At 43.0% G+C, this 62,906-nt stretch overlaps 3 protein-coding genes and 1 non-coding gene across 8 annotated transcripts; 2 read left to right on the forward strand and 2 right to left on the reverse strand.

Moving 5' to 3' along the window:
• Window positions 1–9,704: 9,704 nt before the first annotated feature.
• On the reverse strand, window positions 9,705–29,845 carry Catsper2 (cation channel sperm associated 2). Of its 4 annotated transcripts, none has more exons than XM_040746152.1 (13): window positions 29,828–29,845; window positions 28,452–28,592; window positions 26,691–26,864; window positions 26,449–26,517; window positions 22,660–22,712; window positions 21,942–22,097; window positions 21,376–21,500; window positions 19,256–19,434; window positions 18,971–19,070; window positions 18,515–18,544; window positions 16,199–16,569; window positions 15,686–15,853; window positions 9,705–9,842 (listed from the first exon to the last, which is right to left on the reverse strand). In XM_040746152.1, the coding sequence occupies exons 2-13, from the start codon at window positions 28,588–28,590 to the stop codon at window positions 9,811–9,813; spliced, it is 1,596 nt and encodes a 531-aa protein (XP_040602086.1). In that variant the 5' UTR covers window positions 28,591–28,592; window positions 29,828–29,845; the 3' UTR covers window positions 9,705–9,810. The 4 variants fall into 4 exon arrangements, with proteins under 4 accessions (XP_040602086.1, XP_040602085.1, XP_040602088.1 ...); XM_040746151.1 differs by having other exon boundaries at window positions 22,540–22,712; XM_040746154.1 differs by lacking the exon at window positions 29,828–29,845 and adding an exon at window positions 29,671–29,774 and having other exon boundaries at window positions 22,540–22,712.
• Window positions 29,846–29,927: 82 nt separating this feature from the next.
• Window positions 29,928–52,427, forward strand: Pdia3 (protein disulfide isomerase family A member 3). Its single transcript, XM_040746156.1, has 13 exons — window positions 29,928–30,202; window positions 38,418–38,496; window positions 40,245–40,362; window positions 42,258–42,365; window positions 43,483–43,612; window positions 46,961–47,077; window positions 47,165–47,290; window positions 48,163–48,345; window positions 48,865–48,973; window positions 49,633–49,761; window positions 50,981–51,060; window positions 51,587–51,644; window positions 52,031–52,427. The coding sequence occupies exons 1-13, from the start codon at window positions 30,036–30,038 to the stop codon at window positions 52,142–52,144; spliced, it is 1,518 nt and encodes a 505-aa protein (XP_040602090.1). The 5' UTR covers window positions 29,928–30,035; the 3' UTR covers window positions 52,145–52,427.
• Window positions 52,428–53,718: 1,291 nt separating this feature from the next.
• Window positions 53,719–57,653, reverse strand: Ell3 (elongation factor for RNA polymerase II 3). Of its 2 annotated transcripts, XM_005068520.4 has the most exons (11): window positions 57,417–57,653; window positions 57,168–57,203; window positions 56,722–56,834; window positions 56,316–56,502; window positions 56,154–56,233; window positions 55,976–56,051; window positions 54,981–55,161; window positions 54,863–54,905; window positions 54,596–54,767; window positions 54,352–54,396; window positions 53,719–54,275 (listed from the first exon to the last, which is right to left on the reverse strand). In XM_005068520.4, exons 1-11 carry the CDS (start codon window positions 57,546–57,548, stop codon window positions 54,165–54,167), a joined length of 1,176 nt encoding a protein of 391 aa, XP_005068577.1. In that variant the 5' UTR covers window positions 57,549–57,653; the 3' UTR covers window positions 53,719–54,164. The 2 variants fall into 2 exon arrangements, with proteins under 2 accessions (XP_005068577.1, XP_021081935.1); XM_021226276.2 differs by lacking the exon at window positions 57,168–57,203.
• A 2,580-nt stretch (window positions 57,654–60,233) lies between these two features.
• On the forward strand, window positions 60,234–60,340 carry LOC121140628. Its single transcript, XR_005877546.1, has one exon. It is a non-coding gene; the product is annotated as a U6 spliceosomal RNA (small nuclear RNA).
• Window positions 60,341–62,906: the final 2,566 nt, after the last annotated feature.

Here is a 62,906-nt window from a genome sequence, read left to right on the forward strand (position 1 = left end):
TTGAGACAGGGTTTTTCTATATAAAACTCCTGGCTGCCCTGAAACTCACTCTGTAGACCAGGCTGGCCTTGAACTGAGAGATCTGACTGCTTCTGCCTCCTTAGTGCTGGGATTAGAGGGTCATGCCACTACACTTTGCCAAACACTTATTTTTAATTAAAAAAAATTGGGCCAAGCTGTTGTGATGCACACCCTTAATCCTAGCACTTGAAAGGCAGAGGCAGGTGGATCTCTGAGTTGGAGGCCATCCTGGTCTACAGAGTGAATTCCAGGATAGCCAGGGCCACTCATAGAAACCCTATCTCAAAAAACAACTCCCCTCCAAAAGAATATGTTGGGCTGGCATGGTTTAAATGTAAATGATTCTCATAATCTCATATGGAGTGGCTCTATTAGGAGGCATGATTTTGTTGGAGTGGGTATGGCCTTGTTGGAGGAAGTGTGTCACTGTACAGGCAGGTTTTGAGGTTTCCTATGCTCAGAATACTGCCCAGTATCTCAGTCGACTTCCTATTGCCTGCAAGATGTAGGACTCTCGGCTACCACATGCCACCATGCTCCCCGTCATGATGACAATGGACTGAACCTCTGAAACTGTAAGCCAGCCCCAGAGAAATGTTTTCATTTATAAGAGTTACTGTGGTCATAGTGTCTCTTCACAGCAATAAAAACCCTAAGACAGTTGAGAATGGTGGCACATTCCTTTAATTCCAGCACTCAGGAAACAGAGGCAGGATGATCTCTGTAAGTTTGAGTCCAGCCTGGTCTACATAGCAAGTTCCAGGACAGCTAGGGTTACAAGGTGAGACCATCTTGGGGATGGGAGGACAAATACAAACATACCCTATTTTGTCCTTTATTTAAAATTTTTAATAATTCATTTAATCATTTAACTTTATTTCATGTGCATTGGTGTGAAGGTACCAGATCCCTGGAAGTAGAGTTATAGACAGTTGTGAGCTGCCATGTGGGTGTTGGGAATTAAATTCGAATCCTCTGGAAAAGAAGTCAGTGTTCTTAACCATTGAGCCATCTCTCCAGTCTCCACATGCCCTGTATTGTAACCACAGCTGGGTTCTCTGCCTAAAAACTTTGGTGTAGGTTCTTAAAAGATGATTGGTAAGTGCCTAATATGGAAACTTTGTGAACACAATTTATTTCCAGAAGTTGAGGATCAAGTGGCTACAGGTCTTGGTAATAGCATAGAGGGACTTGAAATTTCCCAGGGTGGTAGTGCAGACCCTGGTCAAACATTACAATAGATAACACTTACCAGAAGTGGTTTCTTAGCCCTGGGAGCTGAGATATCATTGCCTCTGGGGGCAAGGATGAGGTTGCCCTAGCTACGTTTCTGGATTGCTGCCTAAACCTCAGCAAGAATGAGCTGTGCTAGGGTTTTTTTTTTCCAATTTGACACAAATGTAAACATACCTGGGAAGAAGGAATCTCAAATGAGGGCTTGCCTCCATCACGTTGTCCAGCGGGCTTATCTGTGGGGCATCTTCTTGACTAATGGTTTATATGGGAGGGTCCAGCCTATTGTGGGTGGTACTACTCATGAGCTGGTGGTCCTGGGTAGCTTCTTAGAAGCAATATGAGCAAGCCATGGGGAACCAGTTAGTAAGTAGCACTCCCGTCTGTTCTGCTTCAGTTCCTTCCTCCAGGACCTGCACTGAGTTCCTGCCCTGACTTCCCCTCAGTAAGGACTGTAAGATGAAATAAACCCTTCTCTCCTTAAGCTGATTTTGGTCAGTGTTTTACGAGCAATAGAAAATCAAATTAGGGCATCAGCATTGATCTGCAGCACCCTGCCACCTGGGTAAGAAAGGGTTGCCGATCTTGTTCCTTGAGTTTGGTCAAGGAGAAGGCCCTTTAGAAACATAAAATGCCCAGGTTTGTATAACCGTGTGAGAACCCAACAGCCACAAATGTCTTGAAACAGATCTGCCAGCTGGTGTCAGTCAGCTTCTGCACCAGCATGATCCTCAAAGCTTCACGTCTGAGGGATTCCCACAGGAAAGTCAAGCATCTCAGACACCTTGGTAGAAGGAAAAAGACAAATCTTCTCCAGGAACCTGGAGCTAATTCTTCATGTAACTGACAGCTTAGTTAGAGAATTGCTACTTGTCTACTCTGCCTATGTGAGCTGCAGAGCACTGGAGTCGGCCCTGACCTTGACACCGTTTCTAGGTTACTAAACCTCAGCAGACACCTGGCATCCATGGCTGAACTCCTGGGGCCTTCAGGCCTTTCTGCTGCCTAGTGTAATCTGTCCTTTGGTGTTTCACCAGAGAAACGGCTCCAACTTTCTTTTATATGTCTCTGTGGATCTTTACTTGATTCTACTCCTTAAAAAAGCAATTTATAATGAGGATCTCAAACTCTCCTCCTGTCCTGAAGGTCCTGTAAACATACCTTCACCTATGATCTGATAAATGACACTGATGAAACTCAGCAACCACAAAACATAACAACAGCCAGGTGGCGGTGGAGCACACCTCTAATCGCAGCACTAGGGAGGCAGAGGCAGGCAGAACTATGAGTTCGAGGCCAGCCTGGTCTACAAAGCAAGTTCCAGGGCAGGCTCCAAAGCTACACAGAAAAACCATGTCTCAAAAAATCAAAACCAAAACTAGCCCAAAACAAAACAACAACAAAAAATGTAACAACAACCACAAAAAAAAAACATGAAGTAGGGGGACTATTTGGGAAGAAGAATAAGATTAATAGGAGTGTGTGTGGATCAATGATGGTAACAGAAAGCATCACTGAAATACATTATGATGTTCATGTATGAAAATGTCATAATGAAACCCATTATCACATGCAATTAGTATGCTAATAAAAACAATTTGTATCAAACATATAGACAAGGAAATTGAGGCCTGAGGAAATGAAATGAGCTAGCTCATGCCACCAGGGAGTTCCACACTTCTGCCCACCAAGGGTCCTCATTCAGTTTGAAGAGCAGAAGGCAATCAAAAGATGATTTGTGTTGTCCAACGCAGCTACTGGGTTCAGCCAATCCTGCAATGCTCCTGGATTTCTACCTTTGACTCTGAACCAATCATAGTAAATTCTCCCCTTTTCTGTGTACAGGATAGCAAAAACTATGATGGTTTAGGTTTAAAATCCTGTGTTCTGGGAAGTTTCTAAGCTGTGTCTACAACTACTCATAGATGAGTACTCTGCTAGGCACAGCTGTGCATGTCTGAAGCAGGGCCTGAAGCAGTGTCTTGATTGAAAGACATTTAGAACAGTCACCTCATGGTATTCCAGAATCCCCAAGGATTCCAAAATTTGTCTATGCTAAAGACCCTCATATAAAGTATAGCAGTATTTACTTTTTATACACATCCTCCTGTACACTTTAAATCATGTCTAGGTTCTCTATAATACCCAAAACAAAGTAAATGCTTTGCAAATAGTTCTTACTTTGTCTGTTGTGGAGTAATTACCCAAAAAAGTCTTTGTGTTCAGTACAGATGCAATTAAAAGATTTTGGAAGGGGCTCGAAGAATAGCTCAGTGGCTAAGATAATACTTTGTCCTTCTAGAGGCCCCAAGCTTGCTCTGGGGAACCTGACACAGCCATCCCTTGGCCTCTGAATGCATCCAGGTACATATGTATAAACACACATAAACACATACATACATAATTTTAAGACTTTTTCAACTCATGGTTGGCAGACATGAAATCATGGATACAATGAGCTGGCTGTATAGAGTATGCAGTCAGAGATGGGAATGAGGCCTCCTCTACTGTTTGACAAAACTTTTCCTAGGGAGATGCAATACACATATCTACTCACCCCAGACTGGTAACCCACAAAAGACCAAAGTACAGATACTGTAGGGTAAAAGGTCTGAGCCCACTTTCAGGTGAAAAAACTTACCAAAACTCACAAATCCTTGAGCACAAAATCCCACCAATCCCTGGGCTCAGGACTTGAAATCTCACCAATTCTCATTCTGGAAATCTTCACGCAGGAAAGCTTCCCCACCCCCAAATCCTATATATGCCTGATTCCTGCTCAGTTCCCTCCCTGCTTCTCACCTGAGGAGCAGCAATGACCCAATCAATCTTCTGTGAGGGTTGTTGTTTGCTGTGACTTTATGGTATTCCTTGGCTCCTAGCTATCAGGATACCTTTCCCTTCAGAGTTGCAATACCTGCATCAGGAAAACCTTCCCCTTCAGAGCTGTAAGCACTTCCACTGGAGAAATCTTCCCATCAGAGCTACGACACCTCCATTGGGGAAGCCTCTCCCCTCAGAGTTGCAACACTTACAGATACCACCACAGTCCAACTTGGTGAACCAATGAGTTTTATTGGGGTTATTTACAGGAGTATGGGTGAGGGGTTACTTACAATAGCAGAAATGACTCAAAGAGAGCTGTATCACCCCAGCCCACCCCAGCACGGCTGACAGCTCTCAGGAATGGGAATCTGGAGCTCACTGTGCAGCCTGCAGGCAGCTCAACAGGCTGGAGAGTGTCCTTTTTGGTGCCTCAGTTGGTCTAAACACCTTCCAGGCAGCTGGTCTGGTCTGAGGGTCTTCTTTACAGCTCAGCTTCCTGTATCTGGAAGGGACTCTCATCTTTTATAGCTTACTGTGGGAACCAGGGGCCTGGTGAATCTGGTCAGTTTAAGAAACTTCCTAAAGCTGTGTTGAGCTGTTTACCTTACTGCTCAAGGAGCTTCTGCAGGATGGAATGTTTGAGACCATGGAGGAAACTGCTATACAATAACACCTAACTTATCAGATATCAGAATAATCAGATATCAAAATAATCAGATAATCAGAATGAGACACTGCTTGGCAGCCCACATGATGTACTAAACAGTTGGTAGGTAGTCCTTTTGCTAAGGATTCAGGCTGAGTTAAGAATTGGAGAAGTGTATGTGGCTGGTTGTGTTCATTATCACCGACAGGTTAGCAAGATCCAACAACATGACAAATCTCAACCTATAAGCAATCAAAATAAAAAATAGAACAAGAAAACTAAAATTAAGGTTCAGAGCAAACCCAGAATCGTGTATCCTGATGAAATGAATGAGCCTGCGGGGAGAGTTGGAATTGTGATGTGGTGGTTAGGATGGACAGTCAAAGGCATTGAGAACTAGGAAACCTCACATGACAAAATCTCCCACAAGGTGACCCCTGCCTGACAAGACCGAATGCCAACCTTTGTCAGCTGCAATTGTTTTTCTCCCTCTTGCTTTGTCTTCTGTAACAGAACAGCTTATTGCTTACTGGATAACCAAGCATTCCTCACATTTTCCAGATCCTTTGTAGTCAGATGAGCTCAGGTGAATCATTCTGTCCAGTGGATTGTGCCTACCCAATGCTAGTCAATGCCTTAACAATCTCTACCCTGCTGAGGCAAACAGAAACTATCAGGAGACCACAGCAACCTGAGGCTCAAAATTACCCCACAGCCTTTATGGTTGATCCTTATTAAGTGTAAGTCCTGTATTACTGATACATTCACTTAGTCCTCTATTTTTTAACTTAAAAAATTTACATTTTCATTCATTTTGTGGGAGTAGGGCCCTTGAGCCATGGTGCACATGTGGACATTTGGTGACTTTTGGGAGTCAGTCTCCTACCCTGCGGGTCTCTGGGATCAAACTCAGGTTATTGGATTTAGCAGCAGTATATTTACTCACTGAGCCATCTCACAGGCCCCATTACATTTATTTGAACCCTGTGATGGCTAATTCTAGGATCACTGAAGACACAAGTCTGGGCACGTTCTGATGTGGGGTCATCTAGATAAGATAACTGAGTAGGGAGACTCAGTGCAGACGTGGGTGGCACTCTTCAATGGACTAGGTTCCTGGATGCATAAGAATGAGACAGCAAGCTGAGCTTCAGTACACATTACTCTCTGCTACCTGGATCACAGCAGTCACAAAGGTAATACAAACCCTCAAATCCATGGTCAGAACTTTTGTGGACTGAGTCTCTCTTCCTTCATGTGGTGTGACATTGGTTTTAATGTTCATTCAGATGACCTGAGTAGAGGGCTGTACATGAGGAATTGCCCTGATGGCCTTAAGTGATGTGGGAAGAGCCATCCCAAATGTGGGGGGCACCCAGATCAAAAAGGGCATGGTGCTAGGAAGGCCACTGGCCTTCTGCTCACTTGGCCTTCGCTCTTGCAGCTGAGCTGACTTACCCTGTCTCTGCTGCTACCTATTCCTTTGCCCATATCAGAAGCACTTCAAGCTTTCATTGTTGACTGAGGACCAGCAGCACCCCATGCCTTCCCAGGTTTTCAGCACCAGACTGGGAGTTCTTAGGTACCTAGCCTTGAGACTGAGCTACTCCTGGTTCTGGGCCTCTCCAGTGAGCAAGACACCCACTGGGGGAATGCTGCAACTGTTGGCCATCCAGCCTCAAGGGTCAAGTAACTGCCAAATGCTCAGCCTCTCGGGTGGGAGACAGTGTTTTATTTCAACATAAGCCGATTTAATAAATCCTTATATATATAAATATGCATACATACTTATATTTTATATATCCATTCTTGTATTTTGATAGTATACCACTGAATTCTGTGTCCCTTCCTATCACTTTTTACCTTCATGACCATCAATATCTATAATTCACTTATCTATAAAGTATCTATAAAGCAGAGATAAGCCAGACATAGTGGTATAGACATGTAATCCCAGTACTTGGGAGGTGAAGGCAGAAGGATCAAGAGTTCAAAGGCGCCAGATGATGGTGGCGCACACCTTTGATCCCAACACTCCAGATGCCCTCTTCTGACCCGGAAGGACACAAGGCATGTATATGGAAAAACACTCATGAACATAAGTAAATACAATTTTAAAAATTCTGCTATGGTTTTTAACTTGCTATTTCTAGCTGAAAGAAGTCTTAAAATGTTTGCCTTAAGCAGGGTGTTGGTGGTGCACACCTTTAATCCCAACACTCGGGAGGCAGAGGCAGGCAGATCTCTGTGAGTTCGAGACCAGCTTGGTCTACTGAGTGAGTTCCAGGATAGAATCCAAAACAATACAGAGAAACCCTGTCTTGAAAAACCAAAAAAAAAAAAAAAAAAAAAAAAAAGCTTGCCTTTGCTGGGTATGGTGGTGCACACCTTTGATTGCAGCATTTCAGAGGCAAAAGCAGGAAGATCTATGTAAATTCCAGGCCAGCCAGGACTAAATGGTAATACTCTGCTCACTCCCACAAACAAACAAACAAACCCAACTTATCTAAGGGCCATTTTTTTAAATTATTGTTTTCTTTCCTTTAGACAGGGTCCTGTATCTCAAGCTGGTGTTGAACTTGACTTGTAGCCGAAGACAGAACTGACTTTCTGATTATTCTGCTCCAACTTCTGAGTGCTAGGATTATAGGTATGTTCTATGATACCAGTTTTATACAGTGGTGAAGATAAAATCCAGACTTTCCATGCTTGGCAAACACTTTACCAATTGAAATTATTTATTTATTTATATTTTTGGAGACGGGGAGGGGTTTCTTTGTAGAAAACATATTTTTAAATAAATTGCTGTTAAGGGACTAAAGAGATGGCTCAGCAGTTAAGAGTTCTTATGGCTCTTGTAGAGGTCCCAAATTGAGCTCACACAGGAAACTCACAATCACCTGTAATTCCAGTTCCAAGGAGCCAACAATTCTTTGCCTCTGCAGACACCATGCCTCTGTATGCACACATGATACACATAAACTCATGGAGACACACAACCATACACATACACACACAAATCTTTTTTAAATAGGAATTCCAGTTACTAATTGTAATAAGTCATGCCTGGCAGTCTTAGCTCTCAGATAGGGGTACCTCTGAGTTTAATGTCAACCTGGTCAACATAGCAAATTTTATGTCAGCCATGGCTACATAGTGAGACCCTGTCTCAAAAACTAGCTGGGTGGTAGTGACACATGCCTTTAATCCCAGCACTTGGGAAGCAGAGGCAGCAGGATCTCTGTAAGCTCGAGACCAGCCTGATCTACAAAGCAAGTTCCAGGACAGGTTCCAAAGTTACACAAGGAAACCCTGTCTTGAAAAAAAAAAAAGCAAAAACAAACAAAAGTATTCACTTAAGTGTTTTATCTTATTTTTGGTATTTGTTTTATTTCTGTGGAGAGATGGGTATGCATGTGTGTTCTCATACACCCACACAAATATGTGTGCAGGCCAGAGGCCAACATCAGATGCCTTCTCTATCACTCTCCACCTCATTCATTTTTGAGACAGGGACACTAATTCAACCTGGACCCCGTTTTGGCTAGAGTGACTGGCAGTGAGCACTGGGAGTTACCTGTCTCTGCTACCCAGAACTAGGGTAATAGACATGCTGCCATGTCTGGCTTCTTTGTGGGCGCCAGGACCTAAACTTATATCCTTACGCTTTACCAATAAGCACTTTATTAACCAGGCCATCTCCCCAGCCTGCTTGTTTCTGAAACAAGCCTAACTACCCACAGAGCTCACATCAACCTGGGTTATATATATATATATATATATATATATATATATATATATATATATATATATATATAATAAGTTCTAGTCCAGCATGAACTATGGAGTGAAACTGTCTCAAAAAAAAAAAGAAATTTCCAATTAAAAAAAACTAAAATGGGAGGTTATCTTACATATCTGGTTATTTTATGGCATACACACATATATTGTGTAGCATGTATATATATACATATAATAGATAAAATGTTTATACATATCAAACATTCAGCAGGTAATAGGGTTTTTAAAATGTTTATTGATTTCAATGTGCATCTATGTTTGTTCACCACATGCATGCAGTGCCTGGGAAGACCAAAGGGGGTGTTAGATCCCTGGCCCTGGAGTCACAGGCAGTCGTGAGCCACCATGAGGGTGCTGGGAACTGAACCCACCCGGGTCCTCTAGAAGAGCAGTAAGTACTCTTTACCACTGAGCCATCTTCTCAGTCAAGACTGATAACATTTTTAATAATAAGCATTTCCAAAGAAATAAATCACATGTTGGGCACGTAAAAGCTATGACCCAGGAGGCTGAAGCAGGAGTTCAAGGTCAGCCTGTACTGCATAGTAAGTTTGAGGTCAGCTGGGGTGGAACCAGAGACCCTATCTCCAAAAACCAACCAACCAAAAAGACTTGAGTCCTTCAATAATGGAATGGGTTACCTTCAGATAGTACATCACCAACCATCAGCTTAATAGTCACTCTTTCAGTGATGTTATAAAGGGCTTACTGCTGGGGTTTATAGAACAGCTGTAAGGATGCATGCGACTATGGGGTTGATCTATGGTACCATGCACAAACCAAAAAAAAAAAAATATATATATATATCTGCCTTGATGGGTCCTATTCCTAGCACTGAAAAAGAAAGCTAATAGTGCACAAGAGGAGCATATTGGCAGAGTAGGCAATGGAAACACTACTTCTCAAGTCTTTACACTAATCTCTGAGGATTTAACTATTCCACATGGAAGTCTACACAGACTGCAGATAAAAGTAGATGAGGCTCTTACTAGAGAGTGGAAGGCACAAGAAAAATAGGAGGTAGAATGGTGCAGTCACAAAGAGTCACATTAAGGATTGGAGACAGGCTGGCGAGCCAGAAAGATGTACAGCTTCCCATAGCCTCTGAAGAAGTAACTTTTTGCCTTTTTGTATCATCTACATCTCATAAAAATATTTAATCAACTTACCAGAAATATTTATTAGCAGAATTTATTAGATATTTATATTTTAAATTCTCTATTTCCAAGTATTGCCTTCATTAGCTTTTGCTGGGTTGAAAGACATGGCAATCCATTGTACCTTTACTTGTCTTCAAAACTCATCAGGGCCTGGACTGTAAAAAGACAGATTATGAAGTCAGCAGCTAAGGACAAGTGAATACATGTACGTTTGCTAATGGCCTTGTTTCCTGGGTTATAGATTCCCACACAAATCTCAACTGACATTTGCTCTACGATACTTAAACCTACTTTCTTTTTACCATAAACAAGTTCATCAATGTTGGGGAAGTCCTGTGTATATGTCAATACATTACTGCTGACCAATAGGAATCTAGATAGGTGGGGCTAGGAGTCCAGGAGGATGATGGGTAGGAGAAACAGAGGAGAGTCGACATGTAACGCCGGGTAGGAGCCCGGAAACTTCTCCGGTAAGAGACATACTTAGATTAACAATTATGAGGTAACTACTTAAGTCAGAGCTAGCCAGTAAGAAATAAGCAAGGCCAACAGCTTCATAATTAATATAGCCTCCTGTGTGTTTATTTGGGACTGATGTGGATCTGGAACCAGGCGGGCGAGAAGGCTCCTCTCAAAGAAAAAGCTTCTCTTAACAGAATGGTTGTCAGGAGCGGGATTGAATTTCCACGCAAAACAACAAAAGCTTTAAAGGAATTTTAAAAACAGAAGAACAGAGAGAAGCACAGATTTTGGTAGCAGCATTTTTCTCAGGTGTGCTCTGTTTTGCTAGCAACAAGCCGAGACTCACGTGGCTCGCTTACCGGAGTCTTCCTGACTCGGCATAAAAAGAAAAAAGAAAAAAAAAAAAAAAGAAAACAGCAAGGTTCTTTTAAGAGACTCTGCTAATGATTGAAAGGTGTGTGCGTACAGCTGGAAGTGGCAGCTTTTGCTGGATGTCAGCATGGACTGAGGCGGTAAGCTGGAATCACGCTTACGCCCGCCATCTTGAACCGGCAGTTTAAAACAGCCGCGGTTTTACAGATAAGACACGTGGCCAGAAAAACATAAAGATTTACAGTAAAGTCAGACTTGGATAAAGAAAAACCTCTAAAGGTTTACAGTGTGTTTAAAAATATACGTGAGATTGAGAGAGAAAATGAAACGACAAAGTAGATATAAATACAAAAGCCGGCGTTGTGGTGGCGCACGCTGGTAGGATTTACTCCAGAGGCAGAGGCAGGCAGATTTCCAAAGAGAAACCCTGTCTCAGAGAAAAATAAATGAAAGTGAAAGAAATAAAGTAATAATAGATAAATAAATAAGCCACGTAAAGATGGAAATCACACAGAGAGTCTGGATACTGTACACTATTGTGTTTTTCAGTTTTTTCATTGCTAAGGAAGGAGCAACTGCTAAAGTACACTTGATTATAAATGCTGCTAAATTAATACAACTTATATCTTTTGAAAATACCTCGACTTCAAAATTTAAGCATAAGGATATGTTACTTGGAAAAGGAGTTTTTATTTATGTTTCTACAGAAAATGAAAAGCTGAAGATTCCTTCCAGGCTTCTGTGGTTCGACGAACCAAGACCCCCAGAAGCAGTGGACAAGGTGTTCCAACAATTGAGACAGTTAAGATGATGCAGCTTTACAGACCCTGAAAATATGGACTTATACAGGTTTCTGAGTTTTGTCATGATCCCCCATGGTAAAAACAGCGCCCCCTTCCAGCAGGAAGCAGTTTGGAATGAGCGACGTCCCAATTCCCATCTTGTTTATAAATCTTTGTTTTCATTTAAATGGGGTTGTTTATAATTGGCTAATGATCACAACCAATCTCCTTTTAATGGTAAAAAGGGGAATTATGCTATGGGTATTGCTTTTCATTTATTGATACAAATTCAAGGTCAATTTTGTGATGTGTATATTTCTCCTCTTGATTAAGTATTGTGCTTATACTGATCTTTTAAAATGTAATACATAATTAAATACAGATTATAGATAGTTACTTATAATAGTCAGAACTTATAGTTAGGTAAGTTAGGTTTTCTAGATATACAGAAATATATTTGAGATAGACAGTCTTCAAACCTCTCAAAGACCTTCAGAACATGGCATTTAAAATGGTTTAGGGTTTTTCTTGACAATGAGAAATTTCTGCTCCTGGCAGCACCAATTATGTCTGAGAGGAAGATGGGCATCGAAGAAACTTGTTATGGAGTTTGCTTTCAACATGGCAAGATTAGCCATTTGGGCAAGAAACTGCTCTTGCCTAGATTTTTTGACTGTTGTTGTATAAACTGAACATGCAGGACCCACAGGAAAGTGACTGCTGAACTCAGTCTTACAGGTTCCTGCTTTATGAAAGAGCCTACAAGACTTTCTGCAGGACACAGAAAAATGACTGACAGACTGCTGATGCAGATGGACAGTTTGAAATTTCCTGCTTTGTTGAGAAGTGTTCCAGATACATTGTGGCCTATGGGCTGAAGATGGATGCCCCAACGTTACAGAGGAACTTCGGTGGCTGTCTAGGCAGTAAGATATCTCTGTCAATCCTAGTGTTTATATATTATCCTTCTGTGGTCTTTGATGGAGTTGAAGATAGATAGTTATAATTATAGTTTTCCTTAGTTATGATAAAAGATAAGCTACATATAGGACTTTGTACTCACAAGGATGGGATGGATGATATTTTCTTTAGATCTTGCTAAATGTTAATAGAAAAAATGTTGTAACTGTGTTCTTACTTGATAACTGTTCGGTCATATACAATTTGACTATGTTAAAGTTAAGACCTTTCTTTTTGTTTAAACAGAAAAGAGGAGATGTTGGGGAAGTCCTGTGTATATGTCAGTACATTACTGCTGGCCAATAGGAATCTAGATAGGTGGGGCTAGGAGTCCAGGAGGATGATGGGTAGGAGAAACAGAGGAGAGTCGACATGTAACGCCGGGTAGGAGCCCGGAAACTTCTCCGGTAAGAGACATACTTAGATTAACAATTATGAGGTAACTACTTAAGTCAGAGCTAGCCAGTAAGAAATAAGCAAGGCCAACAGCTTCATAATTAATATAGCCTCCTGTGTGTTTATTTGGGACTGATGTGGATCTGGAACCAGGCGGGCGAGAAGGCTCCTCTCAAAGAAAAAGCTTCTCTTAACACATCAAGGTATAAGCTCTGCAGTCTTAGAAAAACAAATACCGTTTATTTTCTCCATCTGCAGTTGCTAGATTTTATCTAGATACATAAGATCATGCATGTATATGACATGAAAGGAAGTTGAGGTGTAACTGCCTCGGGGACCAAGAGAACTAACAGAGACAGCAGGGTAGCTCAGCAGAGAAAGATGCTTGCTGCCCAGCCTGACTGTCCAAGTTCAGTTCTCAGTACCCATGTAACGGAAGGATAGAACTGACTCTTAAAAGTTGTCCTCTCACCTATGCGTGCAAACACCCCTCCACAATAAGTAAATAAATGTTAAATGGGGCATGAGGTAGCAGGAGGAGTGAGAAAAGAAGGGTTAGAAATGTATGGGGGAAGCTAGGTGGTGGTGGCACATGCCTTTAATTCCAGCACTTGGAGGCAGGGGCAGGCGAACCGCTGTGAGTTCAAGGTCAGCCTGGTCTACAGAGTGAATTCCAGGACAGCCAGGGCTGTTACACAGAGAAACCCTATCTCAAAAAAAAAGAAAGAAAGAAAGAAAAGGAAGGAAGGAAGGAAGGAAGGAAGGAAGGAAGGAAGGAAGGAAGGAAAGTATATGGGATATGCTGAGCATCTAATGTACACTTGTATGAAAGTTTCAAACATAATTTTTTGAAGACCTGGACTCTGAGCTGCGTGTGGTAAAGCACACCTTCAATCCCAGTACTAGGAAAGAGGAGGAAGGGAGATCTCTATGAATTCCTGGTCAGCCTGGTCTACAGAGTTAGTTTCAGGCCAGTCATAGCTACATAGTGAGATCCTCCTGTCTCAAAAAAAGAAAGACCGGGTGTTGGTGGCGCACGCCTTTAATCCCAGCACTCGGGAGGCAGAGGCAGGTGGATCTCTGTGAGTTCGAGGCCAGCCTGGTCTACAGAGTGAGTTCCAGGACAGCCTCCAAAACAATACAGAGAAACCCTGTCTCGAAAAAAAAAAAGAGAGGAAGAAAGAAAGAATGAAGAGGAGAGGAGAGGGAAGAGAAGAAGAAAGAAAAGAAGGAACAAAGGAACAAAGGAATGAAGGAAGGAAGATCGGTTGATTAGGGCTCTGTTTTGGACAGATGAAGCAGTGGATTCCTGGGGTTTGAGGCCAGCCTGGGCTATATAGCAACACAGTGAAGACTAAGAATTAGATCCTGACTCACAAAACAAAATCTAAAAAGTTTCTTTCTATTTCTTCCTTTCTCCATCTTGTCTCTATCTACCAGGATAGGACTAAGAATGACTGGAAAGAAAAGAATTAACTTCAGATAACATTTTGAGATAGACAGAAACCATCTTTGATATCCTGTCCTGAATCCCATGGCATGGAAACAGAATGACAACTTTCAGAAATTAGTTCTTTCCATCCAGTTATCAGGCTTGGTAATGAGTGCCTGTACCCACTGAGTCATCTTGCTGGCCCTAAATGTTATACATTCCTATGGCTGTTCTGCGTCACAATGCACATGTGTATATTCACACACAAATCTTGCTGCCTAATTAAATTCTTAGTTTCAATTAGGTCCATTTTAAAAGGATATGAGGCAAAAAAAACAAAAACAAAAATCCTCAGACAACAACACTAAACAATATTTAAAATGTTAAAGAGAGAGAGAGAGAGAGAGAGAGAGAGAGAGAGAGAGAGGGGGGAGGGAGGGAGGGAGGGAGGGAGGGAGGAAGGGAGAGAAGATGGAGAGGCTTAGTGGTTAAAAGCACTGTCTGCTCTTCCAGAGAACCTGGTTTTGATTTTCAGAACCCAGATGGCAGCTCACATAGACTGTAACTCCAGTTCTTTGGCCTCTTTGGGCACCAAAAACACATGTAGTGCAGAGGCATACATGAAGTCAGAACACTCACACACATAAAACTAAAAATAAAAATTAACTTTTAAATGTTACAGAAGAAGAAGATGGTGACGACGATGATGAGGAAGAAGAAGGAGAAGGAGGAGGAGGAGTGAAGAAGAAGGAGAAGGAGGAGGAAGAGGAGGAGGAGAAGGAGAAGAAGAAGAAGAAGAGAAGAAGAAGGAGGAGGAGGAGAAGAAGAAGGAGGAGGAGGAGAAGAAGAAGAAGGAGGAGGAGGAGAAGAAGAAGGAGGAGGAGGAGGAGGAAGAGGAGGAGGAGGAGGAGGAGGAGAAGAAGAAGAAGAAGAAGAAGAAGAAGAAGAAGAAGAAGAAGAAGAAGAAGAAGAAGAAGAAGAAGAAGAAGAAAATAGATGAAGATGAAGAAAAGCTGTTATGTTCTTAACTCACAGTTTAGGTTTTTGTGTCTGTGTGTGCATCTTTCTTTCATTGCCTCCTCCTTTTTAAAAGGATTTTTATTAATTCAAATTAATAGCCAAATGATGAAATGAAGGAAAAAATGATTTGGAGCAATTAAGTTTTCAGCTTCTATCCAATTCCACTGTTTAGTTCACATACTTCTCTCTCAGGAGGTTGATGCTAGGAAGAGCAAGCAGCCTGTTCCTTGACATCTTCTAAGGATGGAGTAGTGGTTACTTGGGGGGTTTTCTAATTTAGCTCTCTAATGTGGCCCTGAGCCCTACTGCTCAGGCTAAACTGTGGCCTTCCAAGAGAAGGGAATCTGCTGCACAGCTGAGCAGGAACCCCACCTTGGCCTGATTCTCAACAATACCAACTAAGTAATATCCTCCTGGGAATCAAGCTTTCAGACCTTGTAAGACTTGAGCGCCCCCTAGATGCTAATTTTCTAGCTCTTCTAAGTTTCTATTTCAAAGTAGAAGTAATTGAGACTAAGAAGCTACTTCCATAGATGTAAAACTCCTGGACAACAGGACTGCCTTACGTCCTCACCTGCAAATTCTTGCAACTTCTTGCGCTCCTCTAGGTTATACTGAAGTTTTTCCAGTAACTCAAAATATCGGAAAAGTGAATCTCTGGGCCAAACAACACGGTCATCCTGATCTATATCCATTAACCCAGGCAGGTTCTCATGCACAAGAGTCTCCCAGTCCAATTTACCTGTAAGGAAGAACGGTTCTTAAAAACATGTCGAGGTCAGATATGATAGTATACACCTGCAACCACAGAGCTTAGAAGGCTGAGACACTAGACTTGCTAGGGCTACATGGTGAATTTTAAGATAATGTAGGCTATTGTGTAAGTGTAAAAGGAAAGGGGAAATGAGAAAGAGGAGGAAGCAGTGACAATATGGATGTCTTATGCATGCCTACCTGCCCATCATTTGGAGCATAAGGCATGAGCATTGAGGGTTTGAAGTCATCCTGGGTCACAAAACAATGACTGTGGTTCTCTTAAGTAAGATGGACAAATCTGAATTCAAATGGAAGGACCCATTCTGCTTACCATCATAATCAAAATCAACTAAAAAGGAACTGTAAGAGGATGAAGAAGAGGTGGAAGAGGAAGATGAGTAGTCTTTTGATTTTGATGATTTTTTTTGTCCTTCTCCAGCTTTAGCCTGCTCAGCATCATTTATGTCAGCATCATTTATGTCAGCATCGCTTGTATCAGCATCCCTTTTCTCGGCACCACTTCTCTCGGCACCACTTCTCTCAGCACCACTTTCCTCGGCATCACTTCTCTTGGCATCACTTCCCTCGGCATCACTTGTCTCAGCATCACTTGTCTCAGCATCACTTTTCTCAGCATCACTGAGTTCAGACCCTTTAGAAGGTTCTAATAAATCTTGGGAGGCCTTTCTATGACTTGTTTCTCTATGTATAAAGAAATAAATTTTATTGCTTCAAATGTACTTGCAATATGTGATAGTCCATTTATTATGCTAGTCCTGAGTCTAATCATCCCTAAAGCTTTTATTTACAGCTTTAAGAGCCAGACTATTCTCAGACTCTAGGCTTAGGTATTTCCCAGCTCAGCCATCCCCAATGTATCTTCCTTAATTGTTCTCTTCCTTCCCATACCAGTCCAACAGAAAATCCTGTTTTTAAATGTCAACAGCTTCATGTCATTCCTGTGCTCTGCTTCCATTTGCTGCAAGTAAAATTCTAAGAGCCTATAACAACCTCCTATAGCCCTACAGAACCATGCTCCCGTGCTGGGCTGGTTTGAATGAGCAATGTCTCCTGCTGTGGAATAATCCTTTGTACACTGTGAAGAGGTATTGCTCTCATAGCCAGGCATGAAAAGGTTAGTCGGAGAGCCAAACTAAGGGAATGTTGGGAAGAAGGAGAGCTGAGTTGCCAGCCAGACACAGGAAGCAGGAGATGAACATGCTGTGCTAAAAAAAAAAAAAAAAAAAAAAAAAAAGGTACCACCACAAGGTAGTATAGATAAGAAAAATGGGTTAATTTAAGTAGAAAGAACTAGTTAGTAACAAGCCTAAGGTATTGACCAAGCATTTGTAATTAATTACAAGTCTTTGTATAGTCATTTGGGGGAGTTGGTGTTCCTGTCAAAAAACTCCACCTACAGTTAGTTTCCCACCGGTTCATGTATATGAACACCTGGCTCCTGGTTGGTGGTGCTGTTTGGGAAGGATGTGGAAACTTTAGAAAGTGGCGTTTTGCTGGAGGAAGTATGTCACAAGGGACAGAGTTTAAGAGTTCGCAGCCTAGTCCCGCTTCCACTTCAGTCTCTCTGCTTCCTGTTTACAGTTAAAGATGTGATCTCTCAGCTTCCTGTTCTGGCTACCGGCTGCCATGCCTCCTCTGCCATTTTTCCACTCCCTCTGGAAACATAAGCCAAATATACTCTTCCTTCAGTAAGTTACCTTGGCCATGACATTTTATCACAGCTGCAGAAAAGGAGCTAATATGTAATTCATTATTTCTCTGACCTCCTGTCACTCTTTTTCTGCTCCTGTTACAATAGCCATTATTGTTTCTCAAACATATTTGGTATGCTTCCAACTTAGGGTCTTTGTAGCAGCTTTTATCTCTGCTACTAGCACTCCACAAAGATATACCCATGGAAATCTCATCCCTTTCAAATCTCAGCTCACATTATTTCTTTCAATGAGGATGTGTTAGTTACCCTGTTTAAAACTACAACCATAGTCAGTCATGATTGGCAAAGACATGCACTACTATGTTCAACTCAAAATTTAAAAAAATAAGAAGAAAAAAGTCTCCACAAAAACAAAATAATCAGCCAGCCTGGTCAACAGAGTGAATTCCAGGACAGGCTCCAAAGCTACACAGAGAAATCCTGGCTCGAAAAACAAAAAGAAACAAGCAAACCAACCAGGTATGATGGCACATATATTTCATTCCAGTACTTGAAGGCAGAAGCAGGAAGATATCCATGAGCTTGAAGCCAGTCATCGAGTCCTAGGACAGCCAGGACAACACAGAGACTCTGTCTCGACGAAACCTCTACCTTCACCTTTCTCTGCTACCATGTTGTCCCTTGGTCTCCTAGAGGATCTTTGTCAATAATTTAGAACCTACTCAGATAGCCCATGATGACCCATTTCAAGATCTTTAGATTAACCCCACTTGCAAAGACCTCTTTTCCAATAGAGTTGCATTGACAGGTTTTAGAGAGTTAGGACAGGGACAGATAATTTGGGGGTACCATAAATTCCCTCTCAAAGCAAATCTTCATCTTTATTGATCTCTGCCATCTACTTCTTCTCATATTCCCATCCCAATTCACACAATTGCTCCTAACCTGCCATCCACATTGCTATTACTTTACCTTCCTGCTTCAGGGGACAGGTTATGTCTCCTATAAAGCAAAACAAAAAAGTAAAATTAGAAAAAAGTTACACCTCAGAAGAAATATAATAAAGAAAACAATTCCTATCTAAAAGGAAAAAATAAGTAATAAAGGGGAATAGAGAAACCCCCATAGCATATAAAGGAAAACTAGAATGGGGACTTTTTTTTTCCAGACCAGGGCTTCTCTGTGTAACTTTGGAACCTGTCCTGGAACTTTCTCTGTAGACCAGCTAATCTCAAACTTACAGAGATTTGCCTGCCTCTGCCTCCCGAGTGCTGGGGTTAAAGGCATGCACCGCTGCCACCACTACCACCACCACCCAGTTGAATGGGGACTTCTTAACTCTAGGCAAAAATGGTGTCATAGGGCCAAGGAAAAGAAACAGGAAATGAGTTGAGAAATAACATTAGGTTTGAACACACAGAAGCTGACCTCTGGATAATCTGTCTCTTGAATATGTCAGCTTTATACTGAACCTCCAGGTGGGTCATCTCCTCATTCAGCTCATTTCTGATATTCTGAAAGTTAGTAACTGCCCCAAAGGGCCGTTAGGAGTTGGAAGGTGGCAGTGACTAGACCAAGAACATGTTTAAGTGGGGAGAAACAATATCCAAGCTTCCCTGTTACACGGGGTTCTCTCCCAATAGTCCACCAGCCCCAAATGGTCAGGTTCTTCCCACCGTCCCTCTTACCAAGTTGCACATTCTCTGGGCTTACCCATCATGGCTACTATGATATTTCGAAAGATAATGGAGCCAAGCAACAACCAAAGGACCACATAGATGCTACTAAATACTCGGCTAGCTTCTGGCACCTTCCAGACATCCTGAAGTACTGCATACCAATGATCCAAGGTGAAGAGGATGAACACTGTCACCAGGGAATTTAGTAGGTCCCTAAAAAAGCAGAGTGAATATACAGAAGCATGGATCTAAACCTTTCAGAAACTTGTTTTTGTTTTGAGTCTCACTATGTGCCCAGGCTAGACTGGAACACTATGTAGACAAGGCTGGCATTGAATTCACAGTTGATCTCCTGCCTCTGCTTTTGGCCTCATTCTTAAGCAACATAAGGGCATTTCTTTGTAATATGCTCTGATTTTGGCTCCTTTTTCTATCATATTCGATATTTTCTAGCCAACCATTCTTCAGTCTGAAATCACTTTTATTATGCTCCTTTTTCTCATGAATAGCCTATAAATACTTCTCAATATTCCATTAGTCCTAGGGTTGCTACTTTACCAATAAATACATACTAACTAAATTCTTTCATATTAGTCTCTTTTTAATTATCTATTTATTTATTTCATATGCATCAGTATTTTGCCTGCAGGTATGTCTATGTGAGAGTTTCAGACCCCTTGGAACTGGAGTTACAGACAGCTGTGAGCTGCCAAGTGGGTGCTGGGAATTGAACCTGGGTCTTCTGGAAGAGCAACCCTGAGAATATTTGATAAAGCCTCAAGGAATCGTGTTATTTTATATTTACCTAAAATTATAAAAAATATGCCTATGTGTATATGTATACATAGCTTAAATGAAGTTATGCCACTTTGGCTGACTGTTCCCACAAGAGCCATGAATGATCTAAAACCAAAATCCCAGTACCAGGCATGAGAAATTTTCATCTGAGTTGTTCGTCAGGGTAGTCCAAGTGACTCCCAAAATAGTATAAACTATTGCTGCTGCCCTTGGTTCCTCTCAAAAGTGGAGGCTAAGTCCTTATTGCTGAAGACATGATACACTTTGGTCACAGGACTCAGAAGATTTGAGCTGTATCTAATCTGAAAACTGTCTTCCTGCAGTCTAACTTCCATAACACAAGAAGGTGCTATGCAAGCTTCCAAGGAAGGAAGGCAAATCATGTCTGGTACTAGAAATCTAGCCAAAGACACTGGGCTGGTAAGGTCATGGAATCTTAGAAGGAAAACCTATAACCACTACTTTACTAGACCAGCCTAATTCCTAACTGCATTTTAAAACTTATCCTTGTTCTCACAGATAAGTGTATCTCTTACTCTGCATCAAAGAAGCTTCTCTTTGCAGCAGACAGATACCATTACAGAACACCAATAAAGCAGAGATCAACTGATCATGGGGGCCCAGCCCTAATGGACATCTCTGCAACACAGCTTAAGGTTCAGGGAACATTGCACAAGAGGTGGCAGAAAGATTTCAAGAGCCAGAGGACCACAAAGTCTGCTTTGAGAGTACATCTCCTAGAAATGACAGGGAAGCTACAACCAGAGTATCTCAGCAATATGGCTGCCTAGGCAAGACATGCTAATGTGGAAATCTCAGAGGTCCCACCCCTAGAAGGGCAACTGATTGATGACTGCTGAGAGAGGGAGAATTAGTCTCCCATGGACGATCACCCAATCAATTTATCCGGTACAAAGTGATCAGTCCTGAAATCATATACACACAACACTAAACAGATGCAGCAAGTTGTATTTACATTTTTACACCATATATAATATAGCAATAAGAAGAAGAAAAAAGGGATTGTCAGTTTGAGAGTGGAGGAGCAAGAGGAGGATTGGGGAGAGGGGACATGGAAGAGGTTAGTGACGGGAAGGGAAAGGGGAAAGTGACACAATTATACTTCAATTAAAAATTTCAAAAAACTTAAAAAAACAAACAAACCAGAACCAGTTGTCCTAGGCCCAACATCAGAGCTAGCTCTACTTACTATGCCCGTTTCTCCTTTCTTCTCTTTGTATTCTGTCCCACTATCTTACAATAGACTCTAGTTTTCTGTATTGCTGTGCTTTGGCTGAGCATCTCAGTGTGACACAAACCCCTCCCCTCATGAAGGTTGCCCTCCACCATGCTTACGAGAAGAACATGCTGTACTCCAGGTCCTCGATAGTTGAGCGGGAATAGTCTTCGAAGAAGTAGACACCAGTGACAGCAAAAATGTAGAAGAAGATAAGCAGCAGCATCAAGAGGAACGTCATGCTCTAGAAGCCATGACCCAAGTCAGGCATATGTAAGGCAAGGCTGAGTCCCACCAGCAGCCCCGTCAAGCCCACCCAACCATCTCCCACCAAATCCAGAACAAGCATATCTCTAAACCACAGCAGTTTACTTTTTTTAAGTTCTGTATATCAACTTGTTTAAATATAAGAAAAAATGGGAGAAAGTCAGTGCTTATCTCTTGAGTTGTTACAGAACACAAAGAAGATAACCCACATAAAATATTTAAAATGGTGGCTGGCCCTTTGTGCTCAGTAACTGGCAGATATTATTTTAGAGATTGATGCTCCTAATAACATACAAATGTTCTCATACAAGAACATTTCATAGAACCTCTCATGACCTTCTTTGACCATATTAAATATTAAATTCAAGTCTTTCTACCTTGTTCCCCATCCCACTTTAGGTTAATCAATTTAAATCACCTTCAGGGCCCTGACCAGAGCCAATATAATAACTTTAATTTGACGAAATCGTGCGAACAGTTTGAGAGATCTCAGCACCCGGGAGATCCTCAGCAGCTGGAGCCACACAGATTCCCCCGAGACGCCCATCAACACCACAAACTCAGGAAGCACAGACTGTGGGAGACACAGGCAGTAAGCAAGGATACCCGAAGAACCCAAGCACAGGTGCCCCCTTTCATCCCATCTTCTCCATAGTTTTCTGGGTGTCATCTTTGAATGGCATTCTCTGGGGACTGTTTGCCATTTAGTTTTTTTGTATTGACCTACTTAAGCTCTGCATTTCAACTTGTTTAGATATTTAAGAAAATGGGATAAAGTCAGTGCTTATCTCTTGAGTTGTTACAAAACATAAAGAAAATAGTCCACATAAAATATTAAAATAGTGGCTGGCACTTAAGTGTTCAGTAATTGGCAGATGTCATTTTAGGGGTTGATGATCCTAACAACAACAATTGGATAAATTTCTATATATCCCTTTATGGAAGTTTCAGATAACCTAATTTGCCAAGGCATACTGCTAGTCCCATTAACTACTCCTAAGGATATTTATCCTTACCAACATGGTAACAACAAAGTCAAAGACATTCCAGGCATTATTCCAGAAGAGAGAAAAGCTGAACATCCACATTAGAATGATTTCTAAAATGAAACTAAATAAGATAAACCAATCTGCCACCTCCAAAGTCAGCTTCAATGGCCACAGCTTAGTATTTGTGGATTCCATCAATTCTGTAAGGGAGAAATAAAAATTAAGCAAGAAACTGAATAATGAAGGATGATCATTTATAAACCAGAGTTGTGACCACTACTATTCCATTTCTCCTGGATGTCTCTGGTTTTTTTTTTTTTGATTTTTAAAATGTATGAGTATTTTGCCTCTATGTATGTATATATATATGTGTATGTATGTATACCACGGGTGACTGCTTCCCAAAGTCAAAAGAAGGTGTCAGATCCCCTGGAACTGGAGTTACAGACTGTTGTAAGTTACTATGTGGATGTAAGAATCCAACCTGGATCCTGTACAAGAGTAACAAGTGCTGTTGCTTCAACCTATGTGATACATGGTAGAATTACCCATAAAACAAGAGCTATACTTTACCTCTTGTTACTGGTATAAGCAACAGTTCCAAGTCACTTACAACCCATTTTACAGTTATACAGCCCCTACAGAATTTCCCTCTTTACTACACCTCAACTATACGCTATACAATTAAGTTTGTCCTAAACCTTATAGAAAAGAAATAGGTCTTGTAAACAGAATGAAAACATAGAAATATGATATAAAATCTTTTTAAAAAATCAAGCTTCTACCTGGGCAGTGGTGGTGCACGCCTTTAATCCCAGAACTTGGGAGGTAGAGGCAGGTGGATCTCTGTGAGTTGGATGCCAGCCTGGTCTACAGAGCAAGTTCCAGGACAGGCTCCATAGCTACAGAGAAATCCTATTTTGCAAAAAAAGAAAGAAAGAGAGAGAGAGAGACAGAGACAGAGACAGAGACAGAGACAGACAAAGAGAGACAGAGAGAGAGATGAAGGAAGGAAGATTAAACTTCTGAATAATTTCAAAGACACCTTTTACAATGATGCATCCTAGGATGATTTTTATTTCTTAGTGGTAAGTAAGTAATGTATTTCACCAACGATGACAGCTTAATTCAAAACAATTGCTCTGGGTCAGCCAGGGGCTCAGGGAGTGGAGTGCTTACTGCCAAGCCTGACAACCTGAGTCTGATCCCCAGAGAAGAGAGAACTGCCTTCTGCAAGTTGTCCTCTGACCTCCACACTTGAGCCATGACACATGAACCTACACACACACACAAGTAATTAAACAAATAAACACACACTAAGTGCTGGCTCCCAGAAGCGGGGGGGGGTGTCACAGTATTAGAAGGCACTGTCTGGAAAATAGAATGCAATAATGTTTATTCAGTTTTGCCTTCACAGACAGAATTTTCATAAAGAACAATGAAGTAATTTGGGGCTGGAAAGACAGCTTACTGGCTAAAAAAACACAACTGTCTTAAAACTCCAGCTCTAAGGAATCCTACATCTTCTTCTGGCCTTCTGACACCTGTGCATGCACTCACACGAGCACACACATAGAAACTTTTTTAAATATTTATTTATTATGTATACAGTGTTCTACCTGCCTGCAGGCCAGAAGAGGGGACCAGATCTCATTATAGATGGCTGTAAGCCACCATGTGGTTGCTGGGAATTGAACTCAGAACCTCTGAACCATCTCTCCAGCCAGAGAAAGACCATTCTAAAAAAAAGGGGGGGGGGTCAAGACAGCCTTGGCTGTCCTGGAACTTGCTCTGTGGACCAGTCTGGCCTCTGACTCACAGAGATTTGCCTGCCTCTTCCAAGTGCTGTGATTAAACGTGTGCACCACCAGCAGCTGGCTAAAAGCTTTTTTTAAAAGAACAATAAAATGGTTTGTGGTTTAAAGAGTCTTAGAAATAGGAATCTGATGGTCTGGGTAGTCCTGATTAAAGAGCAGCCAATCTTTTACATGCTGGAAAAAGTATTGATTTGTAGAAGCTAAAAGAGCTGAAGAAACATCAGAACAAACAGCAGAAATTGCTTATGTGAGACAGAATGTGCAGGGTGACCACTGCCAATGCTGCATCAACTAATGAAAAGGTGCACTGTCTGGAGATGAAAATATGACTATCCTTTCATTCTACTGCTTAGGAGACTGAGGCAGGAGGATGAAAGGTTCAAAGGCAGCTCAGATTACACAGAGAACAAAGGCCAGCCTAGACTCTTAAGTGAGACCCAGGAACAAAATACTCCAGGTATTGTGGTGCAATCCTTTAAAGGCTGCCCTCTCGGGAGCAGCCTGGTTTACATAAAAAAAAAATAAAAACAAAAGCAACAACCAAACAAAAAACAAACTCAAGCTGAGTGTTGAACACCTGTAATCCAGCTAGCACTAAGGAGGCTAAAGCGGAAGTATTAAAGCTGAGGACAACTGTGGCTACATGGGAAGTTCCAGGCTAGCCTGGGCTACAGAGTGAGACCCATTTCTAAACACTAACAAGTCTCAGCAGTTAAGAGTGCTTACTACTTGTACAGAGGACCTGGGTTTGGATTCCAGCACCAACAAACTAGCCAATCAAAAATCCACCCTGCCTTAGCAAGGCAAAAGAACCTCTATGTAAACAGAGCTAAGAACCCAGTATAGTCAACCCAGCAGACTTAGCCACTGCAGTTAATTCTTGGTGGACATTCTTCCTCCAGAGTAGAAGGTAGGAATTTAATCAGATAGGCCAGGCAAAGTATACAGTTCCATTAGACAAGGCGGTTTTGATATAGGCAGCCATCTGTTGCTATTCCCTATTATGTCATAACAGAAACATCAGTCACTTCATAGAATACCAGGTAAGCTCACATTGGTTGTAAGGAAAATCCAACATTATGGAGCAGAATAGCACACTGTCATTTCTATATGTTTCCACAAAGCCATTTGCTGGCGTTAGAAAAAAAAATCACAACTTGTGGTTCATGAATTCAAATGGTCCTTACAACTGAAATAAGCATGTTTTGCTTGAAGTGCTGGGGACTACTCTCAGGGGTGTTCAAATGCTAGGCAAGCACTCTACTCTTGGGCTAAACTACAAGCCCTAAGCATTTGGTTTTAAACAAGTAAGATTACAAGGGCCTGGAGAGATTGCTCAGCAATAAGAGCACCCAAAGTACCTGGGATTCTATTCCCAGCAACCATTCAGAGGGCTGCAAGTATCTGTAACTTCAGGTCTAGGGACCCAGTGCCCTCTTCTGGCATCTGTGGGCACTGCCTGCACATGTATACATGGAGTCAAAACCACCTATACATACAAAATAAAATGAAAAATAAATATATAAAAGCAGATTGCTGATGGACGGTGGTGGCACACACCTTTAATGCCAGCACTCGGGAGGCAGAGGCAGGCGGATCTCTGTGAGTTCATTACCAGCCGGGTCTACAAGAGCTAGTTCTAGGACAGCCTCCAAAGCCACAGAGTAACCCTGTCTCAACCCCCCCCCAAAAGCAGATTGTCACAAAATAAGTGATTTGATCAAGTTACATAATATGAAAATAAGACTGGTAAAACCCTCCAAAATTAAGAAATACCTGACCTGACCAATCTGCCTGAGTTAACAATTAAATGAGCTGTCCTTCTGTTTTTAACATAGTTCATATCATATATTAATGGGTTTTTAGAATTCATTTTCTCTTTCTAGGCACAGCAGTGCACACCTGTAATCTCATATGGAAAGTACAAGCAGGAGGTCAGGTTCATCCTACTACATATGGAGTTTGCGGCTAGTGTGGATTACATGAGACTCTGTCTTAAAAAGCAGATGAGTAAATAAATGTGTCCTCATCACAATGAGATATCTGAAAATGTGAAATGGTCTGGTTGGGAGGAAACCATCTTCACACACGACCTTTTTCATTGGGCACCAGTTCTCACCTATTTCCACCATCAGTACAATGGTATTCAGGAAGATGAGCGAGATGATGAATTTCGAGAAGATGGAACCTGTTTTCTTTTAAGGAAACACACAGAAGAGTACTTTGTCATTTGTGCAGCTGAAATAACAAGGACAGCAGTGTCAATATGAGAATTTGAAGGAAGTAGTTTGAAAGAGGAGAAATGAGTCATTAACAGATAAGGGGAATGCTGGGACTAAAACAAGTGACACTAAAGGATACTCTCAAGAACCCATCCAGCCCACAGGGAAAGAGGTGGTCTCTGACTGCACCGCACTCGAAGACTGCTCAGCATTCGCTGGGAATGTGTGATGTGCCCCATATGCCGGGGCTTTATGGAGAAGCGCACTAGCTGGTGCTGATCTCCCGACATGAGTTTCTTCTGGCGAGAAGGATCTGCAACAACAATGGAAAGATAATTGGGCATGCCTGTTGCTCAGCTTGAATCTACCAGGACTGGGCAACACATGGGACTGCCTTCTCTCCCCAGTCTCCCCGGAAAAACTGAGAGGAGAAGAGAGAGATACACAGATGGGGGAGTCTGTGGACAGCAGGTAGAGTTGGGGACAGGGACAGTGGTGAAATAATAGATCCTCTACATGCAGCAGCAGCTCTGCCTTGTAAGCTGTACTTTTTCAAAGCAACTAAGAATTCTTTTCTTCCTTGGTTTTTTAGACAGGGTTTCTCTGTAGCTTTGGAGCCTGTCCTGGAACTCACTCTGTAGACCAGGCTGACCTCCAACTCACAGAGATCCCCCTGCCTCTGCCTTCCTAAGTGCTGGGATTAAAGGCGTGTGCCACCAACAGACGGCACAACTAAGCATTCTATTAGTGTAAAGTGAAAACATGCCTCACACTGACCTTGCTCACAAAACCAGCAGGTACAAACCTCACGCCCCAGCTGGCTTAGAACCTGCTATGTAGATCAGGCTCTTTCCCATTAAGACATTCACCAGTCTTTGCCTTCTAAATACTGGGACTTAAGGCATATGCCACCATAACCAGCCCAGAAACCTCCAAGTTTTAAGTATCTTTGGTGGAAACTTTCCAAAGTCAGGGTTACTTCACTAGAACTTGGAGGAAGAGATAGAGGGCTAAAGCCCTGAGTTTATCAAGCTTAGTGTAGCTTCTTAGCCCTAAAATTCCATTTGTACTTAAAACCGTGTGTGTGTGTGTGTGTGTGTGTGTGTGTGTGTGTGTGTGTGTGTAGTTTGTCTTCTTGTATCATGTAGGTCCTGAGTATGGAACTCAGGTTTTCAGACATGGCAGCAAGGACATTTTACTTCCTGTGCCACCTCACTGGCCCCATTATTTGAGATAGTTTCATACAACCCATTTTGTCCTCAAACCAAGTAACCAGGAATGACTTTGAACTACTAGTGCTTCCACCTCCAGAGTACTGGAATTGTACACAAGCATCATCCATACCTGTTTGTTCTGAAAAATTTGTCTGGCAGGGTGGTGGTATATGCCTTTAATCCCAGCACTTGGGAGGCAGAGGCAGGTAGATGGATCTCTGTGAGTCTACAGAGGTAGTTCCAGGAAAGCTAGGGCTGTTGGGCTGTTACACAGAGAAACTGTGTTTCCAAAAAAAAAAAATGTGTGTGTGTGTGTGTGTGTGTGTGTGTGTGTGTGTGTGTGCCCTTGAGTGCTTTCTCTCAAACATGGGTGTGTATGCCAGAGGGCAACTTTTGGGAACCAGTTCTCTCCTTCCAGGTAGGTCCTGAGAATCAAATATCAAATTCAGGTCATCAATATTTATAGCAGGAATCTTTACTAAGCCATCTTGCCAGCCCTATTTTTTGTTGTTGTTTGTTTGAACCAGGATCTTGCTATGTAGCCCAGGCTAGTATCAAACTTGGGATCCCCTGACTCAGTCTTATACCACCATTCCTGGCTCCACCCTTAAATATGTCTCTGCTTCCTATCCATGGAGGATGTGGGCAGGAAAATTACATTTAGTGTGAACGAACAGACTGCTAACCAAGTATCTCCCGGAGAGTGTGCCTTGGTACGGCTTGGCTCAAGCCTTGCAAATGTTCTATGAGGGAGAAAGTGTCCACGAGCCGGGAACGAATGGCATCAGCTCTGGGTAGATGCATGTGTCCTTGTTCCTGTGCCATGTCTGTTAAGAAATAGAACCAAGGGTCATTTCATTCTCAAGAGTTTCACTAGGATTAAGGTTTTCTTTTTCCATTTCCTGCCCTCCTCCCCACCTTCTTTGCCTTTTAGAGATTTAAGGAGCCCAGACAAAGAAACCATAAGCAGTTAAGAGCAAACAAACATATTGAAGGACTCAAAATTTTTGTTTTGATTTTTTGTTTATGCAAAAGATGGAGTCATAAATGATATTTCCACAATCAACTAAATATCCAGGTATTTTCATTTTCTGACAGCATTTGTAATTAATATTTCTTTTTAAAAATTCAGTTTAAAGTCGGGAGTTGGTGGCTCACATCTTTATCCCAGCACTCGGGAGGCAGAGATAGGCAGATCTCTGTGAGTTTGAGGCCAGCCTAGTCTACAGAGAGAGTACCAGGACAGCCTCCAAAGCCTGTCTCAAAAAAAAAAAAAATCAGTTTAAAAGGCTGGCAATAGGGACACATACTTGTAATCTCAAGAGACTGGAGATCTCTGTTGAGTTCGAGGCCAGCTTGGCCTACATAGCTAGTCCCAAGCCAACCAGGGCCACACAGTGATACCTTGTCTTTTTTTTTTTTAAGGTCAGACAGAATTATAGAACAGTATTATAGGATGAACTCAAGACCAATCGGGGAAACTTAGTTTAAAGTCAAAAGAGCATGAATCACTTGCTCAGCACTGTGCAGGGTTCCCGGTTCAATTCTTAATTACCCACCCTCTGGAACAAACGAACAGCAACAATCAGTGAAAATGCAGCAGGCGGGAGGGCAGAGGACTAAGGCTGGACAAAGAATACAGTCCTCACGAGGACCTGACAAAGCAGGATTCGAGGTGGGGCAGCGGCAGGATGTAGGGTTACTACGCCCTATAATTGGACAAATCAACAGCCTGGCCTTTGGGAAACGTGTCGTATTGTGCCCAAGTGTGTGAGCGCCCCAACGCCGTGAGGGAGGGAGCGGGGCAGCTCAAGCTCCCCTCACGTCAGCCCCAGCGCACTTCCGCCCACTCAGCCCTGACTTCACCCCTCCGCCTCCCGCGCCGGCGCCCTGAGCACCACTTCCCTCCGCTGGCCGAGCTCAGGGTCGCTACGGCGACGACGCAGAGCCCCACTTCCCGCCGACCCCCGCCACGGCCTCCGCTACAGCCGGGCCCGCGGGCGTTCGCCCCAGCGTCCGTCCCGCCCCGCCCCGCCGCGCGCGCCCGCCAATCGGCAGTTACCAGCTGGTTCATCCCGCCCGACGCAGCGGGATGCAGCCAATCAGCGACTGCCACACTACGGCCCGAGCCGGCCTAGGGGGTTGGGTCCTCGGCAGCAGGTCTGCCCCAGCCAGACGCGCGAGCGCAGGCAGCGGCTGCAGATTGCGGGAGCTCGCTTCTCAATCCCCCGGCCCCGACCCTCCGGCCGCTCCCGCCGCGTCTCGCCGCCATGCGCTTCAGCCGCTTAGCGCTGCTCCCGGGCGTGGCGCTGCTGCTCGCCTCGGCCCGCCTCGCCGCCGCCTCTGACGTGCTGGAACTCACGGACGAAAACTTCGAGAGTCGCGTCTCCGACACGGGCTCAGCGGGCCTCATGCTAGTCGAGTTCTTCGCCCCTTGGTGAGGCCACTGTGCGGGATCAGGGCTGGGGGACCGGCTGGGAGAGGGAGCGGTTGGGCCTACGCAGCTCTGGCGTCTTCCACTATCCATCGGGCCTGGCTGCAGCTGCCTCCTTGTCAGTCGGTGGCAGCCCGGAGGCGCTCCGTCGGGGATGGGGGTTGGGGCAGGGCCAGATCCGGAAAGGAAGAAGCCTAGGTCCCCGCTTAGGGCCACGTCCCATCCTCCGTGTTGTTGCTGCATTTCCTATGGAGGGTTTGCCCATCCCCTCCCCCTCCGATCTGTATCTTTCAGTATCTAGGTGAGTCAGTGTAGACGTCCTTTGGTCTACAGACCAGGCAGGCATCCCAGAGCCTTAGGGAGGATCCTGCACAGGTACGGGTCCTGGATCCCGAGGTGTTTCCTTTCTCCTGTCCCCACCTCAGAGCCATTGGTTTCTAACCAAGGTCACTCAGTGGCTGCAGAAGGATCTTAAGTGCTTCCTTGAGACAGGCCATTATTTTGTCCATAGCATAGCATGCAAAATTTTACATTAAGCTATAGAGGCGTCCATCAAAAAGAGTAAACGAACATGAATCATTTCCCTAGGATCTATCATAATTGTTAGCTTTAGGTAATTATAGAAAATGACTCACAATGAGAAAGTAAAGGAGTAGTATACCGCTTCAGGGGTCACTTAACCTAACAAAAACCTAGTTTCTTTAGAGTAAGTGTGACCCCCACATAGCAACTGGCTTGGGAAGGAAGAGCAAATAGGATATCTGGTTTTGTCATTTAAGTGGTGTGTTGGGTAATTTAAAAATTATTACCACAGCAAACTAATTAATTTAACACGGAAATAGTTCAATAGATATGTATTTTTTGCCCTCCTGATGCAATGACCCTTAATTCAAAACTGTTCAAAAGTACCAGCAAAACAGTGTCTAACAGTTACACTATAACTTGTCTTTGCTCCTGACCCAGCGGGATTGCTACATTCCAAGTTTATCTGACCGACTTAGATGGGACGCATTCAAAAATCCTCAGCTAAAGATTGCCTGAATCAGAAGGATATTTTGTGCTCGGGGCATTCTGTGACTAACAGTCAGTACTGATTACACATTGTAGATAACATTTATATATCCCCTAGAATTCATGTTCTCTGTTAGAAACAATTTATCATAGTTCCATAGTCATGCTGTTAACTTTGAGGGGGGTGTCAATTGGGTCCAGCTTCTTTGACTGAAGGGGTCATACATACATTTGGAGAATTGTGGGCTGTTTTACAACTAGTTTAAATGGAACTCACTCTGTAGTCCAGGCTGACCTCTAACTCAGGATCTTCTTGCTTTGGCCGCCTTCTTGAGACAGGATCTTGTGAAGCCTTGCTGGGTGCCAGTCTGATCCTCTTGCCTCTATCCTGAATTTGCCACCACACCTGATTTCAGGTTTGTCTTTCTCCTGAAAATTGTTGCACCTGCTTTCCTCAAGACTACATATCCCATCATTCATTGAGTCATTAAAAGTTGAGTGGATTTCTGCTGTGTTGTCTTTATTAGGCTTAGAAGATAAAATCATCTCCCCCATTGCCAGCAGGAGAGAATGGTTTTCTGAATGGGCAGTTTGAAGTGAAAGAAGTCTCCTGTTATTAATTTCCTTACTCCTACATACTCATCTGTTTTAACAGTTGGATTTTTTTTTGTTTGCTTGCTTGTTTTTCTGAGAGAGTCCTAAGTAGTTCAGACTGGGCTTAGATTCCTCATCCTTGTGCCTCTGCCTCCCAAATGCTGGGATTATAACACACACACACACACACACACCAAGCTCTGGAGATTTAGTTTTATTTACCTTTTCCTCTTGCACATAACAGGAGAGCTGTCCCCTGTTAGAGTGATCTGTTAATGAAGAATTTTAAGATAGGGGCTCACTGTAGAGCTGTGGCTGTCTTGGACCTGGTCCACGTGCCACTGGTCCTGAGACATCCATCACCTTTAACAGTAAGATGGAGACTGGAAAGATGACTCAGCAGTTAAGAGCACTGGTTCTTCCAGAGGACCTGGGTTCAAACCTCCCAACCCACATGATGGTTCATAGCTGTCTGTAACTCCAGTTCCCTCTTTGGTTTCTGCAGTCATTGGACACACATGGTGCACAGACATACACACAGGCAAAACACCTATACACATAAAAATAAAGAAAAAAATATACCTTAGGGAGAGGTGGCTCAATGGTTACATACGGGGGGGGGGGGTGGCTGCTGTCGCAAGGGACTGGAGGATCTGGTATATCTGGCCTCCTTGGACACTTGCATTCATGTGAACATACCCTTAATTTGAAATAAGTGGTGTTTTTTGTTTGTTTTTTGGAGGGGGATGTCCAAAATGGAGTCAGAGACTGCAGTTCAGTGAGATAAAAGTGTTTGCCTGTCTTATGCAAAGCCTTAGGTTCCATCCTCTTTTAGCTCTGCCCTTCTCCCTGCTCTATTAATTTTGTAAGTGAAAGTGAAAGACTTCTTTGCAGGCCACTGTTTCCATTATTAGATATGGTTTTGGTTTGTTTGGTTTGGTTTGGTTTTTCAAGACAGGGTTTCTCTATTGCTTTGGAGGCTGTCCTGGAACTTGCTCTTGAAGACCATGCTGGCCTCGAACTCACAGAGATCCTCCTGACTCTGCATCCAGAGTGCTGGGACTAAAGGTGTGTGCCACCAACGCCCAGCTTATTAGATATGTTTTATTTGAAACAGTACTTCATGTAGTGGAGGCTGTCCTATCTCTACCTCCTGGATACTTGGATTACAGGTGGGAGTTACTTTGTTTGGCTAACCTGTGCATTTGTAGGAATATAAGTATTTGAATTTCTCTGTGAGAAATGACAGTGTTTCGGTGTTTTAAGTCTTAAACATCTACTTGTGTTGTAGATTTCTGTGGTATTCTCTGAACATTTATCTACTGGTGCTGAGGATCAAACCCATGGCTTTCACCTGTGCTTGGCACTCAGTACTATGTTATCCTCTACAACAAGAGCAATAAATAATACTTGCTATACAGTGTTTCTAAGTGTGTAGAGAAATACAAGCAGATATAAAATGGAAATTTGTGTTTGCAGATATTTGTGTTCACATGCAAGTATGTGTACACACTTTGGGGGTTGAGGTTGATGGTTCTCCACCTAGTTCATTAAATCTCGGTTGAACCTCAGTCTTGCTCATAAGGCTAGTAATTCCTTCTTGGGGCTGGAATTACAGGTGGGTGACCATTGTCACCTAGGGTTTACTGGATGCTGGGGATCCAAACTCTAGCCCTTAGTGACTACAGTATAAGCACTTTATCCAGAAAGCTATGTCCCCAACCTCTAAAATGTCTAATGTTCATTTTTAATTTGTTTGGGGAAGGTCTGTGTAGCCCTGACTGGCCTTGAACTCACAAGAGTTCATCTTTCTCTGCCACTGAGTGCTGGCATTAAAGGTGTTCTCCATCACAACCAGCCTAATGTTCATTTTTGGTTGGTTTTGTTTTATGTGCATTCTTACCTATTCCTTTGTTTGGATCTCCTTTCTTGTCCCCAAGTCATCTTTTTTGTTTGTAACAGTCCTGGCTGTCCTGGAGACCAGACTGACCTCAAACTCAACAGAGATCTGCCTACCTCTGCCTCCTAAATGCTGGGACTAAATGCATGCACCATCACCACCCAGCCCAGGTCATCTTTTCAGCACTGAAATTTCATTACAACTTTTTTCCCTCCTGAACAATTAACTCATTAATTCTTCTCCAGATTTGGACTCCTTCCTATAAGGAAAGAACTGTTAGTTTTTTATTGAAGGCTAAAATAATTACAAATCAGTGGTGGTGCCTTTAATCCCAACACTCAGGAGGCAGAGACAGGCCAATCTTTGTGAGTTCAAGGCCAGCTTGGTCTACAGGACAGCCAGGGCTACACAGAGAAACCCTGTTCCGAAAAGCTAAAAATAAATAAACGGATAAATAGAATGATTGCACCTAACACAATGCAGCATGAAGTGATTACTGAGTAAATGTATGTTGGAGTTAACTGCTGCTAAGAAGCATCTCTGAGAGTGGGTGAATTCTGTTTTAGTACTGGCAGAGGCAGGTAAAGGAGTTAGTTCTGTAACAGAGCCTGATTTCCCTTAAAGTACACTGGGTTTCTATCTCTGGTTGGTTGCCTGGGAAAGGTGATCTTTTCCATCCTAGAAAGAGTCCACTTTGTGCATTTGTTTACCTTGTGGATGGTGCTGCTGTTTCAAGCAGTTGTTTTCCGTGTCAGCCTGTAGCACACTGATTTCTTCCCATTGCTGTGACAAAGGCAATTTGTTAAAGGTTTTATTCAGGGTTTACAGTTTCAGAGGATTAGAGTCCATGCCCATCATAGCAGGAGCTCCAGCTGAGAGCTTTGCTCCCTGGTTGAGACAACAACCTTGAAACAGTGAGCCCTAAATGGGAATGATGAGAGTTTTTGAAACTTCAAAGCTAGATCCCCCCCCCACCTCGTGTGACACACCTCCCAGTCCTTCCCGAACAGTTATGTATGAATGTAGGATATCAAATAAACTGGAGCTGGGGTTGCACATGGTTGTGAGCCACTATGTGGGTGCTGGGAACCGAACTCAGATCCTCTGCAAGCATAGCAAGTGCTCTTCACTGATGAGTCATCACTCCAGCTCTCTCTCTTAAAACAGCCTACTATTGTACGGTCAAGGACAGATTGGTGTTTGTTCTCTCCTTCCACCTTTACATGGATTCTGGGGATCTCTAGTTGTCAGGCATGTGAGGCACGTTAGTAGATGCTGTTACCTGCTGACCTATGTCACTGCCACTGCTGCCCCCGCCCCAGTACTGGGATTCTTTCCTCACCCTTCTCTCTCTCCCTCTACCTCCATCTGCTCTCCCTCTGCCTCCCTTTCCCTACTGCAGGTAGGGCATAGAGTTTATAAGCTTCGTTTGGTTTTTAACTGGCTGTATAACTGATGGCCTTGAGCTCAGTAGTTTTCCTGCCTCAGTTTCAAAAGTGCTGGAATTACAGACATGTGCCTTTGTGCTGGGCTTCTTGGAGATTCTCAGCATTGGACCATACATACTTTTTTTATTTTATTGCTCTTTCTTTCTTTTTGGAGGCAGGATCTCATGATGTAGATCGGGCTGGCTTCAGATTCAGATCCACCTGCCATCACCACACCTGTCCTCTGGATATGTTTACATATTTGTAAAGTTGACCTTTAACAGTTGCTACAATAGAAGGTCAACAGCAAGAGGCAGGCATGATATTATATGTCTGTTAGTTTGTTTTTCAGAAGCTAAGGCATGAGCATTGTCAGTTTGAAACTGCCTGGGCTACATAAAAAGATCTGCCCCAAAGAGAAGAGGACATGAACTTTCCTCTTCTGCTGCTGCTCTGCCAATCTTTAGTAGATGACTTTTGCCTTTGTTTCCTGTGCTATAGATTTGCTAACTGTAGTCACAATACACAGACTTCTTGTACATTACCTCTGCTATCCACCTTGCTCGAGTGCCCTACTCTTTCCTCTCTGAAGCCTAAATACTTAAAGGCCCAAACCCAGATCATATCCTTTCAAATTCATTCTTTTAAACCCTTGGATGTAGTAATACATGCATGTAATCCCAACACTTGAGAGAGAGGCAGAAAGATTGCTGTAAGTTCTAGGGCAGCCAGGTCTGCATATACAGGCCAGCCAGGGTTACCTAGTAAGATCATGTCTTGAGACAGACAGGCACCATGAATCAGTATCAAATATCTTTTCCCTCTTCTTTCAATGTAACTGAGCAGAACCAGCTGGAGGGCTGCACAGAACGAAGTGCTAAGTTTAGTATTTAGGAACACTACCCTGAAGGAGGAGTATCATGGCCTGTTTGAGGCTACTTTGGGCTGTATAATTTCAGGATAACCTAGAGCTATAGAATGAAACCCTTGTCTTTTAAAAAAATTAGGGCCAGGAGGTGGTAATGCATACCTTTAATCCCAGCATTTGGGAGTCAGAGAGGCAGGTAGGTCTCTGAGTTTGAGGCTAGCCTGGGCTACAGAGCAAGTTCTAGACAGTCAGGCTACATGGAGAAACTTTGTCGTTGAAAAACTTTAAAAAAAAATGTCCTAGAAAACAAAAATCATCCCATCCAAGCTTCAGCACAGTAGAAAATACTTTTAAGGTGGTAGCAGGCCTGATTTTACAGTTGGTGGTTCACTTGACCATGAGAACTGGTGGAAACATAAACTGGTATACTTTTCCCAGAGGGCTGCCTGCTGAAGCACCTGCTTCTATCCAGCAAGTCCTAACAGTCCCGCAGGAGTGCTTCCTGGGCATTTAGGCATGGTGTGTTTCTGTCAGTGCACAGCTAGCACCAGCTGCACATTATCTCTTCAGAAGCACAGTGGGTTGCAGAGGGATCACTTTGAGAAAGTTGAAGAGTTCTGTAATCTCCCTACAGACAGCAAAAATAGAAAACAGAAGGAAAGAAACCAGACAAGGTAGTGCATGTCTATAATCCCCAGAATTTGGAAATGGTGGTGAATCACATGTTTGAGATGATCTTTGGCTACAAGATACTTTGCTTCTGAAAAGTATGTTTAGAGAAAGAATGTTAAGAGACTGTCTCAAAAACAGGCTGAAGAGATAGCTCAGTGATTAAGAGTGAATACTGCTTTTGCAAAGAACCTAGATTCCACTTCCAGCATCTGTTTCTGGGGCCTTACAGTTAGTTGCCTGTAACTCCACTTCCAAAGAATCTGATGCCCTCGTCTAACTTCCATGGGCACCTTCACACCTGTGGCATACTCATAAACATGCACACAAAAATTAAAAACAAAAAATCTGGCTGTTTGTTAAGGCAGGATTTCTCTATTAACAGCCTTGGCTGTCCTGCTGAGCTCTGTAGACCGGCTGGTCTGAACTCAGAGATCTGCCACTGCCTCCCACTTGCTGGGGTTAAAGGTGTGCACCGCCACCACCCAGCTAATGCATTTTTCTTAATGAGATATATTTATTCTTTTATTCTTATTTTATTTTATTTTGGTTTTTCGAGACAAGGTTTCTCTGTGGCTATGGAGGCTGTCCTGGAACTCACTCTGTAGACCAGGCTTCTCTCAGACTCACAGAGATCCACCTGCCTCTGCCTCCTTAGTGCTGGGATTAAAGGAGTGCATGGCCACTGCCTGGCTATTTATTTCTTAATGAGATGTACAGTAATGGTTCTTCACATAATAGTGATATCATAGATGCATTACAAATATGGTGTTATATATTCTTTTTTTAATATTTTGTTGCATTTTCTTTATTTTGTATACATGGCAGATGTGGGTTTGTATATGCCACAGTGCATTGGTGGAGGTCAGAGGACACTTTATAGGAGTCGGTCTTTCCTCTGCCGTCTAAGTCCCAGAGATAGAACTCAATTCATCAGGGTCAGTGGCCAGTAACTTTAACTGCTAGTCAACTCACTGGTCCCATTCTGTGCATTTGTTAAATGTTGCATAATAAACGAATGTATCTGAGTTGTTAGCAAAACACAGGTTCCAATTATTTTAATATGGTAAAATAATTACCATGTGCACCCCTTTTTTGTTGCTTTTGTTTTAATAATGTCCCAGAACCTGGGAGACAGAGGCAGACAGATCTCTGAGTCTGAGGCCAGATTGGTCTGCATAGATAGAGAAACCTTTTCTCAAACAAAGCAAAAAAGAAAAGAAACATAGAGCTGTACTTTGGCCACATAGATGCAAATCTGCAAGAAGGGTGATATTGTAGACTAAACTAAATGGGTGTTGTTCAAAAAGGAATACCCTATAAATGTCACAGCATGCTGTTGGCATTGTTGTAAACAAGCAATTCTTGTAAGAAAATTAACGTGTGATTGAGCATATAAGCACTCCCAAGACTGAGGTGACTAAAGGAAGCCACAGAGAAAGGTACTTTGGTCACCTGAAGCACCACCCTACTCCACCTGGAGAAGCACACTTGTGAGAATTCAGGGGAAGGAGCATACTACTCATTATTCAAAGTATCAGAGGTCTGGGATATAGCTTGGTGTTGAATAATTGGTATAGCATGCCTACAGTCAGTGTAAGAGGCTGAAGGAAGGTCACAGCCTGGGAATTGTGTAACAAGACCCTGTCTTCAAAAACAGCACAGTAGTATGATTTGAGATTCTTCCTAGGTAGAAACATCAGTAAGTTTGTGTTAAACTAAGAATCTGACTTTTTTTTTTTTAAATAGGTGTGGACATTGCAAGAGGCTTGCCCCTGAGTATGAAGCTGCAGCAACTAGATTAAAAGGAATAGTCCCATTAGCAAAGGTGAGCATCAGTGGATTCACCAAAAAGGAAAATGAAAATATTTTTCATTACATGTATGTGTGGACATGTATGCATGTACCCTTGTGAGTCCTTTGGGCTTGACAACAAGCCCCTTTACATGCTGAGCCATTTTTTCACTGGCCCAAGTGTATAAAGCTAGCATTTTGGGTGGCTGCAGATATGGCTGACTGGTTAAGAGCACTTGGACTCTCTTACAGAGGATGTGGATTCATTTATTTCCCAGTACTCAGTGGCTTACAACCATGTGTTACTCCAGTCCCAGGAATAATGATGCCCTCTTCTGGCCTTCAAACCTGGCACATATGAGTGCAGATAAAACACTCATACACAAAACAAAACATTTAAGAGGGGGTGGGAAATCTTGTCATGGAAGCTGTAATGTGGCCCATTGAGTCACACGGTTTACCCTTTAGTTCATTCATCTTTACTTGAAAGTATTCATTAACATGAGTCATTGGTCTGGCTCAAGGCCTCTGACTTCTGCTATACCACTGATAGTGGGCTCTCAGGGGCCTCCTCTTGGCTATCCTGTTGTTCTGTGTTGTGGAGATGCTGCTGTTTTGGATCTGTGGATTTGTGCCCTTCATATGCTCCAAGAGTTCATAGATATGATGGGTGTTGGGGTGGGCCGACTCAAAGCCTTGGTTCTGGGCCTGGTCAGTAACTGGGTTTGATCAGCCCACCAGCTTTCTTTTGTCAATACCTGGGCAAGCTCTCCAGCTCTGCCTCAGTGAAGGGCAGGGCAACTTATGCTTTTGGGTCCTCAGATCCAGCTCACTCACACTCACACCACCAGATTCTTTTGTTTGTTATATTTGGCTTTTGGTTTCTCTTTTAAATTTTGTGTGGGGTGGGGGGATGGTTGCAAGGACAGAGGATGGGTGTAAGGGGACAAGGAGATGTGTGGGATCGGAATACACAATTCGAAATCCACAGAGTCAATAAAAGAAGAATTTTAAGAAGAACATGGTAAATAAGAACTAAGGGCAGACAAAGACTGTAAGGATGAGAGAGAATATTGAGTTCTAATTTACTTTGATGATAGTGATGGGATCAGGGAAAAAAAGACATGGGATATTGCTGAGTATGTAGCCAAGTGATTGGTTAATTAAGGTTGGCATTTGTTTCATAGAATTTTAAGAGCTAGCTGTGGTGGTGACCCATGATCCCAGCATTTGGGAGGTAAAGACAGGGTTAGAAATTTAAGACTAGCCTGAGCTACCTGAGACCTTGTCTCCAACAGGCAAAAGTAGTAATGGTTAATAAAGTTTGTCATTCTGTAGTAGTCTGAATAAGCTCACAGGTGTTCCAGTTTAAAGGCCATGTCTCTACTAACCAGATTAGTAGTTTTGTTTTTTGAGGCAGGGTTTCTCTGTGTTGCCCTGGCTGTCCTGGAACTTGCTCTGTAGACCAGACTGACTTTGAACTCACAAAGATCTGCCTGCCTCCACCTCCTGAGTGCTGGGATTAAAGGTGTGCACCACTACTGCCTGGCAAAATAATTTAAGTCATTAATGTTGGAATTTTTATATGAAGCCAAGGAATTTGAATTCTAAAGCATCTCTTAGACAGTTCTGATCTAGTTAGATAGCACTAATTCACCTTTAAGGTCTAATGACCTGTGTGGTAAGTATGACAAGAAGTGTTGATCCTCTATGGGTTTAACTAGTCATTATATTTTGCAAGTACTTAGATAACGAAGTAACTCTTGTTCTATCTACTCTTAGGTGGATTGCACTGCCAACACAAACACCTGTAATAAGTACGGAGTCAGTGGCTACCCAACCCTTAAAATATTTAGAGATGGTGAAGAAGCCGGTGCTTATGATGGGCCTAGGACTGCCGGTAAGGATCTGAATTGCATGGAACCTAGGCGAGGCGTACATTTCTTTCTTTCTTTGTGTATTTTCAAGACAGGGTTACACTGTACCTCTGGCTGTCCTGGAACTCACTGTGTAGACCAAGATAGCCTTGAATTTACCTCCCAGGTACTGGAATTAAAGGTGTATACCACTTACACATGGTTTAGGTTTAAATTTCTAGTCCTTCTGCTTTAGCTTTACACGTAATGGCATTATAGGCTTGTGCCATCTTCCTGCCTTGGATTCTCTTGAAATAGTATGTGATGGTATTCATAAACAAAACACTGATCCTTTTCTAGTGTTTGTGTTCTAGTTGATGGAGATGAAAGGTGGTCATCACAGGTGTGGGCTATATATAGATAGTGGTAGCGTATTTGATTAATAATGTGTAGAGTATTGGGTTCAGTCCCCAGCATAGCAAAGAAAACTATCTTGTGCTCATTATAATGGCTACTGCTATTTTTTTTAAAAAGAAACCATACAACCTGAAAATCCGCATATGGGTGAGGTTGGTTTTGTTTAGAGCTTGACAAGCACTGTACCACTGAGCTACTATATGAATGGGAAATTAATGTATTTATAGAATAGATGTTATTTAAGAAAGATTTTTTTAAAAAATAGATAAGCTAGGTGTTTGTGGCTCATGCCTTTAATGCCAGGGCTTGGGCATCAGAGGCAAGTGAATCTCTGTGAGCTCAAAGCCAGCCTGGTCTACAGAGGGAGTTGGATGCACAGAGAAACCCTATCTGGAAAAGCAGGGGGGAAAAAAAGGAAATCTATTAGGAAATCAGCTTAACACATACAAACTGCTGTACTCTTTGAGGCTTTCTAGAAATGTACCCTACAGATTATTGTGCAAATTCATCTGTTGACACGTTGTTTATCAAAGAATCTTTTGAAAAAGCAAAAAATTAGAAATAAATGTCTGCAGTTGGCTGGAAAGATGGATGGCTCAGCGGTTAAGAGCACCCAGCTGCTCTTCCAAAGGTCTCTGAGTTCAAGTCCCAGCAACCATATGGTAGCTCACAACCATCTGTAGTGAGATCTTGTTTCCTCTTCTGGAATTCAGGCAGACATGTAGGCAGAACATTGTATACATTTTTAAAAAATTATAACAACCTATTGAAGGCTGTTAGGATGGCTCAGTATGCACCTATTGCCAGCCATAACAATTTTCAGAGCCCACATGGTAGAAGGAAAGAACCAGATCCTGCAAGCTTCCCTCTGACTTCCATCATATCTCATACAATTTAAATGTAAAGATCGCTTTTTAAAAGGGGCGGGGTAGAGGTAGCACAGCTCATTATGAGTTCAGCATGAATTATTTCTGTATACTGTGTAAAATAACCAAAACTACTTGAGTTGGGCATAGTGGTACATCTTGTAATCCTAGTCCTTGGAAGGATTGGGAGGAGGAGGAGGCAGGAGGCCAAAGCAAGTCTCTGCTACATATCCTAGGCCAAGAGGCCTGTCTTTAGAAAAGACCCAGCTGTGGTTTTATGGGAGGAAGAGGCAGGCAGACATCAGTGAGTTTACAACACCCCCTGCTTGCCCCCTCCCAAAACAAGTGTATGTTGAAGTATATATTGCCATTTGAAGATAAAAGAATGTAATTTCCCCTCCCTCTGTGTGTGTGTGTGTGTAAGTATATACCAATTAGCCAAGCGTTGGTGGCGTATGCCTTTAATCCCAGCACTCAAGAGGCAGAGGCAGGTGGATATCTGTGAGTTTGAAACCAGCCTGGTCTACAAGAGCTAGTTCTAGGACAGCCTCCAAAGCCACAGAGAAACCCTGTCTCAAAATTCTTTTGAATTTTGTATTATTTCAATCCCTTACCTTCTCAAAAATTATATGTCAATGTAATTTTTGTCTTCTAAGATGGGATTGTCAGCCACTTGAAGAAGCAAGCAGGACCAGCTTCAGTTCCTCTCAGGTCTGAGGAAGAATTTAAGAAGTTCATTAGTGATAAAGATGCTTCTGTGGTGGGTAAGTAACACATGTTTTGTTATGCCACAAAATTGATTGGATTTTTTAAAACTTCCATATTTGGGAAAACCAAAATTAAAGCAGCTTAATGTAAGCTTGAAGCAGTTAAAACATAACTGATAGAACTGGGTTAGAAACTGTAAACAGGGCAAGAGAATGGTGTCTTGTGTGGGTTTGTATTCTTAGAGGTGTAAAGGTTTAAATTCAGTAAAAAGACCAAAAAGGAGTGCTGTTGGCTTACCTCCCACTGCTGCCCCACTGTGCTGGAATTTAACTGACTTCCTCACTCCTGCCAGCCAACTGCCCTGCCACTGACACACAAATATATATATATATATATATATGTATATGTATATGTATATGTATATGTATATGTATGTATACACACATATATATATATATCCATCCCTAGCTCTGTTCCTTCTTTAACTCTAAGAGTTAAGTCTTTACCAGGGTAAACTGCAAACAAGGCTTAAGGCAAGGGAGGAATACAAGTCAATAGTCAATTTCCGTGTCTGTTTTCAAATTTTATAGGTATCTTTGGTTATTGGTCAAGTTTTTGTTGCTATAAACACCTGAGGCAGGGTCATACAAAGGAAAGAGATTTGTCTTATAGTTGCAGATGTTCAAAAAAGACAATGGCACAAAAAATTTTGAATTCTGGGACAGGTCTCCTTGGATGCATGTCATGGAAGGAATGCATGCAACAAGAGAGGGAGGTGCCAGGCTTACCAACACATCTAATTGAAAGAAATTTTGTGGGTGTGTATGTGTAACCCACTGAGATTAAAACCTTGGCCCCAGGTGACATGGTAGCACAAATCTTTAATCCCAGCACTCAGGAGTCAAAAGCAGGTGGCTCTTAAGCAGTGAGGAAGTTTGCTCAGATCTGTTGTGGAGAAATCCAAGGAAGACTTCAGTTTTTCCAAATCTTCTCCCTTCCTTTCTCTATTGGGTAGAGGAAGAGGTCTTAGTGTACGTGTTATGTCAGGTGTCCAAAGCAGCCTGGTCTTAACCTGAAATGTTTATTCATAGCAGACAGAGCACTTTGAATACTATAAGGATAATGTAAGTCTCAACACTTAATTATTCCTTGTTTTTGACATTTCCTATGCAGGCTTTTTCAGGGATTTATTCAGTGATGGTCACTCCGAGTTCCTAAAAGCAGCCAGCAACTTGAGAGATAACTATCGGTTTGCACACACGAACGTTGAGTCTCTGGTGAAGGAGTACGATGATAATGGAGAGTAAGTGACTGATTGCATTCCCTCATCTCTTACTGTGAGGATGTATGCCCTTTTTTGTTATTACTTAGTTTATATTTTGTTTCCAAAAATGTTAATGAGTCCTTTTAAGCATTAAGTAAGCTTGGTCCAGAAGACTGTTTCCTGTGAAGGGCATCTATAGAAGGAGACGGTATATAAGCAAATATACATAGAAATGTGTTATATTGTACATTTGCTATTGAAATAAAATGGGTAGTTTTTTTCCGAGGGGGGGCATTAGAAAAAGCTGTAGAACCAGGTGATGATGTCACATGCCTTTAATCAGCACTCCTACAGGCAGAGGCAGGCGGATCTCTGAGTTCCAGGCCAGCCTGGTGTGGAACGAATTCTAATTGGTCTTAATAATAAAAAGTCAGAGTCGGCAATTGGGGTAAGAGCTGAAGGACCAGAGAAACAGTGCAGCTAGCCACTAGAGAAGCCTTTTAATTCTACTGAGTGCTCAGGCTGACTGCCTAGACTGTGCATCCATCTCTCTCTCTGTCTCTCTCTCTCTCTGTCTCTCTCTCTGTCTCTCTGTCTCTCTCTCTGTCTGTCTGTCTGTCTCTCTCTCTCTCTGTCTCTCTCTCTGTCTCTCTGTCTGTCTCTCTCTCTCTCTCTCTCTCTCTCTCTCTCTCTCTCTCTCTCTCCGCCCAGCCATAGCATATAGCATTCCTGTCTTCACCTCCCTACCTAGTGCTGGGATTAAAGATGTGTGCAGTTCCCAAGTGCTGGGATCACCTTTGTGTGAACTCTTTGTCTTTTAGACAGACTCAATTTTATGTCGCCCAGGGTGACCTTGTGCTCACAGAGATCTGTCTACCTGTCTTCCAAGTACTGAGATTAAAGGTGTGCCCCACCACTGCCTGGCCTCTGTGGCTAGCTAATGTGGATAACACTGTGCGTTGATCCTCGGGTAAGCTTTATTTGTTAGGTCACCACAGCCTGGTCTACAGAGCAAGTTCCAGGACAGCCAAGGCTACACAGAGAAACCCTGTCTTGAAAATCCAAAGAAAGAAAAGACTATATGGGTTGGGGAGATGGTTCAGTGGTTGAAAGCTAGTACTGTTCTTGCAGAGGACCAGAGTTTAGTTCCAAGCACCATGTCAAGCAGCTTGTAACTAGCTATAACTATTTCAGGGATTCTAACATATGTTCTGGCTTCTGTGGGAACCCACATGGACATGTCTTCCTGTGTAGATCAGACTGTCTCTGGGCCATGCCCAGTGAGGAGGTGATTCTTGGTAGATGAAATTTTCCTGGTAGAGTATGGCAATTAGGTTGAGAATTATTCTAGATAAGAGCTCGAGAGCTCATCAGTAAAGTGCTTACCATGCATCCACATAAAAAACCTAAGCAAGTTGGTGTACACCTGTTTTTTGTTTGTCTTTGTTTTGTTTTTTGAGACAGGGTTTCTCTGTGGCTTTGGAGGCTGTCCTGGAACTTGCGCTATAGACCAGACTGGTCTCAAGCTCACAGAGATCTACCTGCCTCTGCCTTCCGAGTGCTGGGACTAAAAGTGTACGCCACCACTGCCCAGCTACCTGTTTTGTTTTTAATTTGGTTTTTTTTGAGACATGGTTACTCAGTGTAACCCTGGCTGTCCTGGAATTCTCTCTGTAGACCAGGCTGGCCTCAAATTCAAGAGATCTTCCTGCCTCTGCTGCTTGAGTGCTGGGGTTAAAGACATGCACCATAAAACAACAGCAAAATAGAAAAGACTCTAACTGACTTTTATTGTCAAGTTTACTGCCAACTGTAAGTACAGAGGATGTTCCTGGTATCACAGATTTGGCAATGTAGCAAATCTTGTGCTGTAATCTATTCTAATAAATGACTAGAATAATTTTAGTTTGATTCTATTTTAGTTCCGTGATTCTAATTTTAGTTTCACTATTGATTTTTAAAGATGTTGGACCAAGTATCAATTTAATCCTTGTAAGCTTTGGGTTGTTTTGTTGTTTGTTTGGTTGTTTGGTTTTTTTTTTAATCAGTTCAAAAGGGAGTTAAGAGTAAGGAACGAATTTCTCCTATTTTGTGTGTATGCATATCTTATGTCTAAGGTAGTGGTAAGCCTAGTGGGTTCTGGGAATTGAACCTGGGTCTTTTGCAAGAACAATAAGTGCTCTTAACTATGGAGCCAAGTCTCCAGCCCCCATATATCTAATTTTTATTTTAAGATAGTCATGCTGCATAGCTATGAAACACGCATGCACGCACACTTGGGATTTAGCTCATAACCCCTGTTGATCTTGAACTGGTGCTCTTGACCTCCCAGATACTGGAGTTACAGTGGTCCAAAACCATACATGGCTCTAACTTCCAAATCTCAAAAACAGGAACAAACCAGTTCCAGATTAGTTCTAGGTGATAATGTCCAATGACCTCTTCTAGCCACTGTATACATTAGGCATGCAAGTAGTGCATAGATACCACTAAAAATTTTTTTTTTCTAATTGCCCTGTGGTGGTGGCACAAGCCTTTAGGGAGGCAGAGGCAGGAGCAAGTTCTACATAGAAAAACCCTGTCTCAAAGAGACCAAAACAAAAAGATTTATTTATACTTGGGAGGCTGACAAGGGCAACTGGTCTACATAGTGTGTAGAGACCAGCAAATGCAACAGTGAGGGCCTGTCTGCAAAAACCGAGACAAATTTTGGTTTTGTTTTTCGAGACAGGATTTCTCTGTGCAGTCCTGATTGTCCTGGAACTCAGTCTGTAGACCAGGATGGCCCTGAACTCAACAGAGATCCAAGTGCTGGGATTAAAGGTGTGCACAACCACTGCCCAGCATTTTTAAATTTATTTTTATGTGTAGTGTTTTGTCTGCACATATGTCTGTGCATCGTGTGCATGTAGGGCCCTCAGAACTCAAGAGTCCCCTGGAACCGGGGTTAGACTGTTGTTAGTTGCTATTTGGGTGGAACCCAGGTCTTCAAGAATTGCAACCAGAGCCATCTCTCCAGCCCATACATTTGTTTATTTATTAAAAAGATAGTTGAACTTTTTGTTTGTTTTATTTCTGTTATGGTACCAAGAATTGAACCCAAGGTGTAGGCAAGTACTCTACCAATGAGCTGTGTCAGAATGTTTTAAACAGAATCTCTTTATAGTTACCCTGTTGCTCTACCTTCCAAATGCAAAGGTTACAGGTATATCACAGTGTCCATCTTGTCTCAGTTTTTTCTTTTTTGATGCATGTTCTCTTCGCTGATTTGTAGACCAGACTGGCCCCAAACTCATGGAGATCCACCTACCTCTGCTTCCTGATTGCTGGAATTAAAGTGTCTTAAGTTTTAAATGAAAGCTGATGTTAAAACACTTTTTTTTAAAGGGGGATCACTTTATTTCGTCCTTCACATCTTGCTAACAAGTTTGAAGACAAAACTGTGGCATATACTGAACAGAAAATGACCAGTGGCAAGATTAAAAGGTTTATCCAGGAAAGCATGTAAGTACCCCTTTCCTGTTCCTATCACTTTGATAATTCCATAGTATAGCTAGAAAATGACAAAACTAATGGATTATTTCATTTCAGTTTTGGTATCTGTCCTCATATGACAGAAGACAATAAAGATTTGATACAGGGCAAGGATTTACTTACAGCCTACTATGATGTGGACTATGAAAAGAATGCTAAAGGCTCCAACTATTGGAGAAACAGGTAATAAAAACCATGCTTTTCCTTTGTGTAGACATGTTTACCTATTCTATGAACGGTTCTAGCTATCTTGTTGGCCTAGGATGTAAGATTAGAGGAAAATGTAAGTGTGACGTGGCTTAGTTGGTGCAGTAGTTGCCTAGCGTGCACGAAGCCCTGGGCTTGGTTCTCAGCACATATGCATGCATGTGTACACGTGCCCACCTAAAACTGGGTGACACAGGACTATCTCTAAGCATTTAGGACAATCAGAATTTAAAATCCATGCTACATACTGAATTTTGGTTAGTCTGGACAGCCTACAATTCTGCCTTAAAAGTTGCCATAAGGGCAACTAACACTATTTAGAGAATCTTTTGGACGTGAATTCTATGTTCTTTGCTGTATTACATTGGCTCCAGACTGTGAAAGGTGTAAGTCTGATGTAGAGTACACTTACAACATTGTACCCACTTCTTTATGAATTCTGTGGGTGGTTTTTAACCTTGTAAATGTTCTTCAGGTCAGCTTTTATGCATGCAATTGATTTTATAGTTAACAGTATAGGAAAATTCCTATCAAATGCATTAGGTTCCACCACCACTTAAGAGTTAAGGTCACTAAGCCCCAAAATTTTAACATAATCAGTGCCTGGTATTATAAATTCATGCAATTCCAGAAGGCTGAATGGATCTCTTTGCTTTTTGGTTTCAAAGGCTTAGCCTGGCAAGGTGATGCATGCCTTTAATCCTAACACTGTGTGCGTTTTAGGCCAACCTGTTCTACATGCTCCAGGACAGCAAGGACTACATAGAGACCCTCTCTCTTAGTTTTTTGTTTGTTTGTTTTTTTAAAGATGGTTCGTCTGTTATATTTCTCTTATTTGTTCCTCACAGAGTGATGATGGTGGCAAAGAAATTCCTGGATGCGGGACACAAACTCAACTTTGCTGTAGCTAGCCGTAAAACCTTTAGTCATGAGCTGTCTGACTTTGGCTTAGAAAGCACTACTGGAGAGGTTCCTGTTGTGGCTATCAGAACTGCTAAAGGAGAGAAGTTTGTCATGCAGGAGGAGTTCTCGTAAGTTATTGGCATTGATTTAGAATTTGGCTCAAAAATCATTAAAACCTAGACACTGAAAACTTAGAGTGACATTGGGGTAGGGAGACATCTCCAAGCAAGATCTGTGATTATCATTTTTCTCAGCTTAGGTACTTTATAACTTTTTTTTTTTAAGATTCATTTATTTATTACATACAGTGTTCTGCCTACATGCCAGAAGAGAGCACCAGATTGAATTGTAGATGGTTGTGAGCCACCATGTGGTTGCTGGGAATTGAACTCAGGACCCCTGGAAGAGCAGTCAGTGCTCTTAACCTCTGAGCCATCTCTCCAGCCCAGCTTAGGTACTTTAAAGATTGTGATTTCTGTAGACAAAGGGTGGCAGCTTGCAATTCTTACATAATTCTATTCATTAGAAGTAGTAGGTGGAGCCTGGGCATGGTGGTATGCTCTTGTAATTCCAGCATGCACTTGGAAGGTGGAAGCAGGAGAAAAGGGGTCGTGAATTCCAGTGAGAGTCTGTCTTTGCATTTGTAGGCGGGATGGCAAGGCTCTAGAGCGGTTCCTGCAGGATTACTTTGATGGCAACCTGAAGAGATACCTGAAGTCTGAACCTATCCCAGAGACCAACGATGGGCCTGTCAAGGTTTGTGTTGCACCACCTATCTGCAGTGGTCTCTTCCTAAATCTTTTTTTTTGGGGGGGGGGGGTTCGAGGGTTTCTCTGTATTGTTTTGGAGGCTGAGTAAAGTTTTTTGTAGTTTATTTTTTTTTATGTACATTGATGTTTTGCCTGCATATGTATATGTGTGAGGGTATCAGATCTTACAAACAGTTGTGAGCTGCCATTGGGTATTGGAAATTGAACCCTGGTCCTTTGAAAGAGCAGTCAATGCTCTCAACCACTGAGCCATCTCTCTAGCCCTAAGAGTAAAGTTTTTTAAAAGAAAGAAAACCAGCCGGGCGTTGGTGGCGCACGCCTTTAATCCCAGCACTCGGGAGGCAGAGGCAGGCGGATCTCTTTGAGTTCGAGACCAGCCTGGACTACCAAGCGAGTTCCAGGACAGCCTCCAAAGCCACAGAGAAACCCTGTCTCAAAAAACAAAACAAAACAAAAAAGAAAGAAAACCAAATTTCCTATGGCTTCCTAAACATAGTTTGATAGGGGATAGATGTGAGGGTGAGTTGGTTAATGGGGAATAACACAATGTTTATGGGTGTATAAATATAATACAAGTTGGGGTGAGTGAGCTTGTGGGTTTATTTTCAGTTTTCTTATGACAAGAGAATCTTCTGTGTTTTCTAGGTTGTGGTAGCAGAAAATTTTGATGACATAGTGAATAATGAAGATAAGGATGTGCTGATTGAATTTTATGCCCCTTGGTGTGGTCACTGTAAGAATCTGGAACCCAAATATAAAGAACTGGGAGAGAAAGTAAGTCTTGACCTCTTCTGAATATAAAATGGAGCTTAGAAATTTATATATGTTTAACCATAGATTTCATTGGTTCCTGTTTTTTTTCCCAGCTATTGTTAACACGTTTGCTCTTGACTGCCCTAGCCAATAGAGAACTTCACAGATAGCCAACTTAACACAAATCAGGCTCATTCTGCATCATGGGTACAAATGTCTGGGATCTTCTGTATTATGGTGGTGTCTTCTAAATTCATATAGTCCTTCATTTAAAAAAAAAAACACTTGGTGTTTTTCCTTTGTAATGTAATACGAGCCAGGTAATTTAAAGACTACAGTGTTGGTGTTTTGTTTTGAAACAGGGTCTTACTGTATAGTCCAGAAGCAGCCTGAGCATGTGCTCAGCCTCCCACATGGAAGGACTAGGACTGACCTTATAAGAACCAATAAACCTGGGCGTTGATGGTGCGCGCCTTTAATTCCAATTTTTGTGAGTTTAAGGCCAGCCTGAACTACAGAACAAGTTCCAGGACAGGCTCCAAAGCTACACAGAGAAACCCTGTTTTGGTGGTTTTTGTGTTTTTTGGTTTTTCAAGACAGGGTTTCTCTGTGGTTTTGGAAGCTGTCCTGGAACTAGCTTTTGTATACCAGACTGGTCTCGAACTCAGAGATCCGCCTGCCTCTGCCTCCCAAGTGCTGGGATTAAAGGCGTGTGCCACCATCGTCCAGCTAGAATCCCTGTTTTGAAAAACCAAAAGAAAACCAAAAATAAAAATAAACAAAGAACCAATAAAAACAGAGAAGCTGGAGGTTAGGAACTAAGTCTATGTTCTTCTCACTTAAGCAAAGCCTTTAATAAAACACAGGTAAAATACTAGAATTGTCTAAGTTGTAAACCAGTAAGTACCTGTTACTGAAAGCTTTACCAGGCTTGCTTCAGACTCTGAAATTTATCGGCTTTTACTTCCCAAGTGCTAGGGTTAAAGGCATGGGCCACTAGGCCTGTACTGATGGCAAGTATTTTGAATGATGTATAACTGGCTAGCCTGGAACTTGCAACAGTCCCGTTTCTGTCTCCAAGGGAGTGTGAAGGAATGTACATGGGCATTTGAGGTAGGGTTCATACTTTGGCTCAGCCCATACTGGAATTTATGGCAATACCCCTGCATCAGCTTTTTCAGGACTGAGATTAAGTTCTTTGTTGTTGACTTTTTTTAATGTGTGACCTTTTTATTAACAGCTCAGCAAAGACCCAAATATTGTTATAGCCAAGATGGATGCCACAGCCAATGATGTGCCTTCTCCATATGAAGTCAAAGGGTAAGTTGATGGAAGGTGCTTTTGTTTAGAAATGGAATTTTGTTGCCTAGGCTGGCCTCATGTGAACCCAGACTAACCAACTTTCAGCCACCTGAATAGCAACCAAAACCATTTTCTTGCTGGTAGTTTGAGGGAGATGCATTTCTTAGATTTCTGCAGTGGGTGGCCCCAATATGACTCCCAAAATTCCTGTGATTTCTCATAAGTTAGAGAAAAATATAGAGCTTAATTTAGGCACTTAGGAAAATAACATCTGATCAAATTAAAAACCACAAAGAAAAAGGGTTCTTGCTGGGCAGTGGTGGCACACGCCTTTAATCCCAGCACTCGGGAGGCAGAGGCAGGTGGATTGCTGTGAGTTTGAGACCAGCCTGGTCTTCAAAGAGAGTTCCAGGACAGGCTCAAAACCTACAGAGAAGCCCTGTTTCGAAAAACCAAAAAAGCAGTTCTTGGAACACTCAGGCAGGTATATATTAGGATTGCTCTGAGACCTGAAATCGGTGAACTTTTTTTTTCTTTTTTCTAGTTTTCCTACCATCTACTTCTCACCAGCCAACAAGAAGCTAAATCCAAAGAAGTATGAAGTAAGTGCATTGTCACATTTCCCCAGAACATACAACCTTTTTTAAAAAAGTATTTTTATTTGCATTGGTGTTTTGCCTCTGAGGGTGACAGGTGTCCTGGAGTTGGCATTGCAGACAGTTGTGAGCTGCCATGTAGGTGGTGGCAGCTGAACCTGGGTCTTCTGGAAAAGCAGCCATATCCAGCCCCATACCTAGTTCTTTCATTGGCCTATTTACTTACATTTTGTTTGTGTGGCAGTAGGAATGTGTGCGAAAGAGGACAGCTTTGGGGAGTTAGTTCTCTCCTCCTGTCATTTGGGGTCTAGGGATCAAATTCTAATAAGCCATTTGACTGGCCCTTAACTAGAGTTCTTGTAAAAAGTTTAAATAACCTTTTTTTTTTTCAGGGTGGCCGTGAATTAAATGATTTTATTAGCTATCTACAACGAGAAGCTACAAACCCCCCTATAATTCAAGAAGAAAAACCCAAGAAGAAGAAGAAGGCACAAGAGGACCTCTAAAGCAACAGCCAAATGCGCCACTTTGTAAAAAGACTCTTAAACCAGAGATGGCAAACCATCAGAGGACAGAATGAATATACTCTGAATCCTGTTAAATTTTCTCTAAACTGTTTCTTAGCTACACTGTTTATGAAAATACCAGGACCAGTTTATGTTTGTGGTTTGGGAAAAAAAATTATTTGTGTTGGGAAGAATGTTGTGGGGGTGGGGGGAATTGAGTTGGGGGTTATTTTCTAATTTTTTTTGTACATTTGGAACAGTGACAATAAATGTGCCCCCTTTATACTGTCGGGTTTTTTTTCCCTCATGGAATGGAGAATCGGGGTCTCTAAACTGTTACTATAGAGCTTTCTTTGGTGAGAGAAATGCTTGATATGTTGATCCGTGCTGTTGCTAAGACAGGCATATCGACACACACCTGTAGTCCCAATAAGTGGGAGGTAGAGGCAAGAAAACCAGTTCAAGTTCATCCTTGGCTATGTAGCAAGTTTGAGGCTAGCATCTTGAGCTAGATGAGATCTTTAAAAACAATTTTAAGGCCTCTTAATACCCTACACTGATCCCTGTAGCCTCAAACTGACTTGGTCCAGTTACCATCTCTTTTTTTTTTTCTCCCTTTTGCTAGACAGGGTTTCTCTGTGGCTTCGGAGGCTGTCCTGGTACTAGCTCTTGTAGACCAGGCTGGTCTCGAGTTCACAGAGATCTGCCTCCCAAGTGCTGGGATTGAAGGTATGCACCACCAACACCCAGCTCCAGTTACCATCTCTTAAATCTTTCAATTTCTCAGACTCCTTCTGAAGCTCAGGCTGGCCTTGAACTTGTGACAGTCTTTCCTAGTCAGCCCCCAGGTACTGCGATTACAGTTGTTCTGGCCTTGTTCATGTCCTAAAGATGGATACTGCTTATCTTTGTCAAAAAGCCAAGCTTTCTGCATGTTCATACCTCCTGAGGATTGTCCTGCCCAGAAATATCCTATGCAACTGTGACATTAGTTTGGAGTTCTATCTAATTTGTTTGAGAAATTGTTGATACTGCTCCGTGCAGGTCTCCCCAGATCTTTGGATGTAGCCATTAACTTCCTTCCAGTGAAACAGGTAAACATCATCACTGGCAAGAGGATCTGTTGGGTTTTTTTGTTCTTGTTTTTTTAATGAATTAAAATGTGGCCCTTTTTATAGCTAAATCAGACTCTTGTCCATAATTGTAGCTTTCAGTCCTGGATAATTCTAGATATATAGCCTTAATTCTGTGTGACTCTAAACACACAAAATGAAACATCTTAATATAATCCCTTCTATTTTCAGTATGTTTTTGGTAGAGCTTGATAATAAAATGCACATCTGGTTCATCCATAATGTTTTAAAAAACATGTTGGGGGTGGGAGAAGGTGGTGTTGCTTAGTGGTAGAGCATGTGTCTAGCTGATAAGAGCAGAGTAAGATGACCATGATTTTGGAGGCTCCAGTTTATAACGCTTGGGCTGGAACATGGGGACTCAGTCTTTTAAAGAGCCTTAAGGGAAGTCAGATACACTTGGATGATTAAGGTTAATGGTCACACAAGACACAGAAGCAATTGGTTTTCATTTTTCAGTCGTGTTACTACAGTACATTAGTAATGCCAAGCAAGCCCTTTCCCTTACATCTAGGTATGCTGTAACACAAGTTCTCATTTTGTTCCTGCAAGGCCACTCAACTAAACTCACTTGCTTAATATTATATTCTCAGTGTGTGTTGACCTGGAAATGTCATTTTTCAGGATCTGAAAATGACTTCGCTGAAGTAAAGTTGAAAAAGCCAAGCGTCAGCTACTTTCCTAGTCTCCCGGGCACAGCTGAGGAGACCTGACTCCGTGCCCACACCCTCAAAATTTTAAGGCAACAACAAAAATCAAACTGCAAGAACCTAGCATGACTCTACTTGCCCCCTGGACGGAAGGGTCAGAATCAGAAAAGCAAATGAGCTCCACCTGGTAGCTGTCTTGTTCATCGCTGGGGACAGGCTCGAGAGTCCTGGATAGTTTCAACTGCCCCTGTTCTTTTCCTCAAATTCCAGGATGAGACCTTTAATGTGGGATAGTTTCTGATGCAGGTACTCACAGCGATGCTTCTCTTCCCTGTAACTTGGATACCGCTGCAGAGAAAAAACACTCATGTCAAAAAGTAAAGCGACTTGCATCTTACTGCTTCTGACTCACAGCCTGTCTTACCTTTCTGAACTTTCTATACTCCTGGACTATTTTATCTTCTAGCACCTGAAACAAAAACAACTCTGTTTCAAAGTTGCTGGGAAGGAAGGGAAAAGAGGGAAAAGTAAGAAATGGAAGTAATTTCTTATTTCATTCTACCAAACATTACAACAGGTTTGCTTGTTGTCCCTTTGCTTAGTCAATAAACATGTTTGTGGGTAATTAGCAGGAAGATAATGGCAGTAAACTAGAATCCTGCCTCTACCTTGTGTTCTGGAGTTCCTCGCTGAAGTCTCTTGATCTCCGCCCCCAGCTCTGTGAACCTTTGGCTGGCAGCCCCGACACGGGCATACAGGATTCGGTATTCAGCATAGTCTGTCTCAAAGTCCTGCTCATAGGCCTGTTGCTGCTCTGCACTGTGGATGGCTCTGTATTGCCTACAGGAGAGGTGACACCAATTTCATTGCCCCTAAAAAGCCCTTGGCTGCTCACAGATACAAACTTTATGAAGCTAGAATTGTGGAGAACTTACAGGAGATAATCTGGTACCTCCTCTGGGCTTGGGGATTCAGAGGCTAGAAAGGAAGCAAGAAAACAAGTAATTAGGGTCCTTTTTGCCACTGGTATTCACCCTTCTCTCACTAACTTACCTGCTTGAACTGAGAGATTCTGCTCCAGCCTGGAATCTCCATCTTCATCTTCATCAGGCACCCAGTTTTCTCCCTCTTGTGATTCTTGATTTGATAGCTCTTGTAGTGGACTTGGGACTAGAGGCAGAGCTCTGAGCCTCTTTTCTTCTGGTTCTTCAGTGGTTATAGGCGCTGAACGCTTCTGTTAAAAAGAAAAGTCCGTGTGACATAAACAGCACCCTATGAGGTTCTTGTTTGTTAAAAAGTTCTATTTCATCAGATCCTAAGTTTAAATTTTACCCAATTAAAAAAATATTCTTGTATTCTTGTGTATGGCTGCTATGCACCCCATGTGTATTCTTGTGTATGGCTGGTATGCACCCCATGGAGGACTAGGTTGTCCTCTGTCACTCTCTGCCTTATTCTCTCACTAAGCCTAAAGCTCTATTTTTCTTGGATCTACCTGTCTCCATTCCCCCAGTACTGGAGGTGCAGGAATAGGACATATTGCCCAGCTTTTACATAGGTGCTGGGGATTCAGACTCAGTCCCATCCTTATGCTTGCACAGTAAAACAGTAAATGTACTTTAGAAATCATCTCCCAAGCCTTTAATGTTTTGTTTGTATTGGGTTTTTTTTGTTTGTTTTTATTTTTTGAGATCAGGCCTTAGGTTGGTAGTCCAGGCTGTCCTCAAACTCACCATGCTGTGTAGCAGAGCATGGCTTTGAACTGATCCCTCCTGTCTCTGGAGACCTCTCTCACAGACATACACCAGATTTTATGTTGCACCAGTACTTCATCAACCAAGCTACATCCCCAGCTGTTTAGACTACTCTTTGAAAAGCTCTTGCTTCTCTAGACGTGTTGGTGCGTGCCTTTAGTCTCAGCACTCAGGAAGCAGGGACAAGTGGATCTCTGAATTTAAAGCCATCCTGTTCTTCATAAGGAGTTCCAGGCCTGCCAGGGCTACACAGTAAGATCTGGTCTCCAAAAAGGGAATAAAGTCCTTGCTTACCTTGTCCAGGCGTTTCTGGCTGGCAGGGGAAGGCCGTGGCTGGTCGGGTTCTCTGTTTGGAAGATAGGTGTGGTTCCTAGGATGTTTGGAAGGAATGGGAGAGACCAGGGTGAGACATGGGCCTCTATTTTACTTACAGCATGCAAGGGTGGAGAGCAGACCCAGCCTATCCCAGCACCTGGCTTCCCATTGTGTCATGGGTTCACTGGAGGATCCTGGGAGTGACTGTTCAGAGTTGCTTGCCAGTGGATCTGACACCTGTCAGTGGAAGTTAGAAGAATGGGCTCCCTGGACCTGGCCGCTCCACCTTACGCTGACTCCCTGCTGTTTCTGGCCTCACCTCTTCTAGTGCCAACTGGGGATGGCCTTCAGGATCATCTCCTGTGTCCTGCCAAGTCTCAGACTCTCTGGGATCTTCAGTCAGGTGTTCCCGAGCTAACAGTGGAGCTGGGATAGTATCCATGGCTGCCCAAATAGTGAGTCGCTCTCTGAGTGAGCCTAGGCACTGGAGGCAGTTAGGCCCAGATCTGGAAAGAAGTGGTGGGGAAAACGACAGAAAAAAAAATGGGTTGAAGATCTTTTCTTTTTTCTTTTTGTTTTTTTGAGACAGGCTGACCTCGAACTGGCAGAGATCCGCCTGTCTCTGCCTCCCGAGTGCTGAGATTAAATACATGCGCTACCACCTACACCGCCCGGCCTTCTTCCCACTTTCTGCAAACCTGTACCTGTTGTCTGTTTTCTCTTACCTGCCTAAGCGTTGGTACACAAGATCCAAGCCACCACTAGTGCCCTCTTGGCCACACTGTGATACTATGAAGGAGAAGAGGCAGGACCATCCAGGGCCTGGGAGCCTTAGATACTGGGATAGAAAGAGATGGTAATGCCTCCCGCTAAGTCGGCCCCTCCTCCTCCTGCCCATGCCATTTCTCTCCAAACAAGTCTGAGACTGAAGACAGATCCCAAGGGGCTCGTTAGCACACCAGGTGCAGCTGGGTCAGAGTTCCCCAAGAGGCTGAGAATGCTCAGCCTCCTGGGACCATAGCCCCGTCAACCCCTCACCCTCTTAAGGTTCAGTTCTCGACTTTCTCAGACCATGACCACTGGCAAGCTCCGGCCCAGAGCGCACCTTCCTGGAGCCCACGTTTATGCTCCCTCACGCTCAACCTCCCTCACACATCCGGCCCGCGCTTACCCCTCGGTGGCCTTGGAAAGCAATCACTGGCCGTACCTGCGGGAAGAGCCCAAGCACTAGCTAAGCACAAAGGAAGCAAAGTTCCCAGGAAGGGGGGTGGGGACACCTGCCTGGCGGGCTTCACTTGGAGAGGTGGGGGAGGCCGAAACCTGCATAAGCTTCTCCTCCCCTTCCCCTTCTCCAGTGTAGCGGGCTGAGGTCGAGTCTGCTTGATCGCGATGGGAAGAAGAGGTTGGGGGCCAGCCGCACCTGTTGCTGCTGACACTCTTGAAGTGCCCGTAGTGCCGCCTCGTTGAGTCTAAGCATCAGGAGGCTGGTCCGAGCTGCAGGGGTGAAAAGGAGCCGCATTTTCCCACTCAGAGCTTCTTGGGACCCCTCCATGGTGCCAAAATCGCGCACAAGCAGAACCGAGACCCCAGGCGAAGGCCACCTCTGCCACCTCTGCCTAGCAAGCCTAGGCTGGCACTCCCGCTGTCCGGGTCTGCCCCGCCCTCCACCAGGACACCGCCCCCGGTACCGCCCCAAAGTTTCCCCAGCCGCCTGGGCGGTGCCTTGCTCTCCCCGGCTTCCTGCCGGGACCCAAGGGGTTTCTTCTTAGGGTGGCTTGGGCAGTCTTGGGCTTTTCGAAGGGTGCCTCCAGGGTCTGACCTGTCACGCAGAACCCCTTGTTCTGTCTCAGTTTTTCCACTCTGGATTCAGAATCGCGGTCTCTAAATAAAAAGTTAACTTGAAACCACTTGGGGGTTTAAGTCCCACAGGGAAGGGAGGGAGAGCGAGGCTGGTCGGTAGACGCATTGAGTCATTTATGCCTCCAAGGCCCCGAGCCCGAGGGACCCAGGAGGCCAGAGGATGGCAGACCCCAAGAGGGACCAAGTACATCGCTTTTTCTTTCTCCCCTGCGATGCAGCATCTGCTGAGGCGGGTCCTAATCCAGTTTCTAAGTGGGGTTTAGAGAGGTTGTAAAGCCAGGTGGATGGGTGCCTCATCAGTCCTGGAAGCCTGGCTGTCTGGAGGCTGCCTCGCCTATCGGTGGGCGGGGACGTGGGGCGTAGTTGGTGGCAAAAAGAAATGCAGGGCAGAAAGCCACAAGTCAATCCCAGCTGTCACTTCGTGACCTAATAAACGTAAGTGAAAGTGGCTAAACCGGCAGCTGCCTCCTTCAAAAAGGTACTTTCCCCTCCCCTTTATTTTTTGTTTTAGGGAGGGTTTCATTCACAATGTAGATCACTATTGCTGAACTCACTAGCGATTCTCCTGCCTAGTGTTGGAATGCTGGGATTGCAGACATTAGTCACTACTCATGACTAGAAGATGCCTTGAAGTTACCAGGCATCTCAGAGCTACAAATGCTATTGCTTTGAGACCCCAGGACAAATCTCAGACCAGCCCTTTCTGTCTTCACCTGTACACATTTGGTTATTTCTCAGAATTCCTTATTTCCATTTTCATGACCAGGATCTCTGTTTCGACCTATATAATTCCTTTTTTGTTTGTTTGTTTTTTGCGGCAGGGTTTCCCTGTTAGTTTGGAGGTTGTCCTGGAACTAGTTCTTGTAAACCAGGCTGGTCTCGAACTCAAAGACATCCGCCTGCCTCTGCCTCCCGAGTGCTGGGATTAAAGGCATGCTCCATCAATGCTCGGCTAATTTACTAATTTGATAAGAGGTTGTAACCTGTTTTCTTTCTTTTTGTAAGATTTATATATTATGTATGCAGTGATCTGTTGGCATGTATCCCTGCAGGCCAGAAGAGGGCACCAGATTTCATTACAGATGGTTTTGAGCTATCCTGTGGATGCTGGGAATTGAATTCAGGACCTGTGGAAGACCAGCTAGTGTTCTTAACCATCTCTCCAGCCCCTCGTTTTCTTTCTTCCTTCCTTCCTTCCTTCCTTCCTTCCTTCCTTCCTTCCTTCCTTCCTTCCTTCCTCCTTCCTTCCCTTCTTCCTCCTCCTCCTCCTTCTACTTCATCTTTTGGAGACAGGGTTTCTCTGTACAGCCCTGGCTTCCCTGCTACTCATTCTGAACAGCAGGCTGACCTCAAACTAAGGGATCAGCCTGTCTCTGCCTGCCAAATGCTGGGATTAAAGGTCCAGGCCACCACATCTGGTTTCGAGTTATGATAGGTAAAGCTGATCACCTGGGCTTTCTTTCCTTAGATAATAGCATGAACCTTTTGTAGGATTTTCCTAAATTTAAACTCAAAGGAGACAAAGGAGAGATTAAGCCCTGGGACTCCAACTCATGGGTAGAGTGCTTGCCTAGAATGCATGAAGCCCTTGGTTTGGTTTCCAGGAAAATGCGCACGCGCGCCTAGAATACAGGAAAAGTCATATGGTAGGATAACTTGTACCCAGGAGTTCGAGATCAATCTGGGCAACAGAGATATCCATTTCAAAAACAACTAAACCAATAAATAATTCAAGAGAGAATAGAACATCGGTAGCTAAGGAAGATATTTGAAAAATGGAGATAGAGACCTGACATTTGTAGGGTGACCATTGTGAACTTTGCCTGTTATTTGGCTTCCGCAATAGGTATTATCTACATTTTTATTCATTCATTCATTCAAAAATTATTTCCTGAGTACCAGGCACTTACTGAATCCTAGGGATAGATCAAGTAACAGATTCTTGCTTTGAGAAAGCTTACATTCTAGAAGGGAAGGAAAAAACACTAAAAATTAATATAAGAAATAAAGAGCCAGGCGTTGGTGGTGCACGCCTTTAATCCCAGCACTCGGGAGGCAGAGACAGGCGGATCTCTGTGAGTTCGAGGCCAGCCTGGTCTACAGCGGGAGTTCCAGGAGAGCCTCCAAAACAATTCAGAGAAACCCAGTCTCGAAAAACCAAAAAAAAAAAAGAAAGAAAGAAAGAAAGAAAAAACAATATGTCTTAGAAAGGTGACAAATGCTACAGAAATTAAGGGAAAGAGAGCAAGGAAGGGAAGCTTGGGAGTGGGGAAAGGGTGGCTGTGTATTAAGTAAAGTGTTCTGTAGAACAGGTATTTAGCATGCACAGACCACGTACTCAATTACAATCATACCCCTCTCAAAAAAAGAAAAGACCGTGCTCTCTTCGGCAGCACATATACTAAAATTGGAACAATACAGAGAAGATTAGCATGGTCCCTGCACAAGGATGACATGCAAATTCGTGAAGTGTTCCATATTTTTGCTTACTGCTTTGTTTTCTTTCTTTACATTTTTCCTGTTACCCTTTTATTAGTTAAATTGTCTCTTGCTTTTGAACTTGAACTATGAAATAAACAAATCATAGATTTTTCCATTCAAAAAAAGAAAAGAAAAGACCACTGAATGTAGAAAGGCAGGTTGTATTCAGCTATGGTGGAATACACCAACCATCCCAGTTATGGAGGAAAGTGAGGGTGGCCTGGGAAACCTGTAACAACCTGGGCAGCGTATCTCTAAAACCAAACAGAACAGAAAAAGAAAAGTGGGATCATTAGCAACTCTAATAAGAATACTTTTGGAGCCAGGCAGGGGTCGTGCACACCTTTAGTCCCAGCACTCAGGGCTAAGGATATAGCTCAGTGGGCACAGTTCCTGTCAAGCATGCAGGAAGGCTAGGGCTCAACACTCAATGCTTTGTAAACAGATAAGGTAGTGCTAGCATGTCATTTTGGTTTTTGAGACAGGATCTTTCTATGTAGCTCTGGTTATGATCAAGCTGTCCTCGAACTCACAGAGACTGCCTACTTCTGCCTCCTGAGTTCTGAGATTGTAAGTGTGGGCCATGCCCACCACACCCAGTGTTGTGATTATAGGCATACCTTTGCACCTTTGCAGAGGATCCAGCTGTGATTCCCAGCATAAACATGGTGTTTCTTTTTCTTTTTCTTTTTCTTTTTTGGTTTTTTGAGACAGGGTTTCTCTGAGGCTTTGGAGGCTGCCCTGGAACTAGCTCTTGTAGACCAGGCTGGTTTCGAACTCACAGACATCCGCCTACCTCTGCCTCCCGAGTGCTGGCATTAAAGGCGTGCACCACCACCAACCGGCTAACATGGTGAGTTTCAATTGCCAGTAATTCTAGTTTCAGGCATCAGACACTCACGTGATACACATAGATGTCAGGAGAGGACTCATACACATAAAATAAAATTTAAAGTAAAACAAAAGAAAAAGAAAAAGGAGATGTTGGCCGGGCGTTGGTGGGGCACGCCTTTAATTCCAGCACTCCTGAGGCAGAGGCAGGCGGATCTCTGTGAGTTCGAGACCAGCCTGGACTACCAAGAGAGTTCCAGGATAGCCTCCAAAGCCACAGAGAAACCCTGTCTCGAAAAACCAAAAAAAAAAAAAAAAAAAAAAAATGGAGATGTCGGAGATGTCAAGCCAGTCATAGTGGCTCACCCCTGTTATCTCAGTAGTCTGAAGGCTGAGACAGGAGGATTCCAAATTCTCTCTGAACAACAGTGAGACCCTTACTCAAAAGAGAAAGTAAAAATCCTGGTGCTATAGCTAAATGGTCCAGTGCTGTGAGAAAGGTTTTAGGATTAGTCCTCAGTGCTGGAAAGCAGAGAAGTAAATAAAAGAATCCAGTCCTCCCAAACTTAACTCTTTACTGCCTCACAAGTATACATACAGTTCCTCTCTAACTTTCTAATGTTAGTTTTTGTTAAACTTGAATATTTGCATTAGTATCAGTTAAAAAAATGTATCTCCCTCTGTGAGTTTGAGGCCACCCTGGTCTACCGAGCGAGTTCTAGGACAGCCTCCAAATCAATACAGAGAAACCCTGTCTTGAAAAAAAACAAAAAAACAAAACAAAAAAAAGTATCTCCATTGTCCTTTCACCCAATCACTATTTTTTCTTTTGGTTCACTCTTTTTTTTTCTTTCTTTTCTTTCTTCCTTTCCTTTCTGTTGTGGGAATTCTTTCTGCCAGTAGCTTCAGGCACATTTCCCACCCCACCTTTCTTTCTTCCTTTTTTTTTTTTTTTTTTTTTTTTTGGTTTTTGGAGACAGGCTTTCTCTGTGGCTTTGGAGGCTGTCCTGGAACTTGCTTAGTAGACCAGGCTGGCCTCTAACTCACAGAGATCCACTGCCTCTGCCTCCAGAGTGCTGGAATTAAAGGTGTGCACCTCCAACACCTGGCTTCTTTCTTTCTTTCTTTCTTTCTTTCTTTCTTTCTTTCTTTCTTTCTTTCTTCCTTCCTTCCTTCCTTCCTTCCTTCCTTCCTTCCTTCCTTTTCTTTCTTTTGTTGTTGTTGTTTTTGAGACAGGGTCTTACTGTATAACCCTGCCTAGCCAGGAACTGCTATACAGCCCAGGCTGCCCTTGAACTCCATTTTCCTGACTCAGCCTCCAGAGTGCTAAGGATACAAGTGTGAACTACCATCATACCTGGCTCCCCAAATACACTGTGAAGCTCCTACCATACCTGTTAGGTTGCTATATTGCCTTCCCTGCTGTAATTACATTTTGATTTTGATGGCATCCTTTCATGGGAACAAACTCCCTTGCTTTTATAAATAAAATCGTGTTATTCTTGTCACTCTGCTCACATCTTGCCCTGGTATGCCTTGCTGTCATACTGCCCTTCCTACCTCCCTGGCCTCGTTTCATAGGCAGCTTATTACCTACTCACTAACCATGACTCTAGATGGGACAGCCCAAGGGAGCAGGGCCTTATGGCCCTCACAGGCGGTTCCCTCTCCTGAAGTGTGTTCTCTTGCTCTCTCCTTGGCTGTGTGAATTCTCCATCTTCTTGCCTCAAGTATGAGA

The sequence above is a fragment of the Mesocricetus auratus genome, unplaced genomic scaffold (genome assembly GCF_017639785.1).
Source record: "Mesocricetus auratus isolate SY011 unplaced genomic scaffold, BCM_Maur_2.0 Super-Scaffold_100004, whole genome shotgun sequence".
NCBI lineage: Eukaryota > Metazoa > Chordata > Mammalia > Rodentia > Cricetidae > Mesocricetus > Mesocricetus auratus.

Coding starts and splice junctions, on each gene's coding strand:
- Catsper2 (XM_040746151.1), bottom strand. CDS start 28,590: ATGGCACAGGAACAAGGACACATGCATCTACCCAGAGCTGATGCCATT. Junction 26,518..26,690: donor GGCTGGATGGGTTCTTGAGA/GTATCCTTTAGT, acceptor AAAAGAAAACAG/GTTCCATCTTCTCGAAATTC. Junction 9,843..15,685: donor GAAGTTGCAAGAATTTGCAG/GTGAGGACGTAA, acceptor GTCTTTTTACAG/TCCAGGCCCTGATGAGTTTT.
- Pdia3 (XM_040746156.1), top strand. CDS start 30,036: ATGCGCTTCAGCCGCTTAGCGCTGCTCCCGGGCGTGGCGCTGCTGCTC. Junction 43,613..46,960: donor GAGTACGATGATAATGGAGA/GTAAGTGACTGA, acceptor TTTTTTTTAAAG/GGGGATCACTTTATTTCGTC. Junction 51,061..51,586: donor TCTCCATATGAAGTCAAAGG/GTAAGTTGATGG, acceptor TCTTTTTTCTAG/TTTTCCTACCATCTACTTCT.
- Ell3 (XM_005068520.4), bottom strand. CDS start 57,548: ATGGAGGGGTCCCAAGAAGCTCTGAGTGGGAAAATGCGGCTCCTTTTC. Junction 57,204..57,416: donor AAGAGTGTCAGCAGCAACAG/GTGCGGCTGGCC, acceptor CTCTTCCCGCAG/GTACGGCCAGTGATTGCTTT. Junction 56,052..56,153: donor ATGACACAATGGGAAGCCAG/GTGCTGGGATAG, acceptor CAAACATCCTAG/GAACCACACCTATCTTCCAA.